Here is a 72,089-nt window from a genome sequence, read left to right as displayed (position 1 = left end):
CCTATTTCTTTTCCTCCGAAAAAACTAATTTTCGTTAACCGTTAAGTTGACAATTTTTAAAAGTGTGTCTAACGTTCTCTATTCGGTCACTCCCCTCCGCCAAATACTGAGCTGCCGAGTTCCATTTTCCCCTCCTACCTTCTTTAGCCTTTACTTTAGAGTATCGTGGTACTTCGTACCTGGCGCCCAACCAAGCTTCCCTTTTCATCTCTCGTGGATTATCAACGTGGGTATATTTTTGGTAAAATATCCGTTCTAGCGAATCTTTTTTTTTTTTGACCTCTCATTTGTCCTCATCCTTGCTGCTGACACAAATCCCCTGGTAGACAAGCGACGATTAACGGGTCGCAAAGTATAGTGCGTAATTCAATACAGCCAGTCTATCACTCGCAGCCATGGATGATTCACTGACGTTAACATTTTCGGGAACCTCTTCGATTTTTGAGGCACAATATTTCACAACGTTGATGTTGGTCACAATAAAATTTATGTGGCTGATAGAGTGATCACCATAGCTACCGGCAGCTAAGACATAGAGAAGTATCTTTAAAACGTGCTAAGAAATACAAACCGTAGGCTCAGCATTAAGCCCAACAATAACACATTACGCAACGAAATCACATGCAACCACATTCTGAACTTTGAACCGAACGATTCATTCGCTCAACTTTTGGGGTTCACACCGCCTGTATTGGAGGCTGATAGAACTCACGAATCAGACGTGCCTGTAACTGTATTCAAGGTCAACGTGTTGCGAGTTGAGTGCAGCATTACAACGGGCGCCTATGTCAACGGACGCAAAGTATACACTATTCGCGAGTTTTTCCCAAGTGTCTCACTAGGATGTAACGTCGCCGGTCATTCACCTTCCGATCACAGTCAGGACCGTAGATCACATTCACCTTCAGTGAGTGGATTAAGACGGAGACTTGGTTAATTTTCGTGGTGAAGTTATAACTGTGGGACTCTACGCATCAACTCGCAATAAACGATGGGTATCGTTTATAACAGACAGCCAAAGAGTAGGTATATCAGTAAATCGATATGTCCCGATCAAATCAGTCATAGATCGATTCTCGAACCGTTAACAACTCGGAACGTGGAGTTCCTTATAGTACTCGGCTTGAAACTGACACCTTTTGGAACAGGAAATTCCGGCAAATAAAAATCCGACTTTTCTGTTTTATCGTCTGCTACGTACCATGGAAGAAGAAATCTCAAACATTCAAACACCGGTCATCTTTGACGAATCCAATGCGCATTACGAAATTCACGCTGACAAACTTTACGCCTCGTCAACTTTCAAGAACAGCGATGAAATTCGAATCACCGTTCAGCATCAGGATTTATGCATGTGACCCAGTAAAACTTCAGTACATATCCACGGACGACTCGTCAAAGCTGATGGAACAGCGACTGTGAACACGCGGCTGGTAAACAACGCTACTTGTCATTTATTTGAAGAAATTCGTTCTGAAATTAATGCGGTTGAGATTAATAGAAGCAAGAATGTTGGCTTGACAAGTTTCATAAAGGGTCACGCTTTTCTGAACCCTGGTCGGAGTTGGCTGATGGAGAACGCAGGATGGCTTGACGTGGAAGAGAAAAAAAAATTAATCGATGCCGAAGGTAATTTTGACGTATTGATGCCGCTCAGCATCAAAGTGGTTTTCGCTAAAGACTACCGCAAGATCTTTGTCAATGCCGAACACAAGTAAATTTTAACGAGATCAAAAATTAATGTAAACGTAATTATGCAGAGTGAAGAGGAGAAATACAAAATCGTGATCATTACAGTGGAATGGCTGGTACCGTATTTGAAACTCGTGGATCAAAAAAAAGTTGACCTGCTGAATTTCGATGAACTTTTGCAGTTGGAAATTGTATGAATATCGTTTACTTCCCACTACATCGAAACACGTTTGGACTGTGAAAACTTCCACTCAGCTTGAAAAAACCTCGATATGTAATTTTGGCCTTCCAAATAAGTCGAAAGAACAAGATCCGCAAAAACGCAAGTCATTTCGATCACTGAAATCTCACGGACGTCAAGCTGTTTTTAAACTCACAATCTTATTCGTACGGTAACCTGAACCTCAAAATGAGTCGTAATCTGTACGCGCTCCTGTCCGAGATGTACGCAAACTTCTGAATTTCTTCAGAAGGCTCCCCTATTCTTTATTAACTGTTAAAAAAAAAAAGAATCTTTCAAGTACGGGCCTGTGAACATCCGTCTTGAATTTGAAGCTAAAGCCAACTTTCCCGCTTAAACATCGGTGTACTGCTTGATTGTTCACGACCGTATTGTTGAATACAACCCACCCAGTGGCGGGGTGAAAAAGTTGGTATAAAAGCTGACCGATTCCCGACATCTCCCACAGCTCAAAGATAGAGTTGACATACAAAGCTTCCGTAGACCTTGCGATAACACCTTCACGTTGCAAGAATTAGCTGTAATTTCAATCTACTCAGAAGTATCTTCATCGACGTTTCTCGACTTGCTGACAACATCTTCTGGAATAGATCTTTATCTTCTTAAAGGGCTTTCGTCAGTCAACGCGGAAGGGAAACCGTCAAAGAATCTTCCAGATCTAGAACTATTGTATCGCCAAATTTCGTCTTAATTTGACGAATTCCGCTGACTTGGTACTCAAAGTAGGCTTCAGGGTCCGAAAGTTTTTTCAACACGAGAAACGTCTCCAGCCGTGCGACCTCGTTTAATTTTGAGAAATCCATGATTGTCACTGTCAAGTCGTATTTGCTCAAATTCTCTTGTCAATTGATTCAGCTCAGACCTGATTTTCACCTGTTTTACTTCCTCAATATTCTTGATGAACAGGTCAAGTCGCTTTTTGAATTCACGGTGTTGTTGCGGAGCACTTTTCATTTGCAGGAAAAACAACTTCAGACTGACGACGAAGTTTTCAATTCTGACTTCTATAATATCCCTACCACATGCATTTGAAACTTGGTGGGGAGAAAGAATGTCACCAGGTTGATATCACATCAGACTTTGGACTGAGCAGTTCTTTTGATAAGAATGTCACGCGGTTGATAACGATCGGACTTTGAACTCGAAAAGAACGTCAGGTAGTTTGATATCGTGGAAACAAACTGTCACGTAGTTACCCCAATAATTCTCGGAACTATTGTCGAATGTCACGTGTTGACATCATACTGTTCTGCGTCGCCGCTACACCTCGACCGTCGGTAGGGGGGATGACAGCGAGACTGATGGTAAGGCCACGTGATTTTGATCTTCGGTCGATAGAATTGTCGGTAAAGTAGCAAGATTTTGACCTTCGGCCGATAAGACGGTCGGTAAGGTTGAACCTTCGGTCGATAAATAGGCAGCGCGATTTTGATCTTCGGCCGGTACAGCGGACTGTGACGTCATTGCGGAGAAGGATTTGAGTCTAGGAATAATGTCAGTAAGTGTCGGTAACAAGAATCTGTAAGTAGAACCGGCATTGTATTCTAACTAGCGCGAAATAATATTTATTCAATCACGCAGAATAGAAACTCGATGCTATATGGAAACGGTATACTTGAATAAATTACGTGGCACAAGCAACCAAAGCTTTAATTTGTACACCTTACCTACCAATATTATTTACTTGCTTACAAGCTAAAAAAATATTTCAATTTTTACCAACCATGTTCGAAGATGTTTATAATAACGTAATAAAGGGCAATTTAAGAATTGAATCGAAAGGAATTAATAAGTTTTCTGTAGGTAATCAGCACACATCGAGCCAAAGAAATCTTACAGCAAAGAATATGTGTGAAAAACGCGGATATATTTGGAACCAAAGAGCTTCTGGTAGAGCTTAGAGATTGACTATTTTCATAGTAGTATTCATTGATATCACGACGCAGCTACCTCATTCATTTGTAGACAAATGATTAAACATTTGATAACTAAACATTATATCGGCATCAGCCGTGCCAGGATGTATGAGGAGTGTGAACATAATTTCGTTACAATAAGCATACATTTTCTGAAAATCTTTGCCTACGAGCTCTACACTCGCACGTAATGATTTTCGAACTGCAATCAACAACAAATGATTTTAAATAAATGAATGAAAGGCACATGTGCAATCCAAAATTGAAAATATACGATAATATGACTGTTCAAGGCTAAAGATCAATAGACTGAATCCCATCAAGTCCTCAATTCTATGAAATATGCAATTAAACTGCAAGTGGTAAAAAAAATAAACAAATCCGATACGTTAGTAGTATTAAACAATCTGTCATTAACTAGTCATTCGATGCACAATTCCTTTTGTTGGAATAAAATTCAGTCCATTGATTGATGGTAACGGATAGTCTTAGAGACAGAATTATTACACGGGATCACACACGTCACGGACAAGTATGACGTTTTGATAACAAATATAAAGCGAATGTGCCCACCAAGTACGTAGCGCTTGGAATGATGTTTCGATATCACTACACGAAACAGCTAGGTCCGACTTCACGACGTATACCTGCTGAGAAATCGTAGGGCTTGGGGTTCTTTCCTGATTTCACGACAGAGACTGACAATCTAAGTTGTTCTTGAATTTTTATTGTGATTTTTTTACATTTCAGATATTTTTACCTAGATACTAATAACTATTGGAACCTAAGAAGTAAATGCGTTTCGCGGTACACAGAAACGTTTGGCTATTTTCAACACGCAGGTAAGAGTGAATTTCACTTTATTGTTATTTTCATAAATACTGTAACGTGCACGCTCTTCTCTAAAGCTTTGCTTGTGAGAATAGCTCGTTATATGGATGACTTTGCCTTCAGACTAAGACTTTAGTGTTTTAATAAATGAAATAAATGAATGTTCTATGATAAATCAAATACGGTATAAGAAGATAAAAGCTTGACTCGATACGTCTAAATTCCTGGTGACCCAGACTCTGAATTAACGAAGCTAATTGATTATAGACAAATACAACCTAACCTACAGACCAGTGCTCGAGAAGCCGTGGCTGTCTGTCAGATAGTTGGTTTATCGCTTCGGGTCAATCGTATTGCTACGGGAATGCCCACCTCGCAATTTACCATTTATCTTTTACACAAATTTATTTTGTGAATAAATGGCCAGCTAGGAAACGTTAGATATCTTTCATAATCAAATATTTAATGATAACAACCAAAAAATTAATGTTTTACAAACAAAAGAAAATACAATGTTTAATTGCTAGCCTTAACGCTATTTTGCGTACTACTACCGCTTAAAATTTTTTAACAAGTTTGAGCTGCACCAGCGCTTTGCTAGATGCCCGCCATGACATTTACTTCTTTCTACGTTTGAGTGACAACAGCGCTTTGCTAGATGTCCTCCTTGATTTTACTATCCTTCCACCGGAAACGGTTCCAGGGACAACACCACTGTGACGGCTTCAAAAAATCGATTTTTTGAAAACCATCTAGAAAAATCTAAAATACATTTAAGAATAGAATGCCGTTGGTCCCAGGTCGCAAAAATTATTATTTTCGGAGATATTAAATATTTTGTGGAGCGGTGCAGCGCTCCGTGACGCTCGGGGTCCCGCGCCGCCTCAGCCAGGTGCGCATCCCAACCGGTCGGCAGGTATACCCTATAGTCCTGTGAGTCATTCCCAGGTATTCTTTTGCCTCCCTTCACAAAAGCCGACTATTGTTATAAATATAGTTTCGAAAAAAGATATAGGTGGCGATAGTGGAAAAATTTTCAAGGCCGGTATAGGGATAGCGTCATAGCGTCAGTTTACGAATAGAAACCACGCTATTCGCATCTAAACGCTCCGAATCGTGTCGTTTATAAGTATCGAACGCTCAGAATTATCCTTTGCACATCGAAATGAACAAGGAGAAAGTGTACGCGGGGAAAAAGGGTACGAAACGGAGCTATCCGACGAAGAGTCGATCGAAAATTTCGAATCGAAAACCTCCGAATCGTTATAGCTCTGAAAATAGTTCTGCAGGGAATGTGAGCACGTCGGTGAAAAAGTTAAAATCGTCGGACAATTTAGAGGTCGGCGTTACTAACGATTTTGGTTATCGTATAGTACACCTCTTTAATGCATTGAACATTATATCGACGTTAGTGAAGTGCAAAGTGTGTGATCGCGATATAAAGTTTACTGAAAAAAGTTTGCGCGGACTCGGATTCAAAATCGAGATCGATTGCGGCCATTGTAAAAAAGTGCAAATCAATTCGTGTCCTATGATTGACAATGCATACGAAATAAATCGTCGGATCGTATTCAGCATGCGTCTTCTTGGCGTCGGTTTGAATGGCCTGATGAAGTTTTGTGCATTTATGGACCTACCGCGCCCCATATTTCAATCTTTCTACGATCGAATCGTAAATTCGATTTCGATTGCCACTCAAGCTGTGAGCGCAGTGAGCAAACAAAAGGCTGCACTTGAAAAGAAGAGAATTTCGTTGGAAAATGGGATGGAGGACGGAATTATCGTTTCAGGCGACGGATCGTGGCGAAAGCGCGGTTTCAGTTCGCTATCCGGCATAACATCGCTTATCGGCTGGTACACTAAAAAAGTGATCGACGTTATCGTGAAATCGAAATATTGCAAAGCTTGCCAGCATTGGGAAGCAAAAGAAAGCACCGCGGAGTACTGGGAATGGAAAAGTACCCACGACGATGAGTGCCAGGCGAACCATAGCGGCTCCTCCGGAAAAATGGAAGTCGACTGTCGAAATGTTCCAACGTTCTGAAGAGCTCTATGGCATGAAATATAAATATTATATTGGTGACGGCGATTCTAAAACGTTTCTGAGCATATCGAATAGCGATCCATACGACGGTTTCGAGATAAAAAAAAAGAGTGCATCGATCATGTCCAAAAACGTATGGGGACGCGCCTCCGCGAAATCGTGAAAAAACAAAAAGGATTGTCTGGCTCACTGGAAAATTGATCGACGAGTTGAGCACATATTACGGCTTGGCTATTCGGAGGAACAGCGATGATGTTAAAAAAATGAGGAAGGAAATTTGGGCAACTATCAAGCATAAAATATCCACAGATTGTGAGCCACAACATGACGATTGCCCAAAGGGAGCCGAGTCGTGGTGTTCGTGGCAGCAAGCGGTCGCAAGCGGTAATATTTCTGAATATCGCCATAAGCCGCTTCTTCCTAAGGTAGTATTGGAGGCAATTACGCCAGTGTATGAAAATTTGAGTAGAGACGATTTGCTGCAGCGTTGTTTGGGCGGCTTTACGCAAAACAATAACGAAAGCTACAACAAATCAGTTTGGGCAATAGCCAGTGTCAGTCCGGGGGCAAAAAAATCATCGATATTGCCGCTGATATCGCGGTATTATTATTCAACGATGACCTGAGAAGCCTCATGAAAGTTATGGAGACGTTAGGGGTAACCATCGGCCCAAATTGTTTCAATTTTTGCGTTGAAACCGACGCAGCGCGGATCGAGCAGGCGGAGCGCTCGCTCACGGATGCTGCAAAAGAGGCAAGAAAAGCCTCTACAAGTTCGAGAAAAGATGCTGGGGACCTTGATTTGCTTCTTGAAGGCCAGCTATATGGTGCCGGAATTACTGATTAGGTAAAATTTTTTTTTTCCAATTTATCACATAAATTAACAAACTTCAAACTTTGAACGCGTTTTTCTCAAAACCACTTTTTTGAGTGCGGCACGCAGCAGAACTCGAGCAATTTTTATCCGATCGACTTCAAATTAGGACTGAATCAATAAAACTAGTTTATCTAAAGAAGTGCATAGGATTTTTTCGATATCTCAATAAATAAAAAAATTATAGCCTTTTTTCGACGAGAAACTTTGCTCGAAAATCGACCTTAAATTTCGAAAGCGTGCCTATTTTTTAAAAATCAAAATTTTTTTAAATCCCTATGTACTCTTCTTCAAAATATCATATTATTAACGAAAACACTCGATATTTTTTTTCAGATCGACTTTGAGGACAGTTCTGCTGCGTGCCGCGGATCACTGCAAAGGCAACAGCACCTGACGCGGGAGCTTCCCCAGCGCCACCATGAGGCGTGAAAAATTTGAAATTATTTTTTTATGTATCTTTAATAAACAACGAACAAAACAAAAAAAAAATTTTGGAATATCTCTTTTTTTTTCCACAAAAAAAAAATTTTGAAAAACGGTAAAAAAACAGGGGGTCACAGTGGTGTTGTCCCTTGGGACGCGTTCCGCTTTCTCTAGACGGTCAGTCTCTATTGCTTTGAGTCAGCTGGCCAAGCTCGTCACTTGTCAGTGGGGCGGCTGTAGGCTCAGAACTGCTGGTTATTGCCTCATTTCGTCCACTATTTATACTCAATTTGGATCAGGTGTCGACGCTGTGTTGCTGCTCCGGCGTTACGGCTCGTCCGTGTTGCCTCTTGTTGATGTGCGTGTCCTGATCCTCTAGCTTCACACAGGTGAGGCTCTCGACGTCATACTCATGTATGCCTAGCTGACTGGCAGGTCAGCTGACCATTACAATACATACTGCAACTCATATTTCGTAAATGCTTTTCTGGATGATATTATTTTGAATCTGAAAATAGAACATAATATCGACAAAAATGCATTTTGGCATTATTGCACCATTTTCTCGTTCTTCGAACACATTGATTTAGTCATAATTTTTTTTTAATGCTTCGATATGAAATGTTGCAATCTCAGCTTCCCATTTCACTATTTAAATTCACCGAAATATTAATTATTCATGAAATAACGGTAAAATTGCGATTAGCCAAAAATATGGTAAAGACGCATCTTCGATATGCTAAATAAATATACTTTTTCGAACGGTCAACAACACTGCTATTATTGTCTTATAGAAGGGAATTTATGGCTTCTGAAACACTATGATAGAATCCCATTACTTGTTTCACCGTAGGATTGTAACATGAACCAATAGTCCACAAATATGTATTTTTCCATCATACCAAGCCGGTCCGAGGTCATGCGCGGTTAAAACTTGTGATTTTTTTTCTTCACACGATCGGTACAAATACCGTCAGAATCCTGCTATCACGGAGTATTTAGACTGCGATAATAACTGCCCTTTAACGGAATGTGTAGAATGATTCGTTCAGTCAACATTCCTTGGCATCGAAGCCAGCGTGGTACGGATTTCTGACGGTATTTGTAACGATCATGTGAAACAAAAAATCACAAACCCGTTTTTAACCATGCATGACCTCGAAACGGCCCCGAATGACGATGGAAAAATACGTATTTGTAGACTACTGGTGCATGTTACAGAGAGAAACACACGAAAAAACTTGACATGCAAGAAACATAAGAAAAAATTGGTAAAACATACTTGTTGTGGGTTTTTATGGGATTTTTTTCAAGATTTTTCACATCGACCCCCAATTCTGACTTCACATTCGTATTGAGCGAAAAAAAAATACAGTCCACCCCCCAGCACACACTTTTTTATTTTTGTGAACTTATGAATTATTTTTATTTTTATGTCACCTAACACTCATCCCTGACTCACTCATCATCCGACACTCTGACGATTCGATTTCACTACTTGTGAGTTCAAAAATCTGAATGTAGATTCAAGTTATTAGAAAAGAAAAAACCGGATAATATGCTACCCAGAGTTGCCGAGATACGGCAAAAAAAATGGTTGCATACAGAGTTAATGATAAGTTTATCTTATGATTGGAAACCGTGAAATTATTGTAATATCCGAAAACGTTGTGTCGAATGCCATAAAAATATTTTTCACCAGTTTGAAATAAAAATTAATTTAAAAATTACCAAAATTTTGGCTTCATTCTTCAACACACATTCTTCCCAATTCGTCGTGTCTTAAGGTGCATATAAAGACCCGTTGTACACCTCGAAAACGCGGGGATGCAAAACTCCTATACCGCTCAAGCGATCAGAGTGAAACTTGGGCAGTTAATGCCTTATTTTGGAAAAAAATGGAGCGTCTTTTTACTTTTCCAAAATTTTGAAAAGATTTATTTATTTTTTCATGCGATTATTTTGTACGTTCTATGCAGAAACTTTTTAAATATATCTCTTATATGTACCACAAAATTAGTCTTTAAAAAATACAAAGAGTTGATTTGCTGTTTTTTCAGAAAAAGTTGTTAATCAACTAATGCATAACTAATGGTAAAATGGGGATAAAAATTTTTTGCTGGCGGATTATTGTTTATTTATGTATCCCAATAGTGCCCCAATTTTTTTATTCTTTAATATTCATATTTAATATGATAAAATGATTTTTTTTTGTTACCGTGTCCGAGTGACGAATCGCACGCGGAAGCCAGACTACCTGCTTTTAGCGCTATTTTCAGGGCTCTGTAAAAATTATAAATATTAAAGATACAGTTCCGAGAGGTGGGACTTTCTTTTAGGAAATTTCCTCCTCTTTTCAGATTTTTTTCAAACTTCTAATATCTTTGACAGTTTTCGAAATATTAAGAAAAAACCAAACCTCTACTTTTTTTTTAAATTGTTTATAACTTTTGCAATTTTCATCGGCCCCTTTTGGGACTTTTCCTTAAACTTTCTATTTAATATTCCGAATCGAATGACACCTCGATCGTAATTTTCGGAGAATGTACAAAAATTTCATTCAAAAAGGTACATATTGACCAGACTATATATCTGACACGACTTGATGCCTGTCAGCGCAGATCGCCGCTGTTCGGCGCGGCATAGTGGGTGCACAATTTGACAAGCTTCCCGACGTTCGGTGCGGATTGCCGCCGTTCGCCGCGTTGGCCTTTAATGTGAGTTTGAAGTTGACGCTAAGAATTGACCGTTAAAAGAGACGAGGTAGGGTGAGATGCGTTGTTGTTTATGCTCCTACTCGACAGAGGCACTAAAACCGCGTACGCAAAGTGAACTGCTGCCTTATGGCAGCGTTCTCTCTATCTAATCCTCTTTGCGTGAACCGATTATTAATGATGACGATATTAGTTCTTGATGACTATATCGAAGTAATTTAGCGAGAGAAATCGATTGTGCGCAGTCCGAATACGCTAAAGAGTTACAGCCGAAAAAAGAAAGATTGCTTCGTAATTTCTCTGCTGTTGGTCTTGCGTTCTTTTTCTTGTGTTTCTGCATTCCTCTTCCTTCTCCTTTGCTCAATTTCGCAAGCAATTTCGACAAAACGTTAAATCAGATCTCGCAGCTTGACTACGATGACCTCGAGGATGACTTCGATGATATTCAGAATAAACTCGTAATCTGATAGATTCTCATTTATTAGACAATATCAATCTACAACTTACAATATTTACAAATATGGATTTCTTATGTTATAAATGGATCTAAAAAATCATATAACTATTAACAAGGTGCAATAACTTTGACGTCGTAAAATATCTAATATTTCTGATTTCTAAGAGTATTCTTACTACGCAAGACGCTCAAGGGAAAGCTAGACTGCCTATGTTATTTTTCTCATTAGCAAATCTTCTTTACATTTATCATGCAATAAGAATGACCTACACTAGTTTCAACGGAGGTTTTTCCCAATTTACATTACCAAAATAATTTCATTGAAACTTGTCACTTTTTTAGGCTTGAAATGCCGATAAATTTTCGTCGTCAGCCTTTTAAGGAAGTCCGACAAAATATAACCGGCATTTCATGTCAAACAAAACAGCAATTTGAGCAAAACTGTCTTTGAATTAAGGTTTGAACAAAGTTTCAGTGCAAACTGTGCCAAAGGATTCTAAATAATTAATAATGCCACTATGAGTGTAGAAAGACTTTCCCAATGAGAAATAGAACGTAGTCGATTTCCGGCTTCTCCTTGAGGAAATCCCCTTCTCGTATATTCACCCGACTGAATAGTTCTATGCGAGTTTCCTGTTTACACCTGAACGGAGTAATAAAATGTATTTACGTTGATAGAGTAACCACTATTCAAGTCCATAATATGGCCACAGTTAAACTGGGAATAAAATGCTACTTGCAACACGGGAATAAAGCCGATTATTCCCTTATTACATAATCTACTATTTCCTTCAGGCATTCAACAATTTACAATTTGTGAAATGGGGCTTGCTACAGAAATTGATCAACGTTTGAGGAACTTGATTTCTCTGTCGAGAATTGTAATGTTTTCTTGATCTTCTAATTGATTTTATAAATAAATAATACCTTGTCGGTATAAACTGTTGCATCTATTCGTTAGCGAATGCTGACATTTCGGTCAAAGCAAGGTCGACTTTTCATAGAACAAAATGTGACTTCTTTTAAAGCTCAAGATGTTATTAATTTAAAGCGAGCCGGAAAATTATCCTTAATATATAATAAATAACAAAATAATAAAAGAAGTCGCATTTTGTTCTGAGGAAGGTCAACCTTGCTTCGACTGGGGCAGCAACATTTGCTAATACATAAAACTCACCGTTTATACCCACTAAGTATTATTTAATCAAATCTGTCGGTAAAGTAGTTGAGATAACAAACTGCCTTTCAAGTCTAGCGCCATTAGACAGCAACTTAAATGTTGAATGGTCAAAGGAAATTTAATTTTATGGCGTCCAAGCGAGATCCGAAAACCTGCGAGCATGGTCATTTATTCAAATATAGCATCTCCTTGAATGTAAATTTTTCTTAAACAGTAAATGCAATAACAATACTTCTGTAACAAATTGAAACACAACCAGAGATTAATTAGTGTTTGTTACCCTTCATTTCGTAAAACTATTTGGCTAATGTTTAATATTACTTTGGCTGCTTAAATACAGTTTGATTGAATGTAAATTGACATGGTATTCATTTCTCGGCTTCATAACGTTTTATTTTGTCCGTTTAAACTGCAGTTATTATTCAAACCGCGTGATAGACAGGAAAGATTTTGTCTCACATGAGAAAAGCACCATAATTACTCGTTTCAAGGAGTATTCAAGTTTTACAAATCCGATACGTTACTTTTGGCAAAGGTCACGAGAAAGACAAAAATATTTTGGTTAAATGTGATGATAAAGATGGCGCAAGGGAATGAATTATCTGAAATTAATTGCAACCCAAATCTTCCAATTCTAGAACATATTTTTAAACTAATGAAAATGGTTCTAGCCAGTCAACTTACAAAATTTTTCTTTCAAAATTTTCATCATTAGTATTATAAATTCAAATGTATATGGGAAGAAAAACTATTTACAAATTACATGTAAATTTTTCGCGAATGGTATGGCTTGCATTAACAGAATATGATATTACATTATGGTTATCATCGTCATAAAACTAGTTTGAACGTATGAATTTTTAAGAAACTCGTCAATACATTCATCACAAATGAAACTGCTTCATCCGAAAATATTTTATTCACACTCTGTACAGATGCATTCTAGTTACAATTATGACAATATATTCATGTGATGTACTTCTTAGCTACACGTAATTTCTGCAGACGAATAGGGTCTAAAACAAAAGTTAGGAATAGATAATGAATCTACATTAATGTCATTAGCACTAATGATAGTGAACACGAATAAAACAATAACCCTAAGATGTGATAGAAATGAATTTGAGCAAATGCAAATAACACAAGTTAGGTTATGAACTATTTGAAAAAAAGGTTTTATAATTGAAACGTTGAATATCATTAAACTCTGGTATTTTTGATCCGATTCTAATGTCTTCAGGTTCGTGTTTGCTCGCTGATCTCCACACCCTCGGATCCTCACGAATTGTTTGAAAAATATTCCAGAAATCTTACGTTATAATATGGTTATGACGCACAAACGTAATTGTTCATGAACATCTGTAGTACAATGCTTGCACAAATATATTTTTATCAGCTCTGGGCATAAGTACCTATTTGTAACATGTTTTTCAGGCGATCTGCCGGGATCTTTCTTGTAAACAGAATAAGCTCCAAAAACATAAAGACAAAAACACCAGAGTCTAATCATTCTGACCGTTTTGATTACAAAACGTTTCCTCAATTTCTTAATATCGTAGCTTGCGTTATTCGAATGTGGTAAGATTCGCTTGCATTGCATCGTAGAGATATTGTTTCATTCGTCTTCGGTATCATTGGTGCATATAATAAAGCTGCAGTTTTTTTTTTACGTTTTTCGCTTTTACCATCTTGTGATTCAGATGGTGAGGCCCATTCATACTTAATTAATGCAACAGACTAGTCAACTATGCACTTATCTACTCAAGTGGTCATCGAACATCTCTTTAGCCTTGGGCGTACCTAATTTCATTTCGAAACAGTCACTGTGCACCTGAAGTTGATATAAAGTTTTAAACATCCATTAAATATCTCAATGAATTAATAAAACAGAAATTAGTAAATTTCCCAATTTCTGGGTGTCTTCTGCAGATGTCAGAGTTTCAATATGTAGCGTCCTTCCATTTACGAGAATTTTTTCGTTGTCCCAATATCTAATAATGGATGTTTAGCAACTATTGCTAATTATCTCAAGATTTTAGTTATTGTATCAGACTATTTGTCGAGAAAACTTCACGTGTGTGAAAACTTTTTGGTATGTAATGAAGACCTAAATAGTGACGACAGAAAGCTTAAGGGGGACAAGGGTCTAAGATACCAAAAAAAAAGCATATTTTTGTGATTTTTTTTACAGCGTACCTTATTTATTAATATTTTTAAACTTATTGTACATTATTAAACATTATTCTAAGAATATTCTGCTACATTTTCATAACAAAGTATTGAAAATTCAGCCAGTGGTAGTGGTGAGAACTGAGTCACCTCAAAAAAAAGTTTCCATGCGGTGCTCAAAATTTCTCGAAAACCTTCGGACCGATTTCGCTTAGACTTTGCACACTTTGTTTATATACTAAATACTAGTTTCTGAACGAAGGATTTTTTCTTTTCAATTGCAACTTATTTTTTAAGTAAACAAAAAGAGAAAATCAAAGTTTAAATCAGAGTTTTTGGATTGCACCTTCACCAAAAATTCAAAAATGAATATTTTGTTAATTCCTTTGTTCAAATTCAAGATAAACTTATGTACTAAAGAAATCCCTTTGATTTTTTAATTTCAGATGTAGCAATTATGAGTTATCCTGACTACCGCATGGAAACTTTTTTTTGAGGTGACTCGGTTCTCACCACTACCACTGGCTAAATTTTCAATATTTTTTTATGAAAATGTAGCAGAATATTCTTCGAATAATGCTTAATAATGTGCAAGAAGTTTAAAAATGTTAATAAATAATGAACTCTGTAAAAAAATTCACCATAATATGCTTTTTTTGGTATCTCAGACCCTTGTTCCCCCTTAAAATTCTATCCCCATAACTACGCATTGAAAAACAGTAAAAAAATTTGATATAAATATAAAAAGTGAATATCAAGAACAGTAGGAAAATATTGAAACATCCAGTTTTGAGTGGTTTTCGCAGCAATGAAAGAATCAAATAGTCATTAAAGTGACTAAATCAAATCTTCTTCTTCATTGAATTGAATATTTTTATTCGTATTTTTCGTGAAGTTTTTCAGAAATGGCAAAAATCTACCTGCGTACCTAACTCCCTATCTACCTCCTAAGGTAATTGGTTAATGGTTGAAATAAACTTCGACATCACAAAATCGCAATTTTTGTAAATTTTTCAAATGTCTGGGAAATTAAGTGTCAAAAGTATGGTAGATAATATTAGTTAGATTGGGCTCCTCTGTCTGAATTTACACAAGCCTGCCATCATCGGGTGACACTCTATTCTCAATATCTTAATATATTACATGATTATTATTTACGGATTTTCAGGTTTCAATGGCAATACTTCAAAACTTTGATGCTTTATTAACTATAATTTTTCCAACATATCTAGGGACTAACTGTGATCTTGAAGTGAACTTCACGAAAGTTTTGGGATAGTTTTTTCTCTTTTTCGAATGGTCATTGACATGTTGAAAAATTTTGAGATTATAGCTCTCAACTCACTGCACTATCACCCACTAACACACACTTCGTAAATCTTCATCGACTAATTTTCGAGGATTACATGAAGTACTCACTTAGAGATTTATTGGCCATAATGCCATAGTGCCGCAATATATATTGATAAGTCTTCGATGACTCTGATCTAAGTTTTAACTATTTTATTGGTCGATAATGGAGTGTTAAATCAGCAGAACTCTTCCATATGAAATGTCTCACCTGGAAGTATAAATGAGATTAAGTATTTTGTCATGAAATGAAAAATGACGGATAAGGCGCCGTGTAAATATTTAAAAGTTCTTTACCGTTCTCAAGTCCATAGATGGATCCAAAACCTGGTCATTGCAGAGCAACTCAACTTTCTCTTCTGCCAACGAGGTGTTATCTGTGTTTGAGTCAGCGTTTGTTCTATCTCCAGCTGGGGATCCACCTGATACCGTATTTCCGCCACCAGCAACTGAACCTGAATCGCTACCAGCCCCCAATACTTTATCATAAACGTGTTCGGCAACTTTGCGTACCTGTATAAAATCATTGGCAATCAGGCGATCTCTGTAAAAATCAATGTTTCATTAGTTACACTCGATTGGGAAATAAATTCAACCTACTTAACTTACTCAGCAAGACAGAAGGACAAAAACATACTTTTTCAAACTCTTCACCCCAGAGGTGGAGTGCGGCAAAAGGTAGAAGGGAATTTTTATAAATTTCGGTAGGTTTTTATCCACAACGATGTCGACCACCCAGGGAGGGACAGTCTCATTTAGAAGAACGCCTTCCGTTTCTCCGGCTGCATCGCGGACGAGCAATCTATACAGAGTCCTACCACCAACTTCACTGTAAGCAAACAAGCCCGGTACATGATTTTTTCATCTGGGAATAGTTTCAAAAGTTTCAAGAACTGCATGAGATGATGACGTTTCCGGAGTGGTTACCCTTGATAATGTATTCATATTGCACATAAATTACCGTGCATAGTCAATGTTGTAAGTTAAGGTATACCTGAAGATAACAGGCGTATGTCCAGGTACTGAGAAATATGGGTTGCCTCCTCTCGTATGCGTTGGACCATTCCCATCATTACCATTTCCTTCATTTTCATCATCACCATGTAGCGGCCTCCACCAGTGTTCTAGAAGTGCTTGAAGCAGTAGATTTCCATAGTTTACTGTAAGTGAAACAAATAAAATTAGATTAGATATTAGAAAATTTTCAATGGCGGAGTTTGCTCTTTAATATATCGTAAATACATATTTTCAAAATTTACAAACGCAATTGAATACTACCGGTCATGAAATAACTGTATATTTACATATTTCTCTAATACATTTCATACATTCTCATTATATTTTCATTTCTTGGTCTCATTTAAAGTCGAAAGAAAACTGTGTTATGGTCTCAACCAAATTTATAAATTGTGCCCCAATCTTTGAGCAAAAATGATTGCATGTAGTCTATATTTATATCCTGTTAAATTTTTTTTTCACATTCAGCTAAAATATACAGACACATCTTTCATTTTAAATTCAAGAGAAACCCAAACGAAAACCAAGAAACAGGAAGAACTTTATAACGCTTCTCGTCTTAAGTGGTACTCTTGAAAAATAGGCTGAGCATTTTTTCATCATCATGTACCGGGAGAATCTCTAGAAACTATACAAGAAATGCGCATGCGCGAGTTTTAATCGGCGGTCCGTGCAGGCTGGCCACCCTGAGTCTCAGCTGTCAAATTCTGTTTCTGTCGGCGATGTAGTTCACAAGCATTTTTGAGGTTACAATCTCAAGTAATTGAGGTAGTCAATCGGAAAAGCTTGGGAAGCATTTGTTATTGAGTCGGAAAGTTGATTCGTCAAAGAACAGTCGGAATTTAATGCTGTTACCTTTTAAAATTCGTCTTATTCGATTGAAACAAGAAATCTGTTTAAATGTTGGGTGCTTGGAAGAAACGAAGCAGGTAGGTGGGGACAATGGACAATTCGTTCAATTATTTTTATTACTTCACACATTAAGAATAACAATGAATTTTTTTTCTATCAACAGAAAGTACAGTCAAAATAATTGAACTTCTGCTGTTCGCTTATATCTTCTCCTTCTGTTCAATTCATGACACGCGCAGAGATCATCGCCACTTTTAATGGTTGGCGAAGGAAGTTGTAGGTCTTACGGTTTCCTTTAATTTCAAATCTAATATAAAAATATCTAATCCGAAGAGTAAAACTCAGAAACTTTCTGTGACACAAGTTGAAAATCAACATTTTTAATATGTGCCTCGGTGTTACAATTAACTTCAAGGATAACCATGTTTTAAAGTAATGTTCAGAACATTCATATAAAGATATTGACTCGTCGGATTCAAAATTGTACTCCTTGTTCCTTTGAAACAAATGAATATCTAATTTAATTGACAAACCATATTTTTTAAATAATTATACAATACAATTATACAATAGCGATTCTTCTTACCTACTTTGTGTTTGTTCATCGTTAATTATAAGGATTTGAGTGTGGTACGACTCTGATTGTCATTATACATGAATTTCAGCTGACTGTAATGTATGAGTAACACATTCAAATCATATGCTTGCCAAAGATTCAGGGGGAGTTCGGAGGACCTTTTTTTGCTTGAACTAGATCTATTTCTTCTGGCCGTAAGGATTATTTCCAAAAATCTGTCTTGCAAATTGCGTAGTGGTCATAAGTTAGTGTTATACCCAGAACCCCACAAAATGGTCCCGTAGATTGCGATTATATGAAATATTAAATTATTCAAAGGGTTTCCTTGGTTATTACTTTTATCGATTTACTAAAGAGAATATAAGTCAGTATTTACAATATTTACTAGTTGCCAGAGTAAGTGCATCCTGTTTCATATTTTCATCGATTATATTATTAATCCTAAGTACTTGGATTTAGTTGCTGGTTTTACGACCACATTTTCGACTTTGATTGTAGTGTGCATAGGGAAACAATCAGAGTAGATCTTAAATGTGAAGTAGATCGTCTACCGCAGATTAATTGAAAGTTGATGGGTATACACCCAAATGTATACAATATTCAGCTGATCATTAGCATATTCAATAACTTCTTTCCAACATTCTTTAGATGATAACATAATGGTATCATCATCATCATATGATATAACTTGTTCTACCGGTAATACATCAAATATGTCATTGCGGTGGATTATGAATAAAAGTGGGTCTAGTATTGAACCTTGACGAACGCCTGCCTAGATTGACTTCTACTGCATAACTCCAGGTTTTATTTATAATTACTAGTTGTGTTCTCTCTGTAGAGTAGTTTTTTATAAGATCTAAGGCTTTGCCATGCACACTATTCTCTCCAATTTTTTAAATAGTATATTAAAGTTCACCGTATCAAAGGCTATCGCCAGGTCCAATAATAACGCCACAGTCAGTTTAGTTTTAACTAGTTAAGTGTATAAATAATTAATGACTTCCGCTAATGTGTTTACAGTACCAATTTTCTTCTAAAAAATAAATTTTTTCAAATATTATACCGAAATTTGAAATCAGTGAAATCAGTATGTAATTAGTTACATGTCGTTTTTCTCTCTTCATATAGATGAGCATAATTTTCGCTTTTTTAGGTATAATTATTTTTCCGGTATTCACGATCAGATTAAAAATATATGCCAAAGATTCACATAAGACAGAAGCCAAGGTTTTTAGAATTTTTGCATTAATGTTATGGCTCCTCCCTGCTTGTTTATTTTTCAATTGGAAGATGACCTTGTACATTTCACACTTATCATTGGGCTCTAAGAAAATGGTTCTATCGACTTTTTTATGTGACACAGTTTCAACATATTTCCCGGCTTTTGTAAATTCTTTACCGTGTTACTGCCAACCTGATAAAAAAATACATTGATTTGATTTGCAATTTTACTTTCATTAGTGTAAGCCACCTGTTGACGGTCATTTTTTGTATGTCTACTTTTTAAAAAATGTTTTTACACAGCCCATTATTAACCCTTGTGAGGTGACCTGATTTTTACTGCACCTGACAAGTACTCCGACCGAAAAGGGGACGGCGACCTTTGAATAAGAATTGTGACGCTTGTAATGGGTGTAGAAGGTTGCTCTTTTATTAAATAAAGTGTCAAATTTACAGTTTTCGACAGACTACTTGTTTTTGAAATTATTTTTCTTTTTGGTGGCAAAACGAAATCTTAAATGTTAAAAAATGTACTTTTTGTCGCTTTTTGCTTACTTCTATATAGCTTTTATGCTATTGAAGATATTAGGATGAAAATTTTAGGTTTCATAGTTCAAAATGTGCTTTTCAACGTAGTATAATCGATTTTGAATTATTTCGAAATCTTCCATTTTTTTTCGTGAGATGAATTTGTATAGGACTTTTAGGATAGGTAAAATATGAATGTTTAGGTTGTGACGTTGCACCCCGCGTGCACGTCACAATAAGCCCCAAACCCGCGGAGCGAGGCCCAACAACGCCGAACCGGCCCGGGCGCACCCGAAGACGCGCCGGGCCGGCCGGAGACGACACTCTTCCTCTTGTGCTCGATACCGACGCAGACGGACGCCTTTAGGCACGGACTTATGGACGGAGCGCAAAGTGACATTATAGACACGGGGGGCTATCCCACAAGACGAAAGGGGAATCAGAACGGCAGCCATTTGCGCGCAAAATTCAACGCGGTTCTCGTACCAGTTGAAAATTGATTCTGAATCCGTGTTCTAAATTCATGCCGCTTGTTCGTTTTACAACAGTCCAAAAAGAAATCGGAAGGCCGTGACAGTGAAGTATATTGGTGAAATAATATAAATTTATGTACTTGGTAAGTATGTGCATCTATGTAGAAATTTACTTATTAGAATATCAGATATATTTATATGTAACCGCGTGTGTAACCGCATCCAAATTTATTTTCATTTGCGTGGTAGCATTATTTGTAAACTATAAATAATACATGGTCGATTCGTATGCTTATTAATTTAGTTTTGAGCTCTGGACAACATGCCTCACTGTCTGGCAAAAGGTTGTACTCATCGATCCAACAGAAAAAGCAGGGCTCAGTTGGAGCTTGAAAAAGACAACAAAATCACATTTCATGCGTAAGATACGTGTGAAAATTACAAATATCGTAGTGAAGGGCTCAGTATTATATTTCATTTCTATATATATTTTAGTTTTCCAAAAAGTGGTGACAGGAGAAAAATATGGATCGAACGTATGGGGTTGACGGAAGCTTCTCTACACAAATCCTGCTTCTTATGTTCATATCACTTTTCAAGTGAGTCATTCAATCGAACTTCTGTGAGCAGACTTAGGCTTAAAAATGATGCTGTTCCAATTGTGAGTTTCATCAACTATTTGTGAGGTTTTCCAATATAAGTAATAAATGACTTTCAGCTGTGCAAATGTGCAATATGTGTTTATCTAGGTCCATGCAGTTTGTGACAAATCCAATAATACAAATGACCAGGAAGAAGTTGTAGTGTTGAAAGAGGTATGCAACATAAATAGTGCTCAGAAAGTAACCATACGTAAGCGCTCCAAAGATGATAAAGCCTTTAGTGCAGATGAGGCTGAAAAAAACATCTAAAAAGCTGAAATTTCATCATGCATGCATTAACGAAGCAACAACCACATGCCCCATAACCCATGAGCCTGTTTCTGTGGATGAAGTTGAAGAATCGACGGGTTTCAGTGATCGAGAAAAAGAGGAAATTGTTATTTGTAAATCACCAATTTCACTCAAATTCCACGTGATTGTTATTGCAATAGATCATTATCGTTTAATGTGTATCTTTTCAGCTGGTAAGGACTATCGTACCATGAAAGACTCTGCTTCTCAAACACCGCTACCACCAACATCAGTTGATAAAGCCACATCGGTTTCGAAGTCCATTATTGTTAACTCTCCAACAAAGTTACGATTACGTGAAATAATAAAACAGCAAAAAATCTCGTATCAGCAACGGATAAGAGATTTGAAACGAGGGACTCGCCTGAAAGAAAAACGAATCGCATCATTGAAGAATGCATTGTCTGGGTTGAAAAAACACAACAAGGTCACCGATGAAGAGCTGGATGTTTTACAAAATATAGGTACGTCCACCAAAAATCTACTGAAACGTGTAGTAACACAAAATAAGCATGGCATGCTACCAAAAAAATTCGCACCTGAGCTACGCTCATTTGCTTTAACCTTGCATTATTACTCCCCACGTGCTTACAATTACGTACGTGAAAAATTTGACTCGTGTTTGCCGCACCCTAAGACATTGTCCAAGTGGTATAGATCAGTAAATGGGGAACCTGGCTTTAGCATTGAATCTTTTAATGCTATCAAGGAACGTGTTAACATAGTAGATCATTTATTGGTTGGTTCTCTGGTTTTTGACGAGATGTCCATACGCCAGCATATCGAGTATGATGGACAGAAATTTAGCGGCTATGAAGATATGGGTACTAATATAGCTAGCGATACACAAACCGTTGCCAAAGATGCTTTAGAGTTTTTGTTTGTGTGTATAAACAGTTCATGGAAAATACCAGTCGGCTTTTTCTTAACTGGTGGCATAAATGCGAATCAAAAAGTCACTCTAGTCCAACAGTGTTTAACCATGTTGCAAGAATCCGGTGTAAAAGTGATATCTTTAACATTTGATGGAGCTCCCGCCAACATTTCTATGGCAAAACAACTTGGTTGTAAGTTGGATGACCCGGCTACTCTGCAACCATAATTTTTTCATCCAGTGACATTGGAAAAAGTATACATTATACCAGATCCTTGTCACATGGTTAAACTGGTACGAAACACACTGGGGGATTCAAAATGCACAATCACGAATGGAAATGGACACTTGATTTCATGGGGTTATATAAAAAAGATCCATGAAATACAAGAAGAAGAAGGGCTTCATTTAGGCAATAATTTACGTTCAGGCCACATAGCCTATCACAAACAAAAAATGAAAGTGAAATTTGCCACACAGGTACTTAGCACATCTCTTGCAAATAGCATTAAATTCTGTCGAACAAATTTGCAGCTGGATTATTTTAAAAACTCTGCACCCACCGAAGAATTTCTTGAATTATCTAATGATCTATTTGATATATTCAATTCTAAAAATTTGATGCAGGCAGGCTTCAAAAAGCCAATCCATTCTGAAAATAAAGCAGAAGTAATCACGAAACTTGATGCATGTCGGGATTACATATTAAGTTTAAAACAACGTGACACGGGACGCAGTATTCTCAATACACAACGAAGAATGGGCTTCTTAGGATTTTTAATCTGTATCGAAAGCCTGAAAGGTATTTTCCATGAACTGTGCGAACAAACAAAAGTACTGACACATCTACCAACATATAAGTTGAGCCAAGATCACGTAGAGTTATTTTTTGGCTGCATTCGCTCACATGGTGGTCATAATAATAACCCCACAGTCCGACAATTTAAAGCAGCTTTTAAAAAACTCCTCATACATTCTGAAATTCGAGACACAGATGCAGGCAATTGTATTCCGCTAGAAAACATATCGATATTACATGTCACATCCGCACGAAAACCAGAAGATATAATTAACTCTTCTACACCTGCTGCTCAACTGATCAATAGTGACTCAATATCCAACTTAAGTAACAGTTCTGCTGTTCTTGATGATCATTCGTATCTACCTGATATACGAAGTATATCAGAATTTTCTAATAGGATTATTGTATATATTGCCGGTTTTGTCGTCAAGCATCTGAGTAAGACTGTCATCTGCGAAACATGTATCAATGCTTTGTCAGGTACTGAATCAGATCCAAAAAGTGCTTTGATATCATTGAAAAGTCGAGGTGGTTTACATTACCCATCTGATAGCGTACAGCGCATTTGTCGTACAGCGGAAAAAGTGATACGCTTTGCTCTAAAAGAAAGTGGTGGCAAATTTTTACAGAGAAAATTCTCAGAGGACTATTTGTCAACTTTTGTTCTGTCAAGTTTGACAGAAATGAACACCTTGTTCTATGATTTACATGATCATTGCCACGACCAAATGGCCTTAGAAAATCATTCTGTCCATTTGACATCAGCCATTGTCCGGAAATATGTGAAAATTAGATTGTATTACATTAGTAAAAAAATTGTAGATACGGCACGTAGTGACAGGCATACATTCAATAAGTTGACACTGTTCAGAGGTCAATGAAGGCTGTCTGTACAAAAATACTATTATGCTACTAATATTTTTTCTGCGGCTGTGGTTCTTTATATTTGTGACTATTTTTTATAAGCTATTTAACTGTCTGTGCCTGATAGACTATAAGATGTTTTTCAAATTCTTCATAATTTTGTGACATATTTTTTTAACCGCATGTTAGTTGATATCGACATTTAGTCGTCTTGTACTCACACTTTTGATACGTACTACATTCATTCCTACTGTGATAGAATTTAAGATGTTCACATTCTTTCTAATTTTCTTACATATTTTTTTAACCACATGTTATTTGATATCGACATTTAGTCGTCTTGTACTCATACTTTTGATACGTGCTACATTCATTAATTCCTATACTGTGATAGAATTTAAGATATTTTTCACATCTTTCCTAACTCTGTTATATGTTTTTTTTAACCGCATAATGTGGTGGTGTTATATTGTTAGCCTTTGCAACAAAAAATTAAAATTCCGTACATACGTCTATTTCATCATTTCATATTGCGAAGATTACCTACAGCCACGTTTTTTTGCAGATATTTTACACCGGAGTTGATTTGGCGTTACCTGTGACTAGGAGACTTCATTTAGATCCAAGGTAATATTTACTGTGGACAAGATAAGGTGTCGTACCCCTGAGCCGAAACCAATTTCTATATAAATATCGTACCTCACTTTTATTTTGAAAAGAGAAATGAGTTTGGCGCTGTTTTCAGCAAATTCAATCACAGAATGTATCTTAAATAATGTAAATTTACCCCACCAAAATCCTAATTTCTATACCCCGAAAAAATACTTCAACAAGCCATTACTATGTATAGTTAAACATTTAACTTTAGTCAATATTCATATAATCATTAAAAAAATTACTATTTCTGAATAAAACAATATAAATTATTATTCAAGAAAATAAGACACTGAATTTAAGCTTATATTTATCAGCAAACTCCATCGATAGTAATTATTATGTGGGGTGATCTGTTTGAACGTGGCGCGCAATTGGCTCCTATTAAGATGGCTGATCGAGCCGATTCCCCTTCCGTCTTTTGGGATACCCCCGCAACGGAATGCTCCGTCCATAAGTCCGTGCCTTTAGGACACCGATTCGACGCTAGTAAAGGTCAGCTGATCCATATTCACTTCACCGTGCAACTACCACGCCAACCACCGCCACCGCCAGTCACCGCATCCCATCACTGCATCCTCACCCGATCCCCCCACACACCCTCACACCCTCCCCCCACACACACACCCTTCCACTCACACACTCATTTGTATCACCTTCTTAGTTTTAAGAAAATAGTTTTAAGGGAATAATTTTTAAGTACACGCTAATCGGCTGGGGCGTGACCAGCCGCCACGCGGGACCGACCACATTGTTAAGTAGCACGTAAGGTTCATCGAAACCGACCACAAATACACAATAGATTTTTCTGCTTTTCCATAATTTCGGCGTGTGACTTTACTCTCCCTCGTCTCTCGTCTCCCGCCTTCCTTCTCCAGATAAGTGCGAGGCTCACCCCCCGTCACAAGGTGGTTTTACAGAGAGTAAAAAAATCTTTTCGTTACAATAAAGCTTTACGCTGTACACAAAGTGAACATATTACGAAAGCAAGAAAAAAATAATTTTTATTACTTATGCCTCAAATATATTTTTTATAACTACGTTTTAATACAAATATCTAAATATAATCTACACTTACATTTCACAATAGTTATATAACTTTAAAAATTGATTAGAAAACAAAATATTGAGTTTTATAAAAATGAAAAACTTTGCGGTTTTGGCATACTGTCCCAAATTGAGTCAACCAAAGATACAAAATCTTCAGTACACGATGGTTACTTTGAATTGATGAAAATGACCAGACAGCCTATTTACTAACTGTCTAACGGATTTTTCGAGGGACAATGAAAACCCGAAAGTCGAGGTCCCTTTGCGTAGTGCTTACCTGAAGAATTTAAGTCGACCCATTTTGGGTACGTGTACTTCCCAGGGGTTGCCGAAGATCCACAACTTTACTATCCTTTCTTATGCTAATAAAATAATTTCATTGAAACTGAAACTTCCGATTCTTAATTTGGATTTGTTCATTGTTAAGGATTTACGGTAGTGTTAAATTACTAATTTGCGTTTATGAGATCTGTCAACATTTATTCTCGATGTTCGTCTTGATACTGATTCTGTTGCTAATGTACACTGTCGTGCTTGGGGCCATTCATTAATTACGTAAGGATGATTTTGGCGATTTTTGACCCCCATGTAAGGATATATAAGATTTCTCGAACCCCCCCCCCCTCCCTTTTCTTACGTAAGATTCAATCTCGTTTTTCTGAATAATAAAACGTTGTTAGAAAAGGATCAGTTAGACTAAAACTCACAGTTTGACGTAAATCTAAGATTTTTATTTTTTAGCAGATAATTTAGGTTATACTTTATCATTGCTATCAGATATAGCTTATCTTTATATTATTAGATAACTATCTAGTCTTTGGAATATTATTATTATAATTAAAAGTAAGTTTTTAAATAATCTTAAAGTGAACAAACATAAATCAGTTAAACAATCTTTAAACGAATAACACAAGAATCATTTTTTATTTTCCAAATGATTAAAATAAAATTAATACGCAGGAAGAATTCACTATAATACAATTATTTTCCATGCCTTTAAAATGGATAAAAATGAACATATTTAAGATTTTTTAATTTTAATAAACAATAAAAATTTGTAAGATAAGATGTAAATCGAAGTGCACATTATCGAATGAAGAAAATCATTCAGCATCCGAAATAGAAATAGATTTTTAATAATAAATTTCGACTTGTAAAATATTACGTAACAATGGGTTTTACCCCCCTCCCCCAAGATAAGGGCATCCATGGATTTTCTTAACCCCCCCCCCCCCCCCCCTCCCCCTGGGGACCCTTACGTAATTAATGAATGGCCCCTTATGGTACTCGTGTATATGTTAATGTGTGTGTGTGTGTCTAGCGTAAGTATTTTTTAGTTGCATATTACTATTATTTATTTTCCATTCATCATGTAACAGACTTCATAGTGCTCAAGCTATGTAATTTTAGGAGAAAGTTTTGTAAAATAGGGCGCATTAGGGTTCCAATATTTTTTCATAGTACTGACCAAATAGAACAAAATTAGATAGACACAGGCATGGTAACCTATTGATCAACATTTATACTTTTTAAAAAGTAAGATTAGCTGTCATTACTTACAACTAGTAAAACTATATTGCAATATGAAATAATTTTCTCCATTTAAACAGGAACAAATTTTTCTTTCTCAGTCTTTCGAGTTTTCATTGCACGTGTGATATTGATTATTACTATGGTTATATAAGTGTATTATATATACATGCCAATTTTGAAACAGCCGCAGTACCCTAACTGTGCAAAGGTAGCATAATAATTTGTTTTTTATTTCGGACTAGAATGAATGATTTCGAGCTCAAAACTTTCTCAGAATTATTATGTATAAGTGTAATTATGTCTCGAACAAATTCATCATTACATTGCCATAATTAAAAGAAAAACAAAACAATCCGGGGCCCAACGGACCCGCTGCAAAGAATGTTTAAAAAAACATTTCAATTTTTGAAAACTTCTGAAATATTCCAATTGACCCGAAATGCTCTACTTTGTTCACAAATCGCTTATAAACTCTTAATTATAAAAATATGGAATATTGGGGGGGGGGGGGGGGCAGCCCATGTTTCCCTATTTTGTGTAATTTACTGCTATTTTCTTTTTCTTTCAGGCGTAGTTTTTCTAAACTTATAACCATTTTGTGTGCTTACTACACTTCTTGCACCGCTTTTGACAACAGTTTTTAATGTATGTTGCAGTCATTCCACGTCATCGACATCATCATTATATTAATTTTTCGCAGACTCCGAGTCCACTTCTAAGGTTTTAATAATTTTATTCTCCTTCCCAATACTCTCTAATATTCCTTCTGCTTTGACTATACACTCAATTTCTACTGCTTCGTCACGCTTCTTTGTTGCGACAATTAATTTTACATAACGCGAGCATGTTTTACGCGTTTTTCCATGTGTGTTTAATTTCGTGCTTCGGGAAAAACACGTATTGTTGTTATAAAAAGAGTCGTGTGCAACAAGGAGGCCAACATCTTTTCGCCTTGCGTATTTGCAATATTCATCTTCGACGCGTATGTGTACTCACCTGTGTGACTTATATTGCAAACTTACGCTCAGCCCGAAAAAAACGAGTTGCTTCCTTGTCACACAATACACTAGTTTATCTTCCAAATACATTTCATGCAACTCAGACATTTTTACGAACAAACTGCCACCGATGCGAAAACAACCACAAAAAAAACTATACAAAACCTTGAATACTTACATTTAGCGTACGTAAAGTTTGAACTCGAAAAAATTTTTACCATTAGTTCAGTTCATGTTCAGGAGAATAGCTAGGTCATCAATTACATTGACAAAAATTGGGTTAGGTTCGTCAATCTTGTTAACTGCATCCAATACTACGACAAGCTTTACATCCCTTACCGGAAAAATTAAAGTGACAAATACTTCTATTAGTCTAAACCCGTCAGTACCATGATGCCGTACTGGTATTTTTTCAAAACTGAAAGATGAATTTTTTGACGGTTACCGAACTCTTACGTGGTCGAAGACAAAAGGAGGAAACAAGAAAACAACAAGTTGACAAGATCGATGAACGTAAGTGTAATAAGCTAAACACGGTATCAAATTCAATTGCATGATGGTGCTAACAGTTTACTATTGACTCGGTTATCGACTCAACAAGTTAGATCCACTGTCGCCATGTCGCAAGAACGAATTACCTGCTGAGCTTGTTAGAAATCAGCTTACGGTATACATCACTTAGCTTATTGGTTTCTGATCTGAGGTTAACGGAATTTTTATGCCCTGCAATATTGCACATTTCAAGGATAAATCTTTTTTTGTAATCCTTCTCACGACAAACGATGATAAAATGATTAAAGTTGTTCTGATTAAAATCAAAACTCAAGTTCTTACGGGTGGGAGCATGATGTTTAAAAGGAGTCAGAGCATTTTTACGGAATACGGAACCCGTCTACTACTCACTGTTCGACAGTCATTGACTTTCTTTAGTGTTCATCTCCTAGATCATTTTCTGTCTCAAAGATAGCCCCGCTCACTCTCTCTCTCTCTCTCTCTTTTTGCAGCCACGTCGTATTCTTCAGCACAAGCATAATCCAGGGGGGTGACACTGGTAGATAAAAGTGGCACGCGAAATGTGCTTGCCGCACTGTGGCGCTAGCTGTTCTGTAAGAACGGGAGAGGCCGAGGTGGTGTTGACCTCACGGACCTGACGGCCTCGCTTTATATGCTTATTTATATCGAAGACGCTCAGGGAACAGCCAGCGCTGCTGGTGGCGCTTTCAAGAACTTCAGATTCCGAGACAAAACGCGTTTGCATTTATCGTATAGGAAAAGGTGCCAGTGTCACCCCCCTGGCATAATCTCTGTTATCGTTCACTCTGAGAGGGCGTTCCTACTTCCGTGATCGAGTTTATAAGGGAGCGCTTCTTTGAATTCAGTGCAGTACTTGATCCGCTTTCAGCGGAGTCATTACATATACAGGAAAGAGCCACAACTGATCAATCGAGACTATAGAGACTAAAATCAATGAAGGCTGAAGAGCCTAAATCTACTAGAAGCTAACCAGCCTACACTTACTCAAAACAGTACATTAAGTTTTACCACGCATTGATAAACTGTCACTAATCGAATACCACAGCTTTCTGTACCTTTCAGGCTAAACCGCCAACTTCGCATACTCGCAACTGATTCTTTGCTTGTTGTCTACCATTAGTTTCTCCTTGCACTGCGGGCAACACCTCCGATTTTTTAGAAGCTTTACAATTATCGATCTAATCAACGATGATCACCCACTCTGCCACCTCGCAGATAGACTATCCTTCTAAAAACTACTAGCTTTCTCTGGATTCTACATTATGCTCAATAAACCTTCTTTTCAATAATTTCACATGAAAAATCGTAACTTTTTGTTTTTGAAATACCCTAACATGTATATTAAATAGTTTTTGAGTTATGTCGTACATATATACAGCAAATTCTACCAAAATTTATATACAAACACACGCGTATTATATTAAATTATACACTTAAGACAAATATTAATCAATTATGGTTAATGATTACTTCAAATAAATATGTCATTATTATTGGAACCATGCACACCGTGTTCTTCTGGACGGTGAGTATTACTAATGCGTCACGTGTTCTGATATAACGTTCTATCGGGTGAACACGGTTTAAAAAGTGACACATTGACTAGCTCTTTTTCTCGCTCCGCTGATTGTGGCTTTCTCGCTTGGCTGAAGTCGACTCGATCCGAGTTTACCGGAATGAGCTTTAGACAGCCGAGCATGACGACTCATTCGCATTCACCATCCAGGGAAAAGTGTGCACGGTGCACGTAAAGAAGTTTTCACTTCACAAATAAGTAACTGACTGGAAAAAATAGGGGGTCTTTAATGGGAAATTGAGTGCTTTAAGGTACGTTTAGAGGAAATCTTTGGTTTTAGAGTGCTTATAGGGAAAGAAAAAAAATATGCTGTGTAGCCTGTGAAATATCAGTTTTTTTTTTTTTCTTATGAGATCTCTTTTTTTATATCGTGCGTTATTCATTCTTTCCCTTTTTTGGGGCTAACTGTTATTATTACGAGTACCTATAATCAAGAAGTCATTTTTAGATTCTAGTGAGTAGTTCGTTGAATAATACTTCTACGTCTTCAATCGAGTAATCTATGTTTCAAATTATTTCATAGACGTATATAAGAATAGTTCTTTCATAATCTACAATAAATGTTTCTTATAATCCAGGCAGTAAAGCCAAAAAAAGGTCTTTTTATGACACGATTTCAGAACGGATGAGACCTATATATTCTTGTGAAACTGCTGGCCGTGACGAAGGCCTATGTGTTTCCAACCACGATTTTGTGTGCAAAAAAAAATGCGGAGCGTTCAAAGTTGGTGAAACCATGTTTTTGAGGGATAGCGAGGAAAGTATTGATCTAAGGGAGAAAAAGTTTGATAAGAATTTATAGGTATAAAAGTTAAACAATTTGGTGGGTCGCAAATTGAAATTGATCAATTAGTTCTCTTGCAAAGAGTAATAAAAATACGCTAAAACGGCCATTTCTACAATAACGAATAGTTTGTGCAATACTGCATGTATGTACATCTTACAACATCTCGTAATATATGTCTCTTGGTATACTAAAAGAGTGTGCAAAACCGGTGCTCGATCAGATTAATACTTTTTGAGAAGAGCTATTTCACATTATAAAACCCACTCTTTTTGCACGGAATTTCTATATCGGACAATTATCAAAGAGCAACAAAACTGGAAAAATATTAATTCCGAATAGTCCGGCTATCATGTACACTTTGAGGCAAAACGATTTTTTACAATTAAGTGGGCGTAAAATGACTCCAAAATGATAGTATAGACAAAGACTCCTACTAACCGGTACAAAATTTTCGAAGACATTACTCTTGAATGGACTGTTCGCTTTTGTGCTCAATTCAGGCACAAAATGTGTGGCCGCGTACGACGACGGAGTGGGGGGAATCCATCTGCGCCCGGAAGGCGCTGGCGCCGAAAATGAACTCGCGGGTTCAAATCCCACGAACTTGAAATATCTCTTCAACTAATGAATGTATCGAGATGAATTTTTCTTCAAACTAGGCTAACTTTTTACGCTGATCGTGAATTTGCTATAAACATCATACTTTTTTTTTTCTACACATTTTCAATTCATTTTCGGACTTAATGTGAATTGCCTTTCATCGTTGTAAAGTTCCTCAATGACTTTATCCAGAAAAAAATACTCAATGACAAACATATTGTTTCCGGAGCACGGGTCATTACGTTTTGTGGAAAAATCGGAAAATACGGGGCAGAACGTCTGGAATGGATATAAAACTTGTTTCCGTTTGAGCATAGCTTACTACTTTGCACTCCTCATTTTCTTGCCTCGTATCGTTTTTTTCTGTAATATAAATGATTATTCTATATTTTTGATTGAATAACATTATTAATTAGCAAAGAAGACTTTATGAAAAATTGAACGAAAAATGAAATAAATAAAAGATATTATTGTAGCAAATAAAGAATAAATTTATTAGGATTTCAATATATGATTATAAGTTAATAAGTACCTCGGTCTGCATTACATCGAACAATATTTACATGTATTCTTAACATGTTGTAACGTGGCATTTTAAAATGGCCCGTTACAAAGCCATAAAGCTGAAGTAAACTCTCGTAAAACGCGTCCCTAGCTGAGTACTCCAAGAAAACTAGAAAAGAAAACTTGGGGAACAAACGGCCAATCAAAGGAAAGAAGAATCACCTGACGACAATAGCGAGATTGGTGATCCCGACTCTGCTTATTCTACGCTCAACCCGCCAGGAGACAGCTTCGCTACCACCTCGCTCTCGTTGACTCAGATTTTCCTTCAGCTAATTTTCCTTTTTCTTCTTCCTTATCGCTATCGTCCTATCGCTATTGTTTGTTCTACCGCTACCTTCCAATTTTTTCTCCCTCCATCGTTTTACTGTCGGAAGCTCCTTCCTTCCCTTCAACTTCTACTACCTTCCTTCCCTATTGCTTTTGCTATTGTTAAGCTTACTTCAAATTGAAATCAGTACTTGCTAACGTCGCCCGCCAAGGTAAGGCTTCTGCCTTTCTATAGTACTGTTAGGCTCATAATTTCTTTTACTCTCGTATCTTAATTATTATTTTGGTTGGATCGAATGGCGCCAGTTTCTGTATGAATCATGGTCCACGAACATTGAGTTACTGTAAGCCGTCGTGTAACAGCATGATTTCGTTGAATAATTGATTTCGTAAAATTGTCGTTGAGTGACCTCGTAACTACAGAATAAATATCTCATGTATTTCTGATTTCTCTGATTTTCTTGTAATTTTATGCTTAGAACTGCTTTTGTAGTTTCTATCGTCTTTGCTATCGTTATCTTTTCTTTCTGTGCTAGTATTACTTACTGCTTTTGTATCGTATCGCCGATCATATGTTATTTGCTTTTGTGCAAGAGTTTTGTATGGTAAATCGAGTTTCTTGGAGTACAACCGAACGTAGAGTAAGCCGCTAAATGCTACCAGACTTTTGCTATCGCTTATTACAAATTTTGTATAGCTTATTACCTGTTATATTTTTTCTTGTTTCTTGTAATATTGCATTTCTCTCTTAATCTAAGTTTTGCTTATTGTAATCAGGTGTATTTAGTGTATTTCTTTATCTTGCGGACACTTCTCTAAATCTCTCCCTCTCATCATTTGTATAATCTCTCGTCAATTATAAATCCCGATTTCTTTGTTACTTTTACCTCGTGTCTTTGACTGTTATACATTATTCTCGTAAATTATCCAATTCAACTACTGTAAACAATATTCTCTTATCTAAGCTACCGATCTCTGAAAATTGTTAATCAACGTCAGTCTCTCTTGTTAGTAACTGTCTATCGTAAATTCTATTTTATTTTCTTGTCACTGCCGTTCCGAGCTACGTCAATTCCGTCAAGCACCGATTTTGAAAAGAGTTTCACTCTTGCTGTAACTTAACAAACGAATAATTCTTGCAAAATCCAATATGGCGGTGGGAAACCTAAGAAAAATCGAGTTTCCAGATTAAAGGGCATGCAAGAATAAGAATTCGCAACCGATCTAGTTGATTTTTGGCTTACATTGCAGCTGATGGACGTCCCTTGCAAACTGGTGTGGTTTATGAACTGTACACATGCTGGAAGGCGCGCGGTGGGAGTGAGGGCTGGGAAGAGATAGATATTGGTGGTTGAGGCTATCCGCTCTTGTCACACGCATATACACACACTGATCAGCAAACATTAGTTAAGACGCTTTCAACATATCCGTCTCCTGCTCTGATCGTAAATGTTTTTATGCGAGATAGTCGCTATGTATTAGACAAGCGCAGATGGTCTCAACCAAAACTATCTCTCTTTTACCGTTGGTTGCCACACGGAGCATAGGCCTGCACGCATTCCAGTATGTATAGAGTTCAGTGAGTGTGGTAGGTTGGCACAATTCAACATGGCACATTCAATATGGTGGCAAAAAGTTCGATAAATTGGACGAATTTTTGAAAATTAACCGATATGCATCAAATTTCGTATGCAGAGGTTTTTGGTGTCACTGTTTCTGAATCTGAGGTCGGATTTTCGAAATTTAAGATGGTAGATCCAATATGGTGGACGGTTTTTTGAAAACCAACGGTTTTGTCCTAAAGGGCATAGCCGAATAAGCATGCAACAGTGCCCTTTCACTAAACGAATTCTGCCGATGACTAACTGTTTTCTGTTGGTAAATGACTAATCCAGGCCAAATTTTAGCCTTCGAATTCCATTTTACTCAAAGTTATCGCAAAAAACGTGATTTTCAGTTTTTTCGCGATAACACCGCTATTTCAGACCGAAAAAGTTCGCGAAAAATCACAAATCTAGCAGACGTCTGTACACATATCAAGGATTTTTTTCAGATTTTCCGGTAGCAACCTGGACCTTCCAAAAACTATTTGAACACTTAGATCGCTGGTTTCTGGTGGATTATAAAAAGGCACCGCCTCGTTTTTATCACAGTATGAACATCTGCATTCCTGTGATTTTTCGTAATTTTTTCAGAATATTACGATTGGTGCAACATTGTCAAAAAAATCAAAAACTGATATGTCAAAAGTGCCCTTTCACCAAGTGATTCGCAGACATCGTTTTATTCCGAAGTAGGTGATATGTACATATTTTTTCATGTCTTTTGATCACCTGCTCCCTGGAGAATTTTGTTGTGACCATAGCTCAATCGTTAATATGGGAAAAATGAATCAAACTTTTTTCTTTCATTGATTTTTCAATTGTTTTATTAGCATTCTCATTTATTGCAGCTCTAAGCTCAATTACAATAATAATATAACATATTACTCACATAGTAATCTGCAGAGAGTGCCAATGTTTACTTTTTATTCTTCATCGCTACATTCATTCATACTAACGACTGCATTGTCGTTTATGAATAGTTTTGAGAGAACTCCCGCTGGTCTTATTATTTTTAGCAATATCGTGGGTTTGAAAGAAAATAAATTATTGTTGCGACGTGAGCACAAGAACCTACAGTACGATTACCATTGGCGCAATCACAGCAGTAGCGCAATATGCTAGAGTACCTGATTACATGCGGTTCGTACTCAAAGAAGCTTTTATATGTCTTACTATTTATGTGACGCGACCGCATGTGAACTTCAACAATATTGTTACATGCTTTAGAGTAACTTAGTTTGATCTTGGTTTTTAGGGTTACATATACATGAAAATTAGGATTGACGTCTTGAGAAACATACTTTAGTCTCAGGAGTTGAATAAAAACGGTGCGATCAGCTTAAGTTAACTTTTAAGGAACTCACATCAGCAGAGGTATCAGATTTTCCCGAGTTAACAGAAAGAAAGACTTGAAAACTCTTTTTACTGGCTCATACCAGCTGAAACAAACTGTTTTCATATCTTGCCGGAATGTTAGACGATTGTAACAAGATCAAACTAAGTTACTCTAAAGTACGTGACAATCTCGTTGAAATTCACGTTCGATCGCGTCATATAAATAGTAAGACATATGAATGCTTCATCGAGTACGAACCGCATGCAATAGGGTAGTCTAGCATATTGTGCTACTGCTGTGACTGCGCCAATGGTAATTGTACTGTAGGTTCTTGTGCTCACACCGCAAAAATAATTTACTTTCTTTTAAACCCACGATATAGTTGAAAAATAATAAGGCCAGCAGAGATTCTCGAAAAACTGTTTATAAACGAAAATGTAGTCGTTAGTATAAATAAATGTAGCGATGTTATATTATTATTGTAATTGAGCTTAGAGCTACAAAAAATGCGAATCCTAATGAAACGATTGCGAAATCAACGAAAGAAAAAAGTTTGATTCATTTTTCCCATATTAACGATTGAGCTACGGCCACAATAAAATTCTCAAGGGAGCAGGTGATCAAAATACATGCAAAAGTATGTACACTAATGTTCATCGATGCATGCACTACGGCTAACTTTATTTTTTCAACTTTTGTTTCTTTTCTACTCGTATTTTATATGCCTATGGCCGGTGAAACAGTGCACAGGAGAAATGGGAGAAACCACGACGACAGCCTCTCGGCGTTGTCATCCATATAACCTCTAAGATCGCGAGGGCACGAATAACCTCTTTCACAAAGTGCATAAGCTGTCAATTTAAGACTCGACGAATAAATAAATATGATAAAATTAAATATTTATACTTAAATTGACGGCTTATGTTATCCATATAATCTCTAAGATCGCGAGGGCACGAATAACCTCTTTCACAAAGTGCATAAGCCGTCAATTTAAGACTCTACGAATATATAAATATGATAAAATTAAATATTTATACTTTAATATTGCACCAATTGTAAAATTCTGAAAAAATTACGAAAAATCACATGAATGCAGATGTTCATACTGTGATAAAAACGAGGTGGTACCTTTTCAAAATCCACCGGAAACGAGCGATCTAAATGTTCAAATAGTTTTGGAAGGTCCAGGTTGCTACCGGAAAATCTGAAAAAAATCCTTGATATGTGTACAGACGTCTGCTAGATTTGTGATTTTTTGCCAAATTTTTCGATTTGAAATAGCGGAGTTATCGCGGAAAAACTGAAAATCATGTTCTTTGCGATAACTTCGAGCAAAATGGAGTTAGAAGGCTAAAACTTGGCATGGGTTAGTCATTTACCAACAGAAAACAGTTAGTCATTGGCAGAATCCGTTCGGTGAAAGGGCACTTTTGGCATGCTTATTCGGCTATTTTCTCAAAAATACCGTCCGCCATATTAGAACCCCTTTATTGAATTTCAAAAATCCAACTTCAGACTCGGAACCAGTGACCCGAAAGACCCCTGCCTATCAAATTTGGTGCAAATCGGTTCATTTTCAAAAAATCGTCCGCCATATGGGATCCACTATTTTGAATTTCGGAAATCTGACCTCAGATTCGTAAGCAGCAACCCCAAAAACCTCGATATACGAAATTTATTGCAATCGGTCGATTTCAAAAAATTCGTCAAACTTATTGGAATTTTTGCCACCACATTGGATGCGCCATATTGAAATGTGCCAATCTACCACTTCAGCTTTTAAGAGACGTCCATCAGCGACAGCCGAAAATTAAGTAGACCAGTTTCAAATTCTTATTCTTACAAGCTTTTTAATCTGGACACTCGATTTTTCTTAAGTTTCTGGCCGCCATGTTGGAACCGCCATATTGGAATTTGCCAAGGCGCACACGGAATCTGAAAGTAGATGTCCTAAGCTTTAAAATGAGCCCTCAGGCGATTTTTTTGGTCACTCCAAATTTTGGACACAGCACTGATAGGTTGACACGATCGTCCCCATATACAGGGTGGCCCAGTATGCACGGACCTTTAAAATTACTCTTGACAATTTTTTTTGAAGCAACGGCTTTTGAGTCAGAGCCGTTTGAAGTTCACCAATCACGGCGCAGATAGGGCCGAACGTGCGAGTCAAGCGCGAGGCTAGTGTAGCTGAGCCCGATAAGAGCGGACCGTTTCTACAAGTTCGTTTCTGCAAGTGCCAATACCTAACAGTTCGTTTCTACAAGTTGCAATCCTACAAGTTCGACCGAAAGGTTCGTTTGTACAAGTAAGTTGCGTTCCTATAACCGAGAGGTTCGTTTCTACAAGTGGCGATCCTACAACCGAGCTGTTCGTTTCTACAAGTTCGTTTCTACAAGTGGCGCGACAACCGAGAGGTTCGTTCCTAGAAGCGACCGAACGGTTCGTTTATACAAGTTGCTGTCCTACAAGTTCGTCCGAAAGGTTTGTTTCTACAAGTGGAGGTCAAATAATTTTAATTAAATTAAATTAGATTAAATTAAATTAAAATGTACGAAATCGAACAGAACCGCTCGTCGCTTGTAGAAACGCACCTCTCGGTTGTCGCACCACTTGTAGAAACGAACTTGTAGAAACGAATGGCTTGGTTGTAGGATCGCCACTTGTAGAAACCAACCTTTCAGACGAATTTGTAGGACTGCAACTTGTAGAAATGAACTCTTCGGGAGAAACGAACTTGAAGGTATTGGGACTTGTAGATACGAACTTGTAGGATCGCAACTTGTAGAATCGAACTGGTAGGTATTGGCACTTGTAGAAACGAACTTGTAGAAACGATACCCTCTCAGCCCGATGCAGCGTATGCTAATCTCGCGTGAGGCTCGCGCGCGCGTGTGTGTATGTGTGTGTGTGCGCTTGTGCGTGTTTATATTATGTCTATTTTGCAGTCAGACGAGCGCTACTCGCAGAATTTTTCGAAGAAGAACTCGAAGTAAAGAAGAATTTTTCTAAAAAAAAATTTATTGTCCCAACTTTATATTCTATAACTCATTAATTATAATCGATCAAAAAAAGATCAAGGTGTCATTTTGTAGGGAATTAAAGTCTCTACAAAAATAACTTTAATAAAAAATTCATAATAATTATTTTAAGATTCTAATACTATTTATAAAAAATTCTTATTTTCTTGATAAAAATATACAATGTTTATAATAATAAAATACCGAGAAAATATGAATTTAAGGCAAATGCGATGTTCTGGCTTTGCGAAAATTTTTATTTTGATTGTGTAACTAATTTTTTAAAGGTTGTCAGGATTTTTTTTTTATAATTTGTCAGGAGAACTTATTACAAGTTGGAAATGACATCGCAGAAAGAGGTGTTGCTCTTATAGATAAATATAATGAAAGTCTCACTTACGATGAAGAACAGAGACAGTTTTTACTACAAGTTGTTGCTGACCATCGTAAGAAATTTTCAGATTGTAGTAAACAACGTTTGTGTTTGTAATAGGTTCTCCTGACAAATTATCAACTTTCAAAATTTAGTAACAGAATCGGAAGAAAAATTTCTGCAAAGCCAGAACATCGCATTTTCCTTCAATTGATATTTTCCTTCAATTGATATTTTCTCGGTATTTAATTATTATAAACATGGTATATTGTTGGGAAGCAGGGATTTTTATTGCGTTTGATTTTAAATAGAGCAATTCTTCTGTTTCTTATTTTGGATACATAAATTTCAACGAGATTACACGGTGTTGATGCCGCGAATCACACTCGACAACTGGAGCAAGTGTATACAAAGAGACAGTCAGGTAGAATAAACGTATTCAGAAAAAGTCGTCGGATGGTACACAAATAGAAATACGGGAATATATATAAATATATAAATGTATGTACACGACTATTTCTAACATATATTTTTATGAAGAACATAAGAATTATTTATAAGTAGTATTGCAATCTTAAAATAATTATTATGAACAATATTTTACCACAGAAAAGATAAACAGAAAGGTAAAAGCAAAAAATGTCACAACAAAAGAAAAGTTTTGTTACGAAAATCGTTAATACAAGTAGCTTTAAGTTAATTTACTTACTTAAATTGTTACGTCCGACGTCCCGCCTCACGTTTCTCCCACCTTCCTCGACGCTTGTCTTTACCTACCATTCCCACACTCCATATCTTGTCATCCTATTTCCATCTTGGCTTACACCACTCGCTATCGCCCTTACCTTGCTATTTCGATCCCCCTCTACCCTGTATCCTCGCTCATTTTCTCATGCAAAAGACTCACTCTTATTCCAACGCTCTTACCTCTTACATTCAACTTCAACTTCCGTTCCCCAAAACCATTGTCTCAACTACTCCTCATCGACTTCACTCAATTTCCAAATCAAAATAAAAGTTATAATCATTCTGTAATTACTGTTCTTTCCCTTCCGTTCCCTGAACGAAAACGGCGACGACTACGAACCTACAAAAATAGCACCCGAACCAACACCATCGGGTGGGTACATGGACTGCCGTCCCCCTGTACCGTAACAAAAGTATAAAAAATATTTCTTTCGATCATAAAGCTTCGTAAAAAATTTAAATCAATGAGTTTTATACATACGAATATTGTTTTGTAAGTGTTTAACAATAAATATGAATGTAAATTTTGGAATAAAATAGGTTTAATTGGCTCCAGAAAAAAGTGGCTGATTTTTTTAATTCAATCATAAGTTACTTTTGTAGAGACTAACTCCCTACAAAATGACACCTTGATCTTTTTTTGATCGATCATATTTAATGAGTTGTGGAATATAAAGTTGGAACAAAAGAAATTTTTTTTTTTCTAGAAATTCTTATTTACGCGAGCGCTAACTGAAAAATGGACATAGCGAGCTGAAACTTTACCAGAATTTCTTTTTTACGAAAGACGACCTAATTTTCGTATGGGACCGAAAAAAAATAGTCGCTTCATTTGACACAGTCTAATATATGTATATGTATATATATTAGACTGGTACTTATTAACTAATAATAACGCATTGAAATCTTAATAAATTAATTTTTTATCTGCTACAATAACATTTTTTATTTGTTAATTTTTTCGTTCAATTTTGTATAAAGCCTTATTTGCAAATAAATATTATTGTTACGGTTTCCCCCTTCGAATATGTGTATTGATTTAATTAATCAAAATAAAGATCTGATGTTTCCTGACAACGGTCGTCTTTTGGAATCAATGAGGATCCTTCTGGCATTCCTCTAACGGACTTTAAAAGCGACACATCTCCTTGTACTTTTGTCCTAAATAAACCGCCCCAGTCTTTTTGAATCTCCTAACTATTTATTACACCCTCATATGTAACAATATTATTTAATTAAAATATAGAATAATCATTTATATTACAGAGAAAAACGATACGAGGTAAGAAAATGAGGCATAGAATAGATACCTGCGCACTAGACAAGTTAATTTTTTACTAATAGTAATAATAATTTCTCCATCAATTGAAAATGCGTTTTTGATAGAAAATTTGACGTAGAATACGATAATTATAGTAAGAACTCGCTACGATGTGGGGGCAATTGTTAAAAATCGATTTAAACATTTTAATTACTTATAACAATATGGAATTTGTTAATAATTTTCGAAGAAACTATTTTTTCGTTAAAATTAATTCTTTTAGCGTTCAAATGAAAAAAAATAACTTTCTAGCTCAAATAGAACCAGAGTTATGAATTTTTGAAAATGATTCTACAAGCCGAAAATCACCAGATTCTCAAATTTTCGATCCTCTCTGTTTTTCAAAATATGTAAAAAACTAAATCCTCAAATACGTATCTCTTTCGTTTTCGATATAGAAGCCCTACAAAAAAAATTCAGCCGAATCAAAAATGTGTCGGTCAATTTTCAACCAAATTTGTCCGGTTTATAAAAGAAGGTCCCATATATGTATGTTTGGCGCATGACTACCAACACCACAGTGCCGCGAGGAAATTTTGCGATCCGCATTTATCTACCAGTGTCAGGGGTCTGATAGAGATCTGTCATGATCTGTCAGATACGGAAGAGCTGGCTTTGTGATTCTAGATTGTTGAAATGAATATCTAACCACTCGAGGCTATCCTATTCCGAACTAAAACAGTTAAAATTAATGGTAGGTATATAGATAATGGTTTGTAGTTATTTCGTGATAGTTCGCATAGTCCAGTCAAGATATACATTTGGAAATGCAAGTGAACCGAACAAGGTGAATTTTGGATATTGTGTAGGGCGGGGCTTAGAAAAGCTAAACTTAAAATTATCCACCACAATTTCCTATGTGCATTTTCCGCCATCTTGAAAAAAGGGTAAATTTTGTGTTTTGCAACAACTCTGCTCTCCGTCGAGATACGAAAATTTTGATGGATTACTTTTTGTTGCTTTTTTACGCTCTACAATTTAGATCCTATACATTTTTCACCTACCACTCATCGTTGTTGAGATATCGAACGAGAAAGTAAAAAAATTCAGGTAGTGAATCTTGTTTTTTGCTGTTTTCTTTTTTCCCGTGATAGATATCGAAAAAATGCCTATTATTAAACTTGTAAAGTTGATTACTTAATTGAGATAGTAGAGTAGACTGAACACTGGAATGTGGGAAGAGAAATCATGGATAGCTCAAAGGTAGATAAGCCTTCATTCTCAGAACCAGGGATATTGTATTGTATATAATATAATACCTTTGTATTAACGACAATGCGACCAATTAGCGTTTCTCCGCTTTCTTTCCTAAACCAACTATCTGGCGCTAATTTCCCGCCGAGATCTTGTGACATTGCACCACCGCGCGCACGTCACAATAAGCCCCAAACCCGCGGAGCGAGGCTGAACACGGCCGAACCGGCCCGGGCGTACCCGAAGACGCGCCCAGCCGGCCACAGTGGTCACTCATGTGCCAAAGTCCGAGAGGACAACAACGAAGAGTTCCAGAACCTACTTCAGGAAAGAAGGTCAGACAACCACCGCACTAATCACCCGGACAACCGCCGACTTGCATCCCGACGTCTTTCACCTCCTCCTCCACCCACTCCACCTCATCTCTGCACGCTCGCAAAACCCTCCCTACACTCATCCTACACTCGTCCCGCCAACCACACACACACACACACACACACACACACAAACACGCGCGCGCTCATTAGTTTTAAGACATTTAGGATAAGTTCACGCTAATCGGCCGGGGCGTGACCGGCCGCCACGTGAGACCACCCTTTTGTTATTTAGTTTTTAAGGCCCCTCCGGAGACAAGAAAATATAAGCTCGATATTTGTTCTCCACGACTCAGACGCGTGAACTCTCTCTCCCTCGTCTCTCGTCTCTATCCTCCCCATCCCTCATATATGTGCGAGGTAAACGCCTCGTCACTATCTCATGCACTAATCAGAAACCTTACCCCCAGATGATTAAATACACTCAACCAATCATTCTAGGCCAGCGAGAAACCGCGACTCTTTTGAACTCTTCCTACTTTTTCACCAAGAAATCGAACTATCGAACAGATTACTAGAGATAGGATTGAGATTTAGAAATCATAGAATGAAGTCATAGAATAATAATTCAGAACCTCTGTGACTTACTAACAGTTTGTGACTGTGATAAGTGATTAACACCAATTTATATAACTATTGTAAACCCTACAATTGAAAACTTGAAGGAGATTGTGTAAATAAATGTGTATTCAACCCAAGTGTTGTCATCAATAATTATTTTAATCACGCATAATGATGGTTGGCACGAGCCAAATATAACAAACTCTTATTGTTAGAATTTTGCGAACGAGAAGACCTGAGGAGCTGATCAGCTGATTTCTGCGATTCATATATATCACCTACATAAGTCAAGAGTATAACCTAAATCACATACTGAATCAGAATCAACTCGAAACGTCATTCTCAGAAAGTAACACTAGTATCTAACAGCTGTTCGGTCAGGCGGTTGAAAGTGTAGTGAGTAACTGTGACCGTGTTGGCAAGAGCCAACTGAATATTTCAAATTATTTGTTAATTTTTGTATCTCATTACTATACATAATTTGATATTGAAGTGGCCCTCACTATTATTTTGCTTGAGTACTCATTTCCAAATTATGTATCATGCGATGCAAATTCGGAAATGACGATGGCAGAAGATTTTGTCTAAGCATCACTTGAGAAGAAACAGCATTAATCTGATACAGCGCAGACTAACATACAAAATATGATTATTCAACTTCTTTTTCTATTTGGACTAGATATTCTGTCAAATTGGTCATTTTCGTTTCAGTATTCACTAAAGTGCGATTTACTTAAAACTATATTTTTTGGTTGTGTTGCGATTGTGTTCTAATTTGGCATGAACCTTCGCACATACCTTATACAGGGTGGTCCATTTTTATTGCCCCAGGCGAATATCTGGAAAATTACAAGAGATACAAGAAAAAGATTAATACAAAATTTGAAGGATTTTGAGGGGGACAATGGTGATACGTGTCGATTTTTGGATTTTGCCACTTCCGAGATCTTGCAAGAAACTTCGGATTTTGAAGAGGAAACACATATTTTGAACATAAGCAACTGATAGCGAAATTGAAGCTAGCTAGCGAGATTGATAGCTAATTCGAATATGCAATAGATAAAAATTTTTTTTTATCAAATTCTTTTTTTATAAAAAAATTTCATGAAATCTTTTTTCAATTCATGCACCGTGCCACTTCTGAGATTTTTCAAGTAGCTTTGGATTCTAGATGGGAAACACAAATTTTGATTACGTTCCGCTGAAAGCAAGATGAGCGACTAATATGAATCGGAAAAAAAATGTTATGAAATTTTTTTTGTTGCACATTCGAATTTGTCTTCAACCCCGCTATCAGTTGCTCGTATGCAAAATATGTGTTCCCTATCCAGAATGCGAAATTACTTGCAAGATGCCGGAAGTGGCAAAATCGACAAGTATCACATATCACCATGTTTTTTCCCCCTCAAAACCCTTCAGATCTTATATTAAACGTTTTCTTGTATATCTTGTAGTTTTCGAGATATTCGCCTAGGGCGATTAAAACGGACCACCCGGTACACAAACCTTAGTGTCGATTTCCTTATAGTGCAAAAGAAACATATGATTCCAGATACTCGGAACGATGAAAGTGCTCAAAATTTGAGATGTCAAGTTCGAACTACAGTTTCTAAGAGACTAGTGTTTCGATCTGAAATTCCATACTAGGGTTTTTTAGCCTTGGTGCCCTAAGAGAGATACGAATGTGAATATGATCGAGCATTTTTAATGCACAGAGAGTGTTTCGAAGTTTGATATTCTTATACTATATTTTAAGGCATAACTTCTATAATTTTGAGCGAATTTCCAAGTTCAATCATCTATTTTCTTATGATTTTCAGGTCCTTTCATACAATAAAAACGGAATTTCGATTTGAGAAAAAATGTCAAAGTCTTGACTTTCAGTAGGGTCTTCCCTTAAAGGGTTTAGAATCCTCTGAAACATCTCCGGTGCGCAACTGATGCCGAACATGAGCTTGAACATTTTGTATCAAAACAGACTCCCTGGTAACGTTGCCTTCAGTTGCAAAAATTTGAGGAAAACACTCTGTGACAAGCCTTTCTACAAAGTCAATACAGAATCTTCCCTGACAGTAACTTTTTGCCACCTGACAAGAGATTTATGCAAGATTTCGAATAATACAGATTCTGATGTCAGACCCGCAGTCAAATGTGGAAATAGACACAACGTGTCCGCATTTGCAGCTTGTAAGTAGACTTATCTCAGAATGTCGCTAGGGTTGTCTTCCGTCTCATATGTCATAATCTCGCAGGATTTTTCATTAAATTCAATCTAGTGCGAGATCTGATGATATGCATTCGTTATGGCTAGCGTGCTGAACCATTCTGCCCCTTTTACTTTGTTGAATACATCCTCGAGTACAAGAAGCGGATTTTTTCTCTCATGACCTCCTGATTTACCCTACTCATGTCAATGTATGTACATACATTCGTACTTCACCCGTTTTCTTAATTACTAGAACTACCAGCAAGACCCACGGGGCCGGGCCTTCCACGCTCTCAATAATATCGAGCTTTTCGAGCATTTCTATTTGTTCATTTCAATGATCATGAAGCTTGAATGGCAGTCTTCTGACTAGCTAAGCTATCGGTACGCATTTTTCATCGATCGGAATCGTCAGTTGAAACCCTTTCAGTTTACCAATGCCGTTAAACAATTTGGCATCAACTCCTCTAATGCTATCTACTTGAGGTTATGTGCAATTTATATTATCTGTAGCTCAACATTTGATAACTCATCAAAAATTTTGTTGACCCACGAACAACTAGAAACTCATCTTCGACTTTTTATTTCCCACTTTAAGAGAATAACAGAATTCTCCACTAAAATGAAGTTTTTCTTTCTGACCATATGTAAAAACTATTCTATCGGACCTTTTTTCCAAAACACAACTTATACCATGCTTTTTGCACCATTGCCACGTATCACAACTTATAATATTGATCCCGAGTCGACTGCGATGTCCATTAGCACTACACTCACTTCAGCGGAAACCTTCTTCTCGATCACGTTGTTAATTTCATCCCTCGCCGTCAATGCGAACGCGTAGTCCTCTGTGCTGTTATATTCGCCTAGACCATCTTCATTCGATTCAACTTCTTTTTGTTTTATTTATTTAATTTCTTTTGCCATTCATGCTCGTTTACAGACATCTTTTTCGTTTTACAGGCACTCGCGAAGTGACCTTTCTTCTCGCACTTCGTACATTCTTTATTCCTGGCTGGATAAGATTTATCACTAGCCATGTGACCCGAACGACCGCATCGGAAGCATTCAAAACTTCTCTGATCTCTAACCTTTCCTGCCAGTTTAGTAGAGATCCTCGCGACCGATTCCCTGACTTGGCTTGAATCGCCGACACCTGGAGCACAGGCACAAGTCTAGCACGTCTGCTACGGTCACCTCTCCTTTTTCCTGAACGTTTTTGCAGCTCCGACGATTTGCATGCAAAAATGGTGTAGTCTAAGCTTTGAAGAGCATGAATATTTGTTCAAAATTGCTGTTCAAACTCCTGCATTCAGGTACATAATCCAGATTCTTTTTACTTTAATAAGATTGGCATTTAAAAAGACCAATACCACTTTCACCATCTTCTTCGTCACACAATTGTGACTACCTGATTGGCAGCTTTTATTTAAACAATCTGTCGTCTGAAACTGAATCGTCGATAACATTAAATTGAGCCAGATTACTTATCACAGATGTTTTAAGGATTTTTGGTGATAGCGTCTGCACTTTTTCTGCTACCCTTGGTGGTGTGCATCAATTCATATCAGTCTTTTCCTAAGGGATTATATGGGTAATCCATCTCTCTGATCACTCTTGTGGGAAACCATAAATACGAGCCACGTTTTTCACCTTCAGTACATTTATGACTTGTGTCCTAAGTTACAGTTTTCATTTGCAGGGAGACATACCATAAAATTACTTACGCTACCGTTACAGTTAAATTCCCCGTGCCCACCAGCACACCTGTAACTTGTAACACTTTTCTGCACTTTTGCGCTTCTGAGAAAATTGGAAAAAGCCGCAGTATTCATAATATCCGATCAGATTGAGTGCTTCCACTATTCTACAACTTTGCCATCCTACATAGATTCTTTATGTGTTCATCAGGACACAATATAGTTCTTCGTTTACTTCAAGAATCGCCGTTTGCGACTTTGTGTTTATCTTCCTAATCCTATGTACATTCGGCACTCTTGATTCACCCTGTTCATAAAACTTTTTTCTCTCGATGGTTTCCTTTCCCAATAAGTCGTTGTCATAATCGCAATCTGCACCAATTCCTATAACTTTTATCAATTCCTATAACTATTATCGAAGGATTCCTTGGCTTGTCGATCGTGACCTCATACTGGTCATTGGCCCTGGCTGTTCCATAATGTTCTTAGTTTCGTTTCCACCAGCGCATTTCGAAATAATTTTATTCTTATTCATTTTTTTGTATTTAGTCATTGCAGCTTGTGAACCAATGATTTTTTTCTTTACTTCCTTCTCAACATTATTTATATTATCTTTTCAACTATACTATGTAATTATATACGGTGTGTTAACTCGATTAAGGTTGTCGTCCATTATCTTTTGACTTGCTTTGCCAGATTGCCAGTTTTCGTAACCTGAGAAAATGAGATTCCACAAGCAGTAAATTTTCTTTCAAGGAAATTTATTTTTCCCACCAGCCAGGAGAGTAAAATTCCCATCTTCCATAGCGTCTTTGCTGTTCTCTTTTACTTGCGTGTTATGTTGGCATAACTTTTAATATTTGGCTCTTGACTGGGGTAGGTAAGGGCACATACCTACGTAATATGCAAGAATTGCTTTAGTAATGTCCAAATCAGGCAGGGAATGATGATTAGTACCAGCCTTCTGGCGCTCCTATGTATTTCATATAGAAAGCTGTGTCCGGTTATGATCGCGCCATTCAGTTTGTACTACGTGGCGCTGGCAGTAACCCCCCCCCCCCCCCCCCCCCCCCCCCCCCGCGAACCAACACCCTGCACGGGCCATAGCGGCAGCAGCGCGGAATAATACCAGCGCCACGTAGCGGCTGGCGACGTTAAGTGGATAAGATTTTGGGCTCAGTGCCAGGGGGCTGATCAGTACCTCCCTGTCAGCGTTGCCAACTCGTACCATAATTATGGAATCGTACCTTAATTCAATCATCTGTACCATGTACCATACCACGCGTATCATACTCAAAAAATATATCATAATTCTGAATACCGAAGTAAATTCCATAATTTTGTACCATAATTTTGCATATCTGGTACTTGCTCCTAGTTATTTTTTTCAGCCTGGCTAGCTCGACCCCTAACGGGGACCTGCGCAACACTTTTCATCAGTTATTTGGGAGTTTTCACATACCGACACAATCTAACGCAGTGTCAACTTTCTGGCGTAAGCGGCCAATCCGGGCGAAGGAATACACCAGAAATATTGACACTGTGTCGCATTGTGTCGCAGTTGAAAACCTCGTCCGCTGCGCTACACTTGCTTTTTCGCGAAACCTTGATACACGGTCATATAACCTCAGTTAATTTATGATCTACATATCAGATAATATTATCATATTCTCAATTTTTCTGGACATGTAAAATAAATTCACCAAAATGTTTGATCCAACCTTTCAATCCAAGTCTCATCTATGAGTCAACTCTGAGTATTTTTTTCTTTCTATTTACCTGATTGAAAAGCTTTGATCGCGTATACAGGGCTTTAAAGTACCATAATTTACGGTCCTGAATCAATAATTTCGTTTGATGACTGTACCATAAAAGTACCATAATTTCACGGCCCTGCGTCGATAATTTACTCTAGAGGAGTTGGCAACGCTGCTCCCTGTTGACACTTGGAGGTTATGTCTAGATGAGTGTCACATATTCCATACTTCTGTGTCACATATTGCGGAAACTCGTTTTTTTTTTCTTTTGTAGCAATTTTACGAAGTCACTTTTAAACCACAATTCTTCACACACCAAGTAAACTATAGATTCAACTGCGAAGTTTGGATATTTATGATATTTAATAGGCAGCAGAACCCCCGACGTTTTATTATTGGGTTCTTGCCATCTTCCCATTATCCAAGTGTGCACCATGTATCATATGAATTTCGGGTTATGGAATAACGAATTGAAACAAATGTTTCGTCAACTTTATGTTAGAAATTTCAAAGATTGGTGTCTCGGAAAACTACACTCATTGAAAATTCCGAATTTTTAACAACAGTGAAAATAAATGAAAAATGATGAATTTCGTATTCAAGAGTCCGTCCTTGATTTTCAAGAGTCCAAAGTTTTGAATAACCGTGAGTAGACTGTAATAATCTTAAACCATAAGCAGAATATCCAAACGGTATAAAAAAAAAGAATGAAATTGAAATTTTTAGCATAATTGATGTAATGATGCCCTGTTAGGAAAAATCGGTATTTTTCAACTTTCGGATTGTATGAAATTCAGTAAACTGTAATGAACCAAGACAAATTTGACACCTTCAAAGTTATTGTCAAGTTTTAAATTGGTGAATTTTCTAAGACTGTTTCTTTACGTTTAAAGTACTATCTTCAGGTTGGCAAAAATTTGAAGTCTTTGAGAATTAAAAACCAAAGGAACATGAGAAACAATCGTATATAAAGCTTTGGTTAAAATGCGAAGCCAAATGGTAACAGAACTTCGCCGAAACGATTAGAATAGAAAAAATATTAAAAGTGTTGAAAATTCAATTCCAGTTGGATGTGGCTTAATATTTGAAGATTTCCGCATAAATTTAAGTAAAAGTTGTTACGAATTTAGTCAATAATCTTATTTGCATACTAAAAGTTGAAGATAAACTTGTATCATATGTCAGTTTATGAGACACTTGACAGCATCGTATACAACTTGAATATAAAAAGTTGGAGCCTAAAAATGCAACATACTACTGACACGAAATTTTGAATTCAGCAGTATTTCATACCTTTTTGGTCAACAGCATCGTTGTCAGCCAAGTTCGTTTCCTTGGCAGACACCCATGCAGAAAAACAATCATTTTCATCCTGGCCCAAGTGTATTGTCAGCATCTGTAAACCACAATGAATAATCCTGCAGTAAATGTGATAAAACGGATTCAAATAATGATCAGAAATGATTTATCGGACAATCAAAGATATAGCTCATTCTTCAGACAACTCAAATTCTACAGGCAGTGAAACCAAACTGGAGAATTGTCAAGTGATTGCATGCGGAATATTTTTTCATTTGAATTTCAGAGCCGAAGTCCAAGGGATTTGATATTCGTTCAAGCTAAAAAAGCATTATTAGTATCGGTTCACAGACTGCGATAGTCACTCAGTGTCAGGTCACAGGAAACTTTGAGCAAATTGCTCAAGCATTGCGATGGTTTTGGCTGCTATACAAAAGTAAATCACTATCACTATGCAAAGTAATATTTTATTCTCTATGAAAGTGCAGGTAGTAATTAAAAACTTACCCCAGTTTTGAGGTCGACATTGAACCAGTTAGGGACGTATACAGTCTTATTTCTCTTCTTCACTTCTTGGTCAAAGTCTACTCGTCCAAGATCAACGACTTTGACAGCTTTCAAGACGTCATAAAGCGCCACATTCTCCTCCGTGTCCCGGGTTAAAACGTGTCTTCTGTCATTTAAGACATGGCAATGCCTAACTGCGGCACCACCTACAATTTTTTGCATAGGCTCAGAGTTACGTGGTCCCATAGTCCTTAAACCACCTCCACTTCCCATTGTGTCTTCGCAATAGTCACCGCACTGCCAGTCTTTTTGACTAATTGTCTGCAGATCAGAAAAAAATGTTGAAAAAAATGACAGAACCTACGCACAATTGTAAACGGACCAATCCACCACCTTTCGTCCAGCTTCTTAGGATTGATATTTTTAGCTAGCTTCAATTTGGCCTTGTTGTAACCTGCACTGTGCTATAAAAATGCCTCAATTTTTTGGCCGTACCGTTTACGAAAGACTCGTTGATCAATTTTATCACGTTTTTTAACTAGATTTTAGTCTTCGAATTTTCAGCAGTTCCTGTTGTGATGAAAAACTACACGACCTCATCTGTTTTTTTTTCTAAAAAAGTCCTACTTTTCCGAGTGTGAAAGTCACCCTGAGGTGAAAGGTAGATGCTTGGGACTTGAAAAAAAATTAAACAATAAAAAAACCCACACGCACACACCCCTCTTCAATTATATCAGTCCTGTATATGTAAAGGCCGTAAACAACTGTTTACATTTTGTTACGTAAAAAAGTAGACATTTTTCAATAAAGCCCAAAATTTTTAGTGGTGTGAAATATAAATCATTGGAATGGTAGAAACATTCCAGGGAATTCGCATTTTCTGAATATATTTTATATTAGGAACATTACCGACTCAACTGATGATCCCACTTTCGGTCCACTAGAAATTTCAGAATTGACTAAAAAATTTATACGCTTTTACACAAAAAATAATTCTATTTTTTATTTTTTCTATGATATAAGGTAAAATTCGAAATCCCTGGCACTTACAACCCGCTAAAAAAATTTTAGAATATACTTCAATATCTTTACTTTTTGACACAAAAAGTATAAAAACAACTCATTTATTGAGCCTTCGAATCTACATGACTCAAGAAGTCGACAATCATATTCCTTAGCAGTTCATGAAGGTCTGCCTCAGAACGAATTTCGCATTCGGACGATTTCGCAACATCAGATATGTTTACAAAAATGAGATCTTTTACTTGTTGACGACAAGAACAGTCGAAATTTTTACCTAAAAATTGGAATGTTTTCATATTGCAGTGTATTTATAACCGTGTAGTATACAGAATCGTATCTACACATATGCAAATTGCAGCCAGATTGTAATTTTTATCATAAAAAACTGATCAAGAAGTTGATGGATAGGCCCAAATAAGGTTTTTCCTTTTCATATACCCAATTATTTATGGTAGATTCACTCGTTGCTACCCATAAGCTGCTCTGATCGGGTGTCATAGCCATTTTAAGGATCGGAGCATTTTCCTCGCATATAACAGTGCATTTCTCAGTTGCTCTCAGCTCTGTCATTATTACTTTTCTATCTCTTCCTCCAGATATCACATGACTGAATGTATCCGTGGCCTAAAATTGTGTCCCAAGATTCAGTCAATGGAAAATGAGTAGAGGAATGATATAAACATTTGACATGAGTCGTACCCTTCGTTCTGAGGTGATGTTAAACAAATTCAATGTCTTTGAAGAGATTAGTAAAATTACAAGATAACTTTGCAGATTTTTTAATTTCGTGTAAATTTTTTAAGGATTATGTCAAGTTCACACTTATGAAAGCTTGAAATACTTTTTGTAGCTTTTCAAACTGTGTTTCGAATATTCGCTTTCATTTTTTTGTCTATTTTATCGTGAATGCCGTACGTAGTATGAGGCACTGTGATTTTTTAGAAGAAATGACTATTTTATACAGCCAAAGTATTGCGTTTTTCGAAGCAGTTCAAAGAAAATGATTGGTATCAATGCCAGCCCTTAATATTTCTTCACAAAAGTTCTTGGATAATGCGAAATTCTCAATATCATGGAAAGAAAATTGGGTTAGACAATTTTTATGCAAAAATAATATGTAGCAAATTCAGTTTTTAATTGCAAATTTATGTTTGATATGGTGTCATACTTTGACATAGAATGCGACTCAATCAAACGGACAGAATGGGCAGTATCGTCAACTTAAGGCGGGAGCCTGCTTTAGAGGCTTCAAAAAATCGATTTTTTTTTGCATAAATGTGTTTCTAAACTATCCAGGAATGTGCCCCTAAAATTTCAGGAGCAAATTCGAAACATTTTCGGAGTTACAGAAGAAATAGTGAGCAAGCGTTGAGCATGTATACAAGCGGCCGGATCGCTGAAGCGACAAACACCCTGGCTGCTTTTAAACATCCACCACGTCTAATTGACGAACATGTCGAGAAGCACATTCGTCCTGTGTACGAGGAATTATCTAAGGACGAGCTGCTCACGAGGTGTTTGGGTGGACACACACAAAATGCGAACGAGTCGTTCAATTCTACTGTGTGGCGCATGACACCTAAACACCTTCACTCAGGCATTAAAATCGTCGAGATTGCTGCTTACATCGCTGGAGGAATGTTCAATGAAGGGTACAGTGCAGCATTGAAAACCATGAAGTTACTAGATTTGAAAATTGAACAGCAATGCAACAATTTCGCCGAGAGAGCCGACAAGGAGCGCGTCACCCGACAAAGCAGGCGCGCTTCATTTTCAAGTAGAGGCCAGAAGAGCCCGCAGACTCGAACATCTGGGCGAAAACCAGTTTTTTGTAGAGTCTGAAGGGCAACTCTATGGACCAGGAATCGCTGATTAGCATATTAATGCGTTGAGTTCAAGAAAATTACGATTTTTTAGATACGAAAACTTTGACGCGCGATTTCTCGGTTTTTCATTTTTACGATTTTTCCTAATTGGCGGGAAATATAGGGAAAAAATTAAACGTCCTATCGAAACGAGACAAAATGGATTGTATTCGGGATTAAAATCTCTTCTAGTTGAACCTAAAAAACCTTAAGAAAGTTAAGATTAACCCACTTTTTAAACAATCCAAAGTGAATTTTTTTTTCAATTTGCGAAAAATTGTTGAATTTTTCAATTTTTGTTGAATTTTCTTGGTGTAACTAGAAGCTATACTAATGAAAAATAAAATTTTTTTTGGATTCTTTGTTTCAGATGAAAATTGCAACCTGCATCTTTCCCGCCGCACGACAAATGCACACTCGAAGCGCCTCGGCGAAATGATTGTACCAGGCATAATATGACATGTATCTTATAGACCGGGGGATAGTGACAGATTTTGGGACGTGATTATACCCAGTATGCCTTTCACAGGACACTATTATACGTATATTCCGATGATCATAATGAGGGAATTAAAGAGTCGTCATGTGTTCTTCATATTAAAAAATGATTGATGATTTGTTCGCGAATAATGTGTTTTTTCTCAATTTTACTCCGTATGCCATGTGGTTCGTAATGAAGTTCGAAATGAAAAACCCGTGGAAAACCATTGGCATACCGTTAGGGTGCGACCAAAGGGCTGAAACGGTCACGTGAACTCGTACGTGAATCAAAAATTCTTCCGTGTTTCTACACAGGCTGCCACTGATAATTATACAAGGTCTCGTTGTGAAACTGCGGAAAACGAGATGGCATACCGTTTGCGCATGTCCAAGTACTGTTCATATTTCAAAAAATGGGACACACTTACGAAAGAAATTTCCGTTTTTACCCAGTACCAAATTAGTTGTAATATGAAATTTGTATCCTAAAACTCTTATATGTGGAATGGCATACGAGTTGAGCGGGTTCGTCATACTAAAAAATAAAAATGAAGTTGTACGTAAGAAAAAAAAAACCCCGTGTTTTTACCCAGTATGCCACTTGGTTTATAATTAAAGTTAGTAATGTACTTTGTTGAAATGGAAATGGCATACATTCCGTGCGGGTTCTTATTATGAAAAATTGTAAAACACAGTTGCGAACTTATGAACAACTTTTCCGTGTTTTTACCCCGTATGCCGCTTGGCTTATAATTATATTTAGTAATATACTTTGTTAAAATGGAAATGGCATACAAATTGTGCGGGTTTTTCATGTCAAAAATATTTTTGACACTACGACACTTACGACACTATTCCCCTATCTTGTTTGGGTCGCAGGCAGTGGCCGCAGGACCCTCTTATAAACTTGATTTTAATTATATATGTACTCTCGATTTTTGATAAAAAAAAGATGTTTTCTGCTTTATACCAGCATAACGTGTATTACTTATCATACCTATAATATTATTAACTCCATTAGTCATTTCACATACCCGAAAATACTAATTTCTCTATGTTCGTCAACCTTGGACCTCATTAATCGGTATGCCTTTTTTATTCCACTTCAATACATCCTAGGTACATCAAAAACGAACGGGCATACTGAGTAGAAACACGGAAAATTTTTGTTGCGTATGCCTCTACTTTGTACCTTCTCAAACGGTATGCCAATGTCATGTTCATCATAAGTTATCGCAAACTTTATGAAAACGAAATAGCATACTGGGTAAAATCACGGAAATTTCTTTCGTAAGTGTGTCCCATTTTTTGAAATATAAACAGTACTTGGACATGCGCAAACGATATGCCATCTCGTTTTCCGCAGTTTCACAACGAGACCTTGTATAATTATCAGTGGCAGCCTGTGTAGAAACACGGAAGAATTTTTGATTCACGTACGAGTTCACGTGACCGTTTCAGCCCTTTGGGCGCACCCTAACGGTATGTCAATGGTTTTCCAAGGGTTTTTCATTTCGAACTTCATTACGAACCACATGGCATACGGAGTAAAATTGAGGAAAAACACATTATTCGCGCACAAATCATCAATCATTTTTTAATATGAAGAACACATGACGACTCTTTAATTCCCTCATTATGATCATCGGAATATACGTATAATAGTGTCCTGTGAAAGGCATACTGGGTATAATCACGTCCCAAAATCTGTCACTATCCCCCGGTCTATTAATGAAAAAATTTGAGAAGACTGTTTAAACATATAACAATAAACCCTGAAAGTTTCGTTTCAATCGGATATTTCTTTTTTTCCCAAAAAAATCCTCGAAAAAATCGATTTTTTGAAACCTCTAAAGCAGGCTCCCGTCTTAATTATTTTCCTGCAAGATTTGTTTGTTTTGCAAGGTTTTCATGAAGATTTATCCATTTACTGCGGACAGCAAAAAATTTAGTGATTTTAGGTAAATTGGTGTCTTAAGTGGGAAATTTAGCAATTTAAAGACCACTCGGTGACTCTAATGCGACATCTGATGATAAAATAATTCCATGTTTCTGGTGGGAAATTTGATTATAAGGTAATTCCATGTCTTTAGCAGGAAATTTGCTGATTTAAAATTGATCACACATTCCAGTGGTAAATTATTTGTGGATCATTACTGAGAGCATCTATTATTGGCAGTTGATTTATCATGAAAACAAATCAAATAATAGATATTTTTATAAAATCGATACTCAATAAAAAAAAAAAAAACCTGGATGAGTTTGACATTTACAATTTTAGCGGGATTCATGAAATTCTCTAGTGGGATAATGACAATCTGCGGTGAAAGACAATACATACTAGTAAAGCCCAAACGCCTTCCGTGTGTACCCTGAAAGTTTGTATGCACCACTGTTGGCCAAGAGACCATAACTTTATGGTACCATCCGAGCTTGCGGAAAGACATTGCGTACCATCTTTGTTTAATACCAAAGCTTTAATATTGTCCGCATGACCCCTGAGCTTCATCAATTTTGCGCATGACCTGGGATCCCAGACACGCAACACTTTCTCGGTACTCCCACTGACTATCACTGTTCCAGAAGGATTCATCGCCAGGCTGTAAATAGAGTCCTTATTTCCTGTTAACGAGGATGCTGTAAAATAAAATAAAATACGTGTACATGTATTCATGATTTTTCTTAGATAATTTACAGAGTGGTCCTCAATTCAGTTTTGAAAACTTCCTAACATTTCCTCTCATTTCCCAAATCAAGATTACGCTTTTTTTCCTGACTCTTTGCTTCAACATATTGCATTTTGCAACACTTTTTCTCTACTTTTGAACATGCTGTAATTTAATTATTGATGAAATAATTAACAGACGTTCGCCAATATTGATAAAAAGAATGGTTAGATATCGAGTATGAGTATTTCCATTATGGGTAGTATGATCATAAATGAATATTGATAATCAAGAGAGGTCAGTATCTGCAATAAGACGTTGAAAAACATTGAAGCAAGTGTAGCGAATGACAAAAATTAAAATGGCAAGATTACAAGTTGCAAAGGATGCACCAACTACTTTGTAAATGATTTCATGAAAAAAATCAACTTTTGGCATTATGTAAGATTAAGTCTTCAGTGTACTCGATAGGATCGTGGGAAAATTTGATGAGTTGATCCATTAGAAATTAGGAATTACTGGTTAAAAATAGCCAATAATAGAGATAGAATTCAGGTAACACACTTTTTCACTTTTATAACAGCAATTTCAAACTGTGGTATATTCTGTAAATCTATATAAAATCTTGTACTGTAGAAACAACAAACACAGGGTGTCTAGCGTCAATGACACAACAAATTCCCTTACATTATCCAGTTTTCCAGACGAAAATAGACATTCTCCAGGACCCGTTCCAATGTAACTTTGCTAAGAAAAAAACTCACTTTTTTCTGAAAATTCCTGCAAAAACCATATTTCTTGTCGCTTATACCCTTTTCACACTAACCCCCTCAATTGTCTCACGAAGAGTAATTTTCTACATTTCAAAGAATCGTACACTAGTGAGGAAGAAAATACAACAATTCCAGGAGACATGCTCGAATTCCCTGATATTTTCCAGTTTTTCTACAGGCTTGCAAATTCCCTGACAATCCCCGATTTTCCAGATTTCCCTGACAGCTAGACACCCTGGAACAACAATAATGGATGGGGATAAAAATGTAGGAACATCAAAACATAGATGAGACACAATATCCGATTGTTAGAGACTGGAAAATCTCATTCATAGAAATTGAATATGTAGACAATCGAAATAAAGGAAAGTGAAAATGTAAGGAGGTGAAGTATAGCACACTATGATGTAGAATTATCAGACTTTCGATGATTCTGTTTCAGCTAACTATATTTCCATTCATTCTAACGATTCTATACTTTGGCTTTCAATATTTTAACATCTTTTTACTTTAATTTTCAACATTTTGAAATTCCATAAACAAAAATAAATTTTCGCGTTTCTGAAAATTCGATATTGTTGTAATGGGATAGAGGGAGGGATTGACGAGCAGCTATCATTACGTCTCTATACCCACCCGAAATGTGGTTTCGGGTACCTTTGGATCTGATCTCGGCGCTACTCTTGAGTCAAAGAATGGAAAAAAGAATAAGAACTGATATAAGAAAGGTTTATGATTGAATGTATAAATGCTTTATTGAAATGGTGAGGAAATTCAATATACAGGGTGACCCAGTACCTGAGGACCACCGGGCACTGACAGATTCCTTGCAAAGAAATAAGACTAAAATTACTCTTGACAATTTTTTTTTAAAGCAATGGTTTTTGAGTTAGAGCCGTTTGAATTCCACCAATCACGGTGCAGATGGGACCGAGCGCGCGGGCCAAGTGCGAGACTAGTGTAGCTGAGCCCGATGCAGCGTAAACTAGCCTGACGCTAGGTTCGTGCGCCTGGCCCTATCTGCGCACCGTGATTGATGAACTTCAAACGGCTCTAACTCAAAGACCGATGCTTGAAAAAAAAATTTTAAGAGTAATTTTAGTCCTATTTCTTTGCAAGGAATCAGTCAGTGCCCGGTGGTCCGCAGGTACTGGGTCACCCAGTTGAACAAGGAGAATTGCTTGAATGTTGAAATTTGTATCTGATAGAGGTAGAATAGAAGTAACTTCGGATAAGAAGTTCGAGTGCTCAAAAAGTACAAGAATTCAGAATAGTTCGGGATAGAATTAGCAGAGTAAGAGCGATAATGAATAGCTTGAGGCTGAATGGAAAAAAAAGGACAGGATGGAGACTATAATTTTACTGTAAGGAATGTGGAAGAGTTAGCAAGTAAATGCAAAAGGTGGTCAAAGAAGATGGAGGAATAGCATTGTAATCCTTCTATTTTCTGATCTTTCAACATTTTTATCCCTACCTATTATTCAAACAATACAGACATTATTGAATAATGGGTTTCTCATCAAATTTTTCATTACACTAGCATTGTCAACTTCACCCTCGTATTGCTGTAACATGTTAATCCCAGTAACCCAAATCAAATTAGAAAAGTGGAATTGAGAATAATTCGTCACAACATCTTAAAATTTCAGTGTATCAAAAAATCGAATAAGTTTGTATTATTGGAAGTTGCGAATATTTGCTTATGCTTGAACAATCTAATTTATTTAAATTTGAATTAATGCGAATAAAAATTGCCGTGTGTTCGATGTGGAATCGTAAGTTTAAATAAATAGTCGCATTTGTTGGAATTATTTCACAAGGTTAATATTATTAACGTTAGTGTAACGAATTATTAGAAAGCAATTTGAAATTTAAAGCTGCTTTCAAGTAGTTGATTTTGCAAAGTGTGAATATGTTCTACTTCACTACAATTTACTGAGTTTCAGATATTCTATGTATGCATAGTTTATAAAATTACGAACTCTTACTTCATATTCTTTCAAAATAATGTTGTACTCATTTTTGATTCAGCAAATTGGAATTTGAAAATAACATTTTTAGTTCGTTTAAATTTATTAGAACTTGAGGACCATTGATAAATATGCAAAACACAATATCCCTAGAATATTGTGGCTACAAACACTGCGTCAATCACAGAAATCTGAGCGAGATTCAGATGATCATACTTACTGGTTACTGTATTATTGCTAGCAGTGAGAGCAGTGAGAGTGTTGACGTCCCACAGGAATATTGCTCTATCCAATCCGGCACTGGCTACCTGTTCTCTGTCCTTGGCATAGGCGAGCGCCTTTACATAATCTTTGTGCGTACGTAATGTGGACATACAAAAGCCTTTGTGAGCATTCCAAACTTTGACTGTCGTGTCCGAACTAGCTGATATCACTGGGAAGAGTGATAAAGCGAAATGAGATTATAAAATTTGAAAGCATCAAAGAAAGACAACATGGCAAAAAGTCACTATGACTTACAATTCTTCCCTCCGCAACACGACACAATGTCGTTTACCCAGTCGGTGTGATGTTCCATTGACTGGATGTACGGTTCTTTTAGATTTTTGCAGTTCCATATCCGAATTATACTGTCTCTTCCCGCCGAATACAGCCTGTGCGATACTGGATCATACTGCAGTGAGTTGACGCCAGCTCTATGCTTGCGTTCAACTTCGTCTCTAATTACCATAGACACCTTTTACCGTTGTAGAGGAAAGGAAGATTCGATAATAAGCAATGTAACGCAATGACATCGTTGCGAGGAGCAATGACGGTGTAGGAGAGCAAGTTACATAGTAATATGTGGTAAATGTAACCTGTCCGTGTTAACATCTAGTATTTGATTTGTTTACGTTTTCATTAAGCTTTGGTTATACGACCTCATCCGTACTCACCTGGACTTTCTTCCGGGCGCTTTGACCGCCTGTTTTGTGTGCTGCCATTATCCAGGCCTCGCCTAAGCACTTTTTGAAGACATCGGAAACCGTACGGTTCCGATTTTTAATAATATAGGAATGAAAATATGAAATTCGGCTCTGATCTGATCGCGTTTCACCGCTCGCGATCAGCATAGACTACGGAGGGTAGGGTAGAGGTAAGTAGTAGAGTCCGTTCTGATATTAGCTCCCAGTGCTGTCAATAATTTTTTATCTCTTTTGCGCCTTCAAATTTGTAGATAGCTCTGCCTCGGTCCTAGGGAGTTTTCTAGCGCCTCCAACTAATTTCGGAACGCATCCGAAGTATCCAATATGGACGAGTATAGCGTGTTCCACTGATTGCACTGAGTGTAAATCGTGTAAATAGTTATTTTTCGTAACAGTTCAGCGGGCCTGGGTGGGCCCGGGGGTATTAGCAGTTTCACGTATTATCGACCAAGTAACTGACTAGGCCGGTAAAAGAAGTTCTTCATAATCAACAACTATCGCGTGCAAAACGTTGGTAACATACCGTCGTCATCGTGAAATTGATAAGTTAAGAAAGTCCTGTACGAGAAATATGTACGCCGGAATTATACGACGGAGAAATAAAAGTCAATCTTGCATGAACGAGTATCGTTTACATGTATGTACCTGAATATATCAAATATTTTATAGGCGACAGTGGCATCTCTAAGATGTTCAATTTACTTTTTCAAAGTTGTTTCAGGAAGTCAACTTTGAGATACGAACATTTTGAAAAAATTTGACACTACTTCACTTTTAATTCTAATCGTTTCAAAAGTCCCTACGAAGGATTTTTTGGCTTTGTTGTGGACTTCTAAAATTGTGAATTGAACAAATTCAATGTTTGCCAGAAGCTTTACGAAGATATCTCGAAGGCTGAACCTATTTCATGAGTTTTTTCCCAAAATTTAGAAGCGGTCATTAAGTTTTAATTGTGAAAAATTACGCAAGTTCTTCAACAAATATGAAAACGAATAATTAAAATGGATCTACGATGAGGTTCGTTGCAAACTGAAATCTAGAACAAAAGTATTGTGTATTTATTGAAAATTTTTATAAGATGTTAACACCGTCTTTCAGTAATACAACTTTTTGAAAATGTGACGAAACATAGCTAAAAAATTTTATTTTACCTTCCGCATAGCATTGAAGTACTTATCAAACTATCTTTTTCTTCTCAATTGTTGAGATGCTAAATATTGCTTATTATTAATTCATAAAGTACCAAAAAGAGACGTGAAAAAATCTTTTCCTCAGAGGGAAAATTTTGAAATGTTCAGAATTATATAAATAACATTACCGAAAAATCAACGGTTGTTTTTCATTAACTGATTTGCAAGGGGGGTAAGCCGATAGCACACAAATCATTACATTCTATTTCCAACGCAACATTATCCGTAAAGTCAATTTTCATCCTGTCCGCTGTACGTACTACCGTTACCAAAAATTACTCATAGTTGAAATCTGCTATTCCGCATCAAAGGAAGTTGAAGCGAGTATATTTACACTTTGCACTGTTGCACATTTATTTAATTTCATGAAGTGAAATTTGACTAAATCGTTACGTGTTCGAAAGGTGGAGTTGAAAAAGTTGAAGAGACTGTTCAAAGGAAATACGAGGTTTGCAAGTGCCTAGAATAAAAATAGTACCGAAAACGGCAATCGAAATGAGTATAGCAAACGGATAACCCAAGAATTTGTTTGTACGTATTCATAATTAAACATAAAGATCACTTTGTCGCAGACCATAATCTTCCTTCTCATATGAAATAGTATATTGTGTAGCTAGTGCGTGAAGCAGGCGATATCCGAAGAGTGTGAAGTACACACTCTTGAGAGAGTGTGAGTGAGCTGTACGAGCCGACGGCGAGTGCTGCAATCACACTCTTCAGATATCGCCATCACGCACGTGCTGCACACGCTATTTTTTGTAACACATGCATAGGAAAGGGTTATTTGAGAGGCAAACCAACTTCGAATTGTATAGAGTGCCGCGCGCGGGGCGAGGCGAAGTCCGGGGGCGCGAGGTGACAAGAATACGCTGCACCGGGAAATAGAGCATATCGAATGCGCGCATGCGCCAACTCTATTATTCAGGAATAAGGCACTTCACGCACGCTACACGACCCTCGAAAATGACACTTTCCATGCAGGTGTTACAAAAATATTTTTCTGGAATATTAAGAGTTACAAGTGCGCGTGATAAGTTTTTATTATTGTTAAGTGAAAGCGTGTCAGCCCAAAAAGTACACACACGTGGCTTTGGAATTTGATTTACGAGTCGAAAAAAGTTGATGATTGGTTGCAAAATCTTCCGAAAGCTTTGAGTCTTCTGCGTCCAATAATCCCTTGCAGATCTTTGAAAAAAATTATCAACGCTGGCTATTACCATCGATATGTCGGAGACGTGTTTTTGTTCGCAGAGCTATCGAATAATCTGAGAAACATCAGAAGCCTGCACCCTAGATATTACTCAAACCTCGACTCAAACTAATGCAATTTAAAATTTTGATAAATCTCGAAAGACTCAACTTTCAGGACTTTAGATGTGCAAATACATAATTTTGAAAACGGGTGAAGCAAAGCAAAAACTATAGCCCGAAATTTGCAATGAAATTGAAACTATGTAATTAGCCCCTGCACCCAGTAAAGTCGTACGGTATCATCACATACAATGTATGCATTTACGCAATGGGTCCATTCAAAACGTGTCCATCCCTGACGGAAGATATTTAACTTCATCAACGTTCTCTACAAGTATGTAGATCTATTCCACCTGACGCCACCTGTCAAAAATATGCTTTTATTCCATACTCCGACTATCTAATTTATAACTCCTTTTTCATCGAGTTCTACTCCTTTTATTCTCTAAGGTCTAATTACTCTGGTTGGTATCGATTCCAACATTTATCAAACTTTCGAATCAACTTTCTACGAATAAGAATTCAACACTCAACAGTGCTTGATATCAATTTAAAGTAGTTTTGTCCGTTGATACTACTATTTTTTTGACCGCTCATTCCCTGCGTAGAGAATTAGAGAGTAGAGACGTGTAATTACGCGTAGGTGACGAGTTCGTCTAGTTCAAAAGGTCTAGTTCAACCCGTGAGTTCGACAGCCGCTCGTTGGAACTGGTTGACTATCCCCGTTGACTGAGGACATATCCTCAGTCAACGCTACCCCTAAAACACATATCGAATTATGAATTTTTTTATTTGTAAATTGTACATATTAGCGTTGATGAGTAAGCCAGTACCTACTTGAATGTAGCAGTAAAGTATCAATTTTGAGATGTTTTTTATTTCTTGATTCAAAAAATTTAACGTGATTATTTTTTTGTACTCCAAGAAATTGAAGTAGGAATTTTTTTTATTTTTCAGAATTATTTCTCACTCTTTATTTCGAAAAATTCTAATGGGAATTTATTTTCATTCTCTTTATTCGGAACATTAAATAACGAATCAGTTCTTCTCTTTATCTAAAACTTAATTGAGAATTAAATCTTCTTCTTCAATGAGCAAATTCGTATTATTACAATTACTTTCAATTTTTTGATTAAAAAACTAGGAATTTTTTTTGAAAATTCTGGATTTATTAGCGTAATTAAGAATGAACGGTGTTATCCGTAATTTCTAGTTTAAAACTGAAGAATAAACCGACACTGTCACGTTTTATTATTTTGTTGTGTCAAAAACGTACAGGCAGCGGGTAACGAATTGCGAGCCGATGCGTTTGCCGGCCCAAGTATAGTGAGTGGTTCGAGGCAGCGGCTGGGCGAAAATACTACACGGCAGCGGCCAGACTGATTGTGAGTGAAGGGGTGAGCGGCACAGCGATGGGTGCTACGCCTCTCTTCGCCTTTTCTGTGAGGCGCATCTTGAGCGCGCGTGTATGAGATCGGGGTCGGATCGGGGAGAGCGGCCGAGTGCGCACAAAGTAAGTCATTTGGTATTTTATACCAGCCCGATTCAATTTCTTTTGAACGGACGTCAAATACCTTATTTTTGGATCGATTTTCGCGATATTTGCACTCGAGCGCCCTTCCGTTATTCAATATGAACATATCTTCCGAAGGAGGCAAGTATTTTACATGCGCAGTGTTTTTCAGTAAAATCGCTATGAACTAAATAGTGTTAATTTTTATTCTATTCTTTCAAATATTCAGCTTCGTCTGATGGCTTCATTCGATCGTAAGATCGTACCCTATCATTATGAATATTATTTCAACAACAAGTATTTTCTAGAGCAAGCCTCCGACTTTTATTTGGGTTTCCATGTATACTCCAACGACTGGAGACGAAACGAATTGTACTTACGGTAACGGTCTGCAAAATAAAATCAAAAAATTGAAAACCACGATTTCCAACCCATTGCTGGTGATATGCTAACGTCGAAATCTTATCTCAGACAAGGTCAATGATTTGTTGGAAATAGAAGACTCTTGAGGCTTCTGAAAGGTCTTACGACATTTTCTGTATCCGTTTTTGACAGAGATATCGTACTTCAAAGACTGCACGTGTCCAAACTTTTTGCATCGACCTTTGATCGACGCATTCATTCGAGCGATAAACTGTTTAGCATGAAACCATCCATATGTAATTGGCGATAATTGATAAGAATTCGATTATAAATAATCCGGAAAAACCATCTCTAGGTAATATCAGTCTTCAGTTTTTTATGTCCAATTTAAAATTGTAATTAATTTATATGACGTGTCAAAAAAGTTTTATGAGTGAAAAGAGGGATTGACGAACATTAAATTACGTTCAATTGCTTTACTCTACTTCGGCAGAACCTTATATTTTTGAATACTATTTATCATTGTCACCTTTTGTCTGTACATACTTGGATTGCATATTCCAGCAATTGGATTGATGCTGTGATTTCTTTCTCTCAGACTTTCAGCAGGTGACTAGCAATTGTCTACCGAATTGGTCAATGAATGATTTTGATTAACTTTTATTCATAATAATTTATCAATTTCACTGATTCGAAAAAATATTTACTAGTAGTATTTTTGTGTAGAAAGGTCTGCGTTTTCCGCTGCAAATAAATAATATTTTTTAAAAACCATGTAAATCTAGCGTAAGTTAAAAAATTAGTTTTATACGTCAGCTGCATCTTCGTTCGCAATGAAGTTATTAGCCTTGACCGAAGACTATATATTCAGTCAACGGTATGGATTATGTAATAAACATATGTACACAAATTACATAAGGTACATACAGGAACAACCATATATATTTATCCTTTGATTAACTTTATCGACTAATTCTCCCATTATTTGCATTAGGAAAAGGTTTCTAACTCTATTCCTATCAAACCAGGTGTATGTTATTGTGCATCTACTTAGATAATATTATTTTTATCGTTTCGATGGAATTTGATTATCATTGCTGAATTTGGCTCAAATGAATTTGCGTAGATGAAAAGCATGCGGCGTCCATACGGGGTTACATTAAAATTTCAATTCGTTCTCGTTCGTCATTCCATAGGCATAATAATATTCGACTCTGCATTATCTGGGTACACGCGGTGAGCGATGGTAACGTCAGTTCTTGTCGCCTCTACGTACCGGCCGCCTGCCGACTTGAGTTACGGGTGCAGGGTAGACGCAGATGGCGCCGCTTGACGATGAATTTTACTCGTTCATATTCGGTTACGATAAGTCCCATAAGGCTAACAGTATTTACATATCCTCAGTCAACGCATCCTGAGACGTCAGAGCAGCACTTCACAAAAAGTTAAATGTTTTACCGGAAAACACCTGATGAACTTCACGAAAAATATGATGTTTTATGGTTTTGAACAATGATTTCGTGATAAAATATAAAAAAAATGTGGAAATCATCATATACCATTTGAGGTCGAACTTTAACCTTAAATAACTTTTAAACAAGTCGACTTGGCGAAAAATCATATCGGTTATTTTTTGTAGATCGTTCAATTTCCTATAAGGGTAAGTATTGATTTCTACAACATGCTAATTTGTTGGAACGCAATAAAATTCCGATTAAAAAAAAAAAATTTCGTCTGTTATTTAAACGGGAAATCAAAAATCACGACGAGGCACCTCTTAACATTAATATTAGGAGCCCAAACTTTACCAGAATTTGTTTTTTAATCATTTTAAAGAAGAAAAAAAAACTTTACGTGTATAACGCGAGCACGTTTTACGCGTTTTTTCATGGGTGTTTTCCGAACACAAAGTACCCGTTTCTATTGTAACATCCGACCGGAACGTCCGTATGTCCAATCAAATGATTGCTTATGACTATTCCCTAACATTAGTACCAACTAACCAAAACTCTAAATGTGAGAACTCTGTAAGAAAGTCATTCAAGGAAACTGCCTAACCATCTTAAAGCCCCTAGATGAGGTATAACAACAATTATCATTAATCAAGAGTCCAGAAACCGTATCACAGGATCCTCACATTACAGGAGACTATGATATTATTATTTTATTATTACAATTTACTAACACCATTATATCCAAATACTTATACAATACCTAGTTGCAAACACGGAGTTTAGAGCCACATTATAGGCAACCTACGCTACACCCTACAGCTCACGAGATAGATAAGACTATAACATAAAGATATATAATCAATATAATATAAAATTAACAACATTAGAGAAATAACCTGTAAAGGCCAGGGACTGCGATACCTCCAAATACGTAAATACAAATTATTCAACATTCCCTTCCAAAACGCCGTATTGTAGGCAACGCGCCCAACTTTGGAGGTAACGTAGACCTCTATTGCAGAACCGTACAGAACGCCACCTGAAGAGTGTATCAGTAACATAATAACAAAATCACCGAAGGTAAACTAACTCAACGGATGATTCTGTAGGGCGAGGCAATCAAAAGGTAACTTAGGAAAATAATAATGAATAGACTATTATTAAATCATCAAAATCAAAACATCCACATTATTTTTGGAGACGAAATGTAATAGTGTTCTAGAATTAATTATCTTATATAAAATATATCAAATATTATATTAGAAAACGCTCTTGTATCGCAGCTAAACATTAGGAAAGCAAATTAATCAATTATCTTCTATATAACCCTTCATTATATTCCCTAGCACACTAGACATTCTAGAAGTAAAAGTACGCTTGTAATATAACGCCCCGTACGCTCGAGACCGCCGACATTGTATAAAATCGAAACCAACATAATGATGTAGGTAAAGCTCACACGGATTCAATCCTAGGAAACGGCGATCTCGAGCATACGCGCGTTACGCGCCCGAAGGCCACCTCATAAAGTTGTGTTAGACCCCCTACTCCTTCAGTACAACTACCAAGGGACCGCGCGCCTATCGACGAATACACTAGCGCGTTGCACCAACACACATATACATGAAACTCATACCCATAACATACACTAATTCAAATCCTAAAAAACGAATACCACTCTAGTTTTCAATCTTAGAGAGGGGGTATGGAGCAAAGAGTTGGGGGCACAGTCCAAAGTCCAACTTTGCACCCAACACCAATAAATCCCTTAGCATAGCATATCAGCCTAGTTTTAATTCTTAGAATAAGGGGAAGAAATGCGTTGTTGTGGGGCAATGCTCGAGGAGAGGATTTCACACCCCTATCGCTACCGCTCTGATTAAATACGAGCACCCAGCGATCATTCGCTGTCTTGGTTTTTATCTCCAGTAGCTACAATTACTCAGTAGATCCTCGCGGTAAAATCCTCTAGCATTTGCATTCGAACGACGAATCTCTGCCCGATTCATTATCCAATTTTATAATATTAAAATTTGTTCATTCTTATTCTGTGTGTTTAATCAAAATATATTCTACTTTGAACCAATTCCAAATCTAAATTCTGTGTTCATTTAAAACAAGTTCCTTCATCACACCTATTCAACAGTTCCGGAAGAAGCCATCTCATAAAAGGTAAGGTAAATTTTATTCTAATAATTTATAACAATTTCCAACTCTCCGTTAATATCCAATCACGCGAATTCGATCAAGTTGTCCATTTCACTTCAGTGATTAATCGATATCAGCGACCCACAACTACTGATGTGAAGTATAGCTAAACAACCGCGATAATCTCTAGTGGCAGTTTTGGGGAATTTTCGTGGAGTGCCGTGTGACGTCAGACAGCCACCGCACACCATAGTAATCAATATAGTCATTACAATCCCACCGACTATCCTCCATCACGCGGTTAAAAGATTCCGCGTCGTCGCGGATCCCCCTTCTCTCAAGTCGCCGGTTCACGAATTCGGAAACCCTCACCCAATCGAGAGCTTTCAATAATCGCTGCAACAAACAACAAATAGTTAGAACAGGTTTGAAAAGAAAAAAAAACTCAACATGAATCCAAAAACGGTCAGCCAAAGAACAACTTCAAGACAAACTAGAACCGCAAATATTTCTTTAACATATAAATAAATAATAAAACAGACTGACAAACACACGAACAATTCAGACACGTACACATTTTTGTAAACAAACCAAAATACTGAGCACTTACAGAAATTTGAGTCAAGTCGGGCAAGGTTCAATTTTTTTTTCTCTTTCGCTTAAATTTGGTGAAATGAGAAACACGAGTGGTGACAAAAATTACCAAGACAGACCCTTATATTAACTCACATATCCGACCCTCAAGACATGCATTGACCAACCACATTAAACGACAAATGGACTGACCAATAACAGGCAGTGACTCAGGCAATGACTCCACCCACAGAATGGGTAAGGGAGTAGAACGAAAACTTAACAGAAAACTCACTTGTATACCTATGAACACACACCAGCATAGATTACCAGATAATATATTTAAATCTTGCAGGATGAACCTCGTACGACAGGAAGAAAACCCAATGATGATTTTTGACGATCAGTTCTTTTCGACCCCACAGGTCCTTTAAATAATACACGTTAACAGTATTGCCGCAGTAAGGTGCAATAGAATCATGCCAGATTGGGCAAAGAAAGTAATCCGCCGAATGATATTGAATGAAAATTTGCCCCCAGGAAAGTATAATTACAACGTGCGCGAAAATTATAACATCAGCAACGCATACAAGATCGTTATAGATCTCGATACCGATACCCTCGCGAACACCATTATATTGATCAAAGACGCGGAGGACGAAACATTCCCAATAATAATTGACGACAAAAATCGAAGTAAGGTAAAAACAATACCTCGAGATTGTAGAATTAGTAATCGAGATCCCTAACGATGATGATGACGATGCGATAAATTAAAAATAAAAGTCGGGCATGTTTCTACAACGCACCAAGCATAAACTCCGTGGTTCTACTGATTAAATTAAACATAAAACGTAGTTAACTATATGGAATACGTAAGAATCAACTAACAAATAAAATAGGTAGTGAAAATTACAACCCCTTATGCAAAAACGACCCCGAATGTCAAGAAACGAAGTTGGAGGCAAAAACTAAACGAACATGGAGCAATGTAGTAGTCCAAGGATACGTAAAAATCAGCCTAACCGACTATACGGCAAAAATAAACCTAAATTCTAACAAAATTATGCTTCGATACGGAAACGCATGCGACTTCAACAGCGGTAACTGCATAGACAACAAAGGAGGAAATACGTTTTGGGAAACCCTACCGAAAGATTCTTGTCAACTGAACCGATACGACGTCCTGTACGAAGGAAGAGCCACAAAAATCAAGAATAGCGACGAAAGGTACGACGATGTATACACGGTTACCACCCAGGATATAACCTTTGCATTTTCAAAAAAGGGACGACATCAATTATGTGGATACAACGTTATTCGAGCCGAACACTCAATATTACTTATCGCCGAGGATCCAGCTAGAAACGCGTTCACCCATAAAAAAACCTATAGCTACTAATAATCTGGACATATTCACTTACGTAAACTCGAAATTCGTATATGTGGAAAGACACAGGAGGATGCAGATGTCAGCTTTATATCAAGATGTGCTTTCTCAAAAATGCAAGCTAGAACAGAATAGAATGCAAGCAACAAGTCCTTCGCAATGTATTGGCCACTGCAGCCTTGACGCCCGATGATTTCGTGCATCAACTAATGAAAAGACCAGGGTACATGGCAACAATAGCCGGAGAAGTGGCTCATGTAATTAAATGTATACCAGTCGACGTGAAAGTAAGGAATACCGAAAATTGTTACCAAGAACTACCAGTACTCAGAGGGAACAGCAATATGTTCATGTCACCAAAAAGCCGCATCTTAATGAAAACAGGAGTCCACATAGAATGCAACCCTTTCATCCCGATAATGTTCATTCTTGACAAAAAATGGTATAAACTACTACCAGAATTAACCGAAGCAACGACACCGCAGGAACAATCGAACCTTTAACCACACCGACATGGAAATATATTAACCCCGATAAGCCAGCGACCAGCGGGATCTACTCTCCAAAAGATCTTGAACGACTACGGGACCACATCATGTTTCCAGCAGAAAATACCGGAATACTAAACGACATGGCCAGAGGGCTGCAAGAAATAGCGAAGAACACGTGGAATTTGGGTAACCTTCCGAATAACCAAGTTTATTCTCGACGCGATAATCTACGGATAAGCCCTGAAGAACGCCTACGGACGCAGCTTCCACCTACTCGGTGCTATGTTACGTGCCAGCCGGTATCCACGGGGGCACCCTCTCTGTATCCTACATTACCGATGTGCAGTTACCATAGGAGAGCTTTAGGAGCTCTTACCCGTAGTTCTTAAACTAATACCGACATGCACAATTATAATCATAACGTGCAATATTCTTATATCGACAGTTCTCTACGCTATATTAACCGTTATTTCATCAGCTAAACTTATATACATATATGGTACTTATATTTTTCTCACATTTGACCGTTATATTTTTCAACATTAGGTTTTAAATGAATCCCTTAATTTACGATCGCAGCTGCAGTGCTTCAAAGTAATAAACACTTGCAATAATTCAGGGCAATAAACACTTGCAATAACTCAGAGTAATAAACACCTGCGATAATTCAAGTCAATAATCACTTGCAATTATCACTCAATAAAGATAGTCGAGTAGACTAAACAGAGGAAACGTGGGAAGAGAAGTCATGAATAGCTGTCAGATAAAGAAGCCTTATTCTCAGAATTAGGAATAGCGCCCTTATTTAATGATCACGCGGCCAATTAGCGTATCGCCGCTTGCTTTCTAAACCAACCACCTCACGCTAATTCCCCGCCAAGATCCTACGCACTAATCAGAAACTCTACCCCCATACTAATTAATATCATCATCCAATCATCCTAGATCCGCGAGAGACTGTAACCCTTTCGAACTCCTCCTACTTTTTCCACCTCTTTTCTCAACCTTAATTCAAATCAAAGGAGAACAGTCTTAGATATCAGAGAGATCAGAGCAGAATAAATCCAGACATCAGCGAGAACAGTCTTAGATATCAGAGAGATCAGAGCAGAATAAATCCAGACATCAGAGAGAACAGTTTTAGACGCCATAGAAAACAGAACAACTTTAGAACAGAGTTTAATCCACAAATCATAGAAAAGTTTAGACTCAGTGAATAAAGTCAAACTCAGAACCTCGAAGATTTAATAACAGTGGTGATTGTAATAAGCAAAACAGCAGTTTATAAACCATTGTAAACTCGACAATTGAGAATGTAAAGAACATTGTTGATTATTAATAAATGTTTATT

At 37.0% G+C, this 72,089-nt stretch overlaps 1 protein-coding gene across 2 annotated transcripts; it reads right to left on the bottom strand.

The window, feature by feature from the left end:
* Window positions 1-12,481: 12,481 nt before the first annotated feature.
* Window positions 12,482-60,507, bottom strand: LOC124411079 (WD repeat-containing protein 48). Of its 2 annotated transcripts, XR_006929638.1 has the most exons (12): window positions 60,336-60,507; window positions 59,920-60,136; window positions 59,621-59,833; window positions 56,333-56,628; window positions 52,085-52,270; window positions 50,624-50,944; window positions 50,111-50,213; window positions 16,889-17,054; window positions 16,532-16,723; window positions 16,192-16,438; window positions 15,964-16,105; window positions 12,482-12,527 (listed from the first exon to the last, which is right to left on the bottom strand). XR_006929638.1 is itself a non-coding variant. In XM_046889947.1 (11 exons), the coding sequence occupies exons 1-11, from the start codon at window positions 60,381-60,383 to the stop codon at window positions 16,043-16,045; spliced, it is 2,052 nt and encodes a 683-aa protein (XP_046745903.1). In that variant the 5' UTR covers window positions 60,384-60,507; the 3' UTR covers window positions 15,234-16,042. The 2 variants fall into 2 exon arrangements, 1 of the variants encoding a protein (XP_046745903.1); XM_046889947.1 differs by lacking the exon at window positions 12,482-12,527 and having other exon boundaries at window positions 15,234-16,105.
* Between the last annotated feature and the right edge of the window lie 11,582 nt (window positions 60,508-72,089).

Source organism: Diprion similis, chromosome 10, assembly GCF_021155765.1.
Source record: "Diprion similis isolate iyDipSimi1 chromosome 10, iyDipSimi1.1, whole genome shotgun sequence".
NCBI lineage: Eukaryota > Metazoa > Arthropoda > Insecta > Hymenoptera > Diprionidae > Diprion > Diprion similis.
This window is presented reverse-complemented; position numbering and strand designations above follow the sequence as displayed.

Coding starts and splice junctions, on each gene's coding strand:
- LOC124411079 (XM_046889947.1), bottom strand. CDS start 60,383: ATGGCAGCACACAAAACAGGCGGTCAAAGCGCCCGGAAGAAAGTCCAG. Junction 50,945..52,084: donor AATCTACCATAAATAATTGG/GTATATGAAAAG, acceptor TCTGATCTGCAG/ACAATTAGTCAAAAAGACTG. Junction 17,055..50,110: donor CGATGCTGTTGACCAAAAAG/GTATGAAATACT, acceptor TTTCACTTACAG/TAAACTATGGAAATCTACTG.